The sequence below is a fragment of the Cynocephalus volans genome, chromosome 6, assembly GCF_027409185.1.
Source record: "Cynocephalus volans isolate mCynVol1 chromosome 6, mCynVol1.pri, whole genome shotgun sequence".
Lineage (NCBI taxonomy): Eukaryota > Metazoa > Chordata > Mammalia > Dermoptera > Cynocephalidae > Cynocephalus > Cynocephalus volans.
The window spans coordinates 18,224,220-18,284,693 of NC_084465.1; the positions used below are offsets into that span (position 1 = coordinate 18,224,220).

At 40.8% G+C, this 60,474-nt stretch overlaps 1 protein-coding gene across 1 annotated transcript; it reads left to right on the plus strand.

Annotated features, from left to right (window-relative positions):
• The first annotated feature begins 200 nt into the window (after positions 1-200).
• On the plus strand, positions 201-59,966 carry SVOPL (SVOP like). Its single transcript, XM_063101009.1, has 15 exons — positions 201-282; positions 456-547; positions 6,227-6,325; positions 10,343-10,414; positions 12,226-12,350; positions 13,693-13,756; positions 15,732-15,857; positions 18,446-18,574; positions 31,067-31,140; positions 32,373-32,578; positions 33,480-33,591; positions 34,264-34,345; positions 36,829-36,918; positions 56,785-56,898; positions 59,940-59,966. Exons 1-15 carry the CDS (start codon positions 201-203, stop codon positions 59,964-59,966), a joined length of 1,494 nt encoding a protein of 497 aa, XP_062957079.1.
• The last annotated feature ends 508 nt before the right edge of the window (positions 59,967-60,474 follow it).

The following is a 60,474-nucleotide window of genomic DNA, read 5'->3' on the forward strand; positions in this document are numbered from 1 at the left end:
AAGCACCTAGCAGCCTGGTTCCAGAGGCCACGTACGAATGAGGTACAAACACTTACCTCGTAAGATTTTTGTGAGGCTCAAGGAAACGCGTGTAGGGCCCCTGGCATGTGATACGCACCCAGTAACCATTACATTTCTTTCCTTCCGGCGGCCTCGCTTCCATCAGGGGGTCTGTGTGGGGAATCGGAGACACTAAGAGGATGGCGACCAAGCACGCAGAGCCCGTCACCACCATCAGCCTTCGAAAGCTGAGCCTGGGGGCCCCAGAGCCGCAGCCGGAAGGTAAGATGATCAAAGACGTCTCCAGCCGTCCAGCCGCAGCTTCGTTCCCCGCGACATTAACCAGCTTCTGTAATAACCAACTGGCTTTCCAGCCCCCTCCGAAGCTGAGCCGCAATCCGCACGCACTCCCTGCCCAGCAGCGCGGTTCCTCCCACTCTGCTTTCCCCTGTTAGAGCCGAAGACGTTCTCCGTGGAAGACGCCGTGGAGACCATCGGATTCGGACGTTTCCACATTGCCCTGTTTCTGATCATGGGCAGCACTGGGGTGAGTCTCCCACGGACACCCAGCTCTGGGCTGTGCGTTCTGGGGGTGGGAGCGGGGTGAAAGGGAGCAGGAACCACCTCGAGGTGGGTAATCCCAAAATCGCCCTCATTTCCCTTCGGCAGGCGTTCGGTTATGAGCAAATACATACCTGTGTCTCTGTGTTCTGGGAATTCAACACTCATTTTAAAAAAATGGTTAAAATTGAGGTATTGGGAAGAAGGGAGAAAATTAAGGTATTAGTCTTTGTAAAATTAGACACATGGCTCTCAAACATTTTGTGCGTAAGAATCACCCAGGATACCTGCTGTAGTTACGGATTTCCAGATCCTTCAAGAGGCACTGATGAAGGTTTGTTACCTACGGCTGTGTCTGACTGTGTCCTCTCCAACATTCAAGTGTTGCCAATGGTAGTAAGAGGTGGGGCCTTCAGAGGCGATTAGGCCATGAGGGGTCCTCCCTGTGGGTGGGATTAAGGCGCTCACATGAGACTTCCTGCAGCTGCCTTCAGCTCTCACGCCCCTACACCCCCAACCAGAACATCCCTGCAGAAGGGAAACGGCTCAGGTCTTCTTTAACTGTTCTGTAGTTGGTTTCTTTTTTTTTTCCTCCCAAAATAAAAAGTTTATTTTATTTTATTATTTTTTTTTAATTTAATTTTATTTTGTCAATATACAATGTGGTTGATTATTGTGGCCCATTACTGAAACCTCCCTCCCGCCTCCCTCTCCCCCCTCCCCCCAACAATGTCCTTTCTGTTTGCTTGTGGTATCAACTTCAAGGAATTGTAATTGTTGTGTCTTCATCCCTCCACCACCAGTTGTTTGTGTATTTATTTACTTATTTTTAGCTCCTACAAATAAGTGAGAACATGTGATATTTCTCTTTCTGTTGCCTGACTTATTTCACTTAATATAATTCTCTCTAGGTCCATCCATGTCATTGCAAATGGCAGTATTTCATTCTTTTTCATGGCAGAGTAGTATTTCACTGTGTAGATATACCACATTTTCCGTATCCACTCATCTGATGATGGACATTTGGGCTGGTTCCAACTCTTGGCTATTGTAAAGAGTGCTGTGATGAACATTGGGGAACAGGTATACCTTCGACTTGATGATTTCCATTCCTCTGGGTATATTCCCAACAGTGGGATAGCTGGGTCATATGGCAGATCTATCTGCAATTGTTTGAGGAACCTCCATACCATTTTCCATAGAGGCTGCACCATTTTGCAGTCCCACCAACAGTGTATGAGAGTTCCTTTTTCTCCGCAACCTCGCCAGCATTTATCATCCACAGTCTTTTGGATATTAGCCATCCTAACTGGGGTGAGATGGCATCTCAGTGTGGTTTTGATTTGCATTTCCCGAATGCTGAGTGATGTTGAGCATTTTTTCATGTGTCTGTTGGCCATTCGTATATCTTCCTTTGAGAAATGCCTATTTAGCTCTTTTGCCCATTTTTTAATTGGATTACTTGTTTTTTTTGTTGTAAAGTTGTTTTAGTTCCTTGTATATTCTGGATATTAATCCTTTGTCAGATGTATATTTTGCAAATATTTTCTCCCACTCTGTTGGTTGTCTTTTAACTCTGTTAATTGTTTCTTTTGCTGTACAGAAGCTTTTTAGTTTGATATAATCCCATTTGTTTATTTTTCCTTTGGTTGCCCGTGCTTTTGGGGTCGTATTCATGAAGTCCATGAGTTGGCTTTGTTCCTACGTAGAGGTGAGAATGGAGAGGCAAGCTCTCAGGCACCAGGTGGGAGTCACGTTGTTAGCTAACTGGGTAGAGGTGTAGGTCCATTTTCATCTGCCACTCTGGAACTCTTCCAAGGCCCGATTTCCCCTCACCCAGCTTCTTAGGTAGCTTTACCCCTATAGTGGGGATCAGACCCCAGAGTCCTCCAAAGAATCTTCACTGGTTGCCTGTATCTTTGGCTCTGCTGGGATCTAATTGGAGGAGGGACCAGTTTCTGATACCCATCCTCTGATTTATACATATGCATTTTTCCCCCTCTGGCCCTTAGATGGCCTCAGCCCAGCCACCATATCTCCCTGCAGTTTGCACTTTCATTGATGGTAGTTCAGTTGGGATACTTATTTCATGGGGGTTTTGATTGATTTACCTGCCCTTCCACTTTCTTTTTAATTGAACAGAATCTGAGGTATATATGAGGTTTGGAGAGGGCTATAGAGAACAGCACCAGTGGCAGCTCCTCAAGCCCGGTCTCCACCGCTAGCTTCCTCCAGCTGATTCTTAACCTGCATTCTTGCCAACCTGGCTCTTGAGTATAGGTTTGCCTTTTCTGGAGAATTAACTGAGCATCTGGAGAGTGGTCTCAGGATAGTATAAGCCAAGGTAGGGAAGGAAAGAGGGGTGAAGCAAAAGGGAGGAGTTTTCTTTCCTTTCCCAGGGTTCACATTCAATTTGATATCCATTACCATGTCTTTTCTACTTCCCTGTAAATAAGTATGATCTTTATTCCCACTGTATAGTCTGTTCTGTCCCCTGCCTCTCATCAGGCCCGATTTCGTTCCTCCTCTGTTAGTATCTTGAGTTTAGTCCCTCGATCCTTATCCCCATACCCCCCACCCCTACCATGCACCCAGTGGTTTAATCCTGTACCACTGGGGGCTAGTACCACAGAGGCTCACTTGTGGCCTCCTCATATCTTACCACCTGTTCCTGTGGACAGGGAATAACTAGCACTGAAGGTCTTCACAACTGTTTCACATCATCAGAGGACCTTGGTCCTTTCTAAATGTATAGCTTCTTTTCCTAGCCCTCATCAGGTGTTTTAGGATGTCTGTGGGAAGCCATCAAGGCAAGAGAGAACTCTTAAGTTCATTCTTGTTCCAGCCCAGAGTTCTGGGAAAATTTGGGGAAGAAAGAGAGGAAAGGCCACAGTGACCTAGGATTGGAATCTTTCTCCTTTTGGCTTACAGACTGCCTTCTGCCCCAGAGCAGCTGAGAAATCCATGAAGCTGAGATTCTGAAGGACCCGGCTTAGGTTCTTCCACTTAAGCATTAATTCCCTTACTTTTCCAGGGGCAGCCTTAGTTCCCATGGCCCTGAAGCACACATACATTTGCCCCTTCCTTTCTCAGAATCCACTAGTCGCCCAAAGCACCAGTGCATCCTTTTTACAAATGGAAGAACTAGGATGGCTCTCTAAGTCTCTTAGAAATGAAGGTCTTTTTGTGCAGCTTTACCCGTGAAGCCGGAGTGAAGATGTTTATTGCCTTGGGGGTAGGGAACCATTTCCCCAGGCTTCTTCTCCCTTCCAGCACCCCCTTAGAAACAGGATTGGCCTTAGCTTCTGGGCCTATCTGCTGCCTTCTACCTCCTATCAGCCCTTCAGCCTTCCTTTGAACTCTTGGGCTTGAGGATCTTGGTTTTTTATTTCCCAGCTTTTCAATTTTTTCTTCTGATCAGTTTTTTTTAGGAGGTGGGGGTGTCTTTTTTTTTCTTTGCTTCTAAGAAAGCATTTGCCTTTCCCTTTCCTCCTCTTCCAACATAACAATCATGGTAGCAGAATGCGACTGTTGATTTACTGATGCATTTAATGTAAGTAAAAAAGAAAAAAAAAATGTGGATTCGAGTGTTGCTTCATTTTTTTGTCTGATACTAGGAATTTGGAAGAAGGGGCACCCAGTAGTGTTTTATTGAATCAGAAACATACCCTCCCCTGCATCTTGGTACCTCCTTATTCACTTTAATCTTTTTCTGAACACTGAAATAATGCAATTTGGAAAATAGGCCATTTATTGCATTTAATCACCCCTATTCACAGGCCACTTAGATAGCTCATCAAATCTGATCCCATTTTATCTTTTTTAGGCTCTTTTAACAAAATGGAGTTGGTTTTGATTCTTACCAGACCCCCTGCTAGGAAGGCTCTTTATCAGGCCACCCTCCCCGCCTCACACACACAGAAAGATGGAACTGTTTATTTGGGTGTGGTGACCAAATCCCTCACCTGGTCTTAGGATGGAATGCTTGGCAGACAGGGTCCTCTCATCAGAACAGATGTGTGGACAGTGGTGGGCCTGCATCCTCCTGGCCATGGCCCGTTGAGGCCATGTGTGTAATAATAGCATCCAGGGCAGCCCAGCAGCCCCAGCCTGCATAGTAAGGTCTTCTGTGAGGTCCTCTATGACACCTTACACAGCAAAGCTCCTCTATGCACCCACCCCGGCTCCTGCTGGGTCCCCCTCCCCTAAGGCTGTTCTATCAGAGTGGGGCAGTGTCTTATTCCTTACTGGTTTATTTCCTTCTAGGACTCGTTAGAGGAGTGGTGGCCTGGTTACTATTGACCCTGCTCACTATCACTGACGGAGATAAATTTAATAAATCAAACCTTCTTCTGATATGGTCATGCTGTCTCTTACTTCTGATTCTTTTTTTTTTTTTGGTGGTTGGTTGGCTGGTGCGGGGATCTGAACCTGTTTACCTTGGTGTTATAAGGCTGTGCTCTAACAAACTGAGCTAACTGGCCAGCCCCTATTCCTGATTCTTTTTGAATGAAAACATAGCAGCCATCTGACCTCTGAACAGGACTGTAATGCTCTCTGAGGGGAGACAGACCATCATTATACACCTCAAATTCCCACACCTCAGCTGGCATTGCTCTATCTTTTTCCTCCAGATCTCCAAATTACACAAACAGAAGGGTACTTCAACAAGTTCATGGAAAGATTCGTATTACCTTTAAATTCTATTTTTCCATGAACTTGTTGAAGTACCCTCACACAAATGGTACTACAATAAGTGCGCCATACAAATATCCTACCAATGCTATCAATAGAACGTGTCCCAAACAAATTCCTCATTTCCTCCTTCAGTTCCCCTTTACCCTTCCAGGTACCTTTGTCCCTGTCTATGATGTCAATGTTCATTCTTCTTCCAAGCACAAAACCTCAGAGTCATCTTTGACTCATCCTTCTTCATTACCCTGCACCTAATCTCTGTCATTTCTCTCTAGTTATTCTTTCAATTCTTTTCTAGCATCTCCTTCCTTTCCCTGGGAGATAAACTTAGCCTCTACTGCATTGCAAGATACAGCTAAAGGGTGATGCTCAAACTTTGTATCAGAAGAAATATTTAGTAGCACATCCTACACAAAGTTTGTTAAATAGATGTTCTTTTCTGAGATAAACTCATAGTATTTTGTACGAGCTGCTTTATTGTTTGGTTGGTTTTGCTTTACTGTTTTCTAGCTTTCATGAATCTTGCCTCCTCATCCCAGCTTCTTGAAAGCAGAGACTATTTCAAACATCCTGCAATCTTACGATGATGGGTGTAAGACAACAAGGCTAGTTGATGTGGATGTTTCGCTAGGTTCACGCACTAGCTAAGTGACAGGCACCACACAGCATGCTCATTGTGTCACCATGCAAATGCATGGGTTGGCAAAATCAGAGTGAATACCTGCCAGAAATCTTTGGGGACCCTCTCAAATTGTTCAAACCAATAAATGTCACATCTGCAAAAGCTAGAGTTCTCCTGGAGTTCTTTACCCAGCTAGCAGTGTCGAGTGGGTGCACAACAGGTACTCCCTAAATGGCAGAGGGGGGAGGAAAGGGTTAGGACAAAGAAGGATGACAGACAGGCAGACCTGGGACGAAGTGATGACAAGCTAGCACTTAGACATGATGTTATGTCCCACTTCTTCTTAAGGTGGTCGAGGCCATGGAGATCATGTTAATAGCTGTTGTGTCTCCTGTCATCCGCTGTGAATGGCACCTGGAGAATTGGCAGGTGGCGTTGGTGACCACGGTGAGTACCTGCTTTCTGTGCTGGGAATAAGCCGGCTGAGGCTGGGCTCCCCTTCCCCACTCCGCAGGGCTGAGAGCCAAAGGCCGCCTCACCACTTGGTGTGCTGGCTTCTGAAACTCAGGGGTTTGCAGCTGAAACTAGCATCCGATGCCTTTCACCTGTTTCCCTTCTCCCCTGGGGAGTGTAACCTTGAACTGCTTATGTCCCAGCCCCAAGCAAGAGCCTGGATGAGAGAAATGCCAATAAGAGAAAGTGACCCTTAAGTCATGCGTTAGTCATGGGTTATGACAGATCATTAAGAAGCTACTTAGTTGGACCATAGTGAGTCAACCAATCACCAAGTCACCCTGACTGAGTTGCACACTGAGTTTTGTTATAAAGTGGAATTAATTTTGTTATAAAGAATTTTGTTATAAAGTGGAATATTATCCATCATTCTTTGAAAAAGCATTTATGTAGCACCCAGTTGGTGGCCAGCAGACTGTGTGCATGTGTGTGCGCGTGTTGGGAAGACCACAGCAGCTCCACGGTGCTTAAGCAGAAAGTGAGACAGGAGCGACAGAGGTGGGGACGCAGGAGCGCAGGGCAGAAGCACCTCGCGGTCTGTGCATCGACTCCTTTCTGCACGTCAGAGCTCCTGGTACTGAGCCAAAGCGCAGAAGCACCCCAAGCAAAAAAGTGGTTCAAATTACCCTTTGTAGAACAAAAATCAATTTTACGGAAAAGCGTTATAGTCATTATATGTGGCTCGTTGAATGGATATTAAAGTACTCCTTCTATCATAAGAGCGCCGCTAAATATTTTTTCTTTCTTTTTGATGGCTGAACAGTACCAGGATTGGAACCCTTGACCTTGGTGTTACAAGGTGGCACTCCAGTCAACTGAACTAACTGGCCAGCTCTGCTAAATCTTTTTTTAATGTTAAAAGAGGCTCTTCATGAATAAATAGGAGAGTACTTCAAAAAGTTCATGGAAAAATAAATTGAAAGACAATAGAATCTTTCCGTGAACTTTTTGAAGACCCCTGGTGTGTTGACATCCAGGCTATGTGGTGGTGGGAGCCATTGAAGGGCTTTAAGGAGGAACATGGTGAGTTTCCCAAGAACCCTGAGGAGATAAGGCTGGAGGGGGGAAGGCCAGCGAGAAGGCCACGGTGGCGGTCAATGCAGAGTGCGGAGGTGACTGGGTGTTCTGCAAGTATTTCAGAGATAATGTCAGCCAAGGAGGTCAAAGAACCACAGGTGAGGGGAGGAGAGTTGATCTACCTGGGTACTGAGCTGGGTTTCATGAAGGTGTCACAGAAAGCAATGTTGAACACAGGGGCCACATCCTCACGGAGAGTGTCTGGGAGGTCATAGACAGTGACAGGTGGAGGATGGCAGAGGCCTCGAGGAGGGTACAGTTCTGTAAGACAGTGAGAGTCAGGGTCTGAAACTGGCCATGGAGAATTCCAGAAGAATCCCTCGTGCCCCACAGGCTTACGGGGCATTGGCAGAGGAGCAGCCCTGCCCGCAGAAAGAAGGCTGCTGTGAACGGGCATCCTACGTTCCCTCTGCCTTAGCCACGTTTTACTTGTGAACTTAAATCTGTGTTGGATACCAGGAAAAATTCCCCCTCACCTGAGGAGCTGATCCGAGTTCTTCTCTCAGCTAGTGTGTAGCACATGCCCAGTTGTGTTTCTTTCTGTGTCTTGGAGTCCAGGGAATTTGGAATCCTGTTCTATGCTCAATCTCAGCAGCAAATCTGCCTTTACTCTCTTAGCTCCGTTTTCCTTGTTAACATTCCTCTATTATTTATTTTGTTGCACTGGTTCCTTTTTGTTTTGATTTGTTTTTAAAAGCTATCTCTAATATTTTTAGAAAAAGTATTAGAGATACATCAAATAAATCAAAGGTCTTAGTTGGGCTTGGAATAAAGTGATTCCGAGTATTTTTGTTTTCTTCTTCATACAGCATATTGTTACAATTTAGAATTTGTTAATGTATCTTTAGTGAAGGCTGAAACTCAATGTGTGATTATAGCTGCTTCATACCCCAGCTGATTTGTAGGTAGTTCCTCAGGATCCTGGAGATCCAGGTGTGGCATTGGCATCTGTCACTTCCCGCAAAATTACATTACCTGGTACATATTTACAGCTCGCACTGGTTGCATTCACGTCGTTTCCTCATGGTGCCTAAAGAGGCTCGTAGTAGCAGCTGCACGATGTCCCTCGTTAGGTGGATCACGGCTCTGAAGACTTTTCTCTGGGTGACTGAAATCGCCTAAGATGTGACTGTTTCCTGCTAGCAATTCCTTGCCGCCTCCTGTCTTTTAGTCTCTGTCATTCCTGGTCCTGGTTGTAAGTCTCATCCGACTTTGGAGTCTGTCCCCTGAGCTCATTGACAACTATCTTGCTAACAATCCCGAGAGGCCCAGGTTGGTTTAGTGAAGGGGCAACCTTTTCACCATCTGCCAGGCTTCCCAGCCCCTAAGGCCAACTCCACTTTCTCAACAGCCTGGCCCGAGCCGTTGTTAATTGAGGAACCTTAAGGATTGTGGGTAAATTATGTCCCTCATGTTTTGTGAGCAACAGAGTAAGTGCTGAAGAAACAAAACTTTATGTGGTGCTTAAATCAGAAACAGAAGAGTCACTTTTTATACTAAAAATAAGCACCCGTAAAAAAGAGCAGCCCCTCCAAAGGGAAAAACAGAGAGAGAGCATGCATGCTTCATGTCTCTGTGAAATCCCCCAAACAGGGTTGCAGAATTAGAGTTCGCAAGCTTTAGGGTTAACATGGGCTAGAGGTCAAGGCTTCTCTTCTAGAATGTACCGTTCACAGGGCAAAATCATGGGTTTTGTCACTCAAGAATGTATATGTTTTTTTATATAGTTCCCTGTGGAAGAAATACATTTGAATCTTCTTTATGAAGCGTAAGAAAGAGAAAAACAGAGAAAGCAAAGCAGGCAGTGAGAGAGAAACCGCTTTTTCTGTTTTATTTTGTTTTTCCGAGAAATGCAACCTGACACTTTTCCTTTGATTACTCTGGAGGCAATTGGGCAAGGATCTTCCCCAGAGAAAAAAGCAAGTGAAGCTGGGAACGGCCTGAGGGAGGAAAAATAAGCTGCCTGAAGGCACAGACATCCACTTACAACTCAGGCTGGGTTAAAATGCGATTTAACATCCCAGGTTCTGGGGGCTGGTCAGTTAGCTCAGCTGGTTAGAGCACTAAGGTAAAGAGTTTGGATCCCCTTACCAGCCAGCTGCCACAAAAAGAAAAAAAAAAAAAAGAAAAAAGAAAAAGAAAGAAAGAAAGAAAAAAGATGATTCTTTTTCCCAGGTTCTTGAATTTTTGGGGGGAGGTCAAGCCATCGAAAACAAGTAAAGAAAATAAGTAGGTTTATCTTAGGATCTATATTTGTTTTGAAGAGTTTTTTTGTTTTTATAAATGAAGGATTGCTTTTGATGTTTAAAGTTTATGTTTACTAATAATAACTTAAAGACTGTGTCCAGTGGACTCAACTTGTATGTAAAATAAGGCAGAGCATGAGGCAATAGAGATTTCTTATTATTTTAAAAATTATTATTATTATTATTATTATTTTTGCTGGCTGGCTGATACAAGACCAAATCCTGGACTTATTGTTATCAGCAGCACACTCCAAACAACTGAGCTAACTGGCCAGACCCCCTTTTTAAGTTACAATGGAAATTCACAATTACACATGTCCGAATAGAGCGGATGGTCTGGGATCAGAGGGAAAGCAGTTACCTGCTCTGGGGACACTAGTTTCCACCTGGGTGTAGTGTCTTCAAAGTGTGGGATCAGCCAACAAGGAGCAGAAACATCCACCTGTAAGCCCTGGGCATGTTAACAGGAGTCAGGGAGAAGAGCTTTGGGCAACTCCGTTCTTCAACTTCCACCCCTCCCGTAGTTTGGTCTACTTTTAGTTAAGATGGGTGAATGGTTAATGCAGTAAATTAACATCGTATCAAAACTCTGCTTAGAGAATCATTTTTTTCTCACCCTCACTTCCAGATGGTGTTTTTTGGCTACATGGTCTTCAGCATCCTCTTTGGCCTCCTGGCTGACAGATACGGCCGCTGGAAGGTAGGTCAGGCCTCGCACTACGATTCAGAATTTTCTCTTGTGCGTTCTCTTGTGGCTGTCTTGTCACTGCTTCTCTTTAGTGGATGTTGCCCTGTCAATACCCAAGATAGAAAATATGGAAATTTTCTTTTCTGTTTGCACATTCCTGAATTCCAGGCTTGTCTGCTTGATTTCTCCTCTTTTCCTGAGTTACCTGTCCCCACACCTGGTTCCCTGCAGTCCAGGTATGAAGTTGATGGACGTGCATAGGAAAAAACATGTGGGAATTTGCAGGTATAAACATAGGAAGCTACACATTAGTTAGCTTTGTTATAGCTTTGCGACTAAGCCACCTGCTCAAGGTCACACACCTACTATGTGAGTTTCATTAAACATGAAAACATAAATTATGTCTTATTATAAACCCAGTTTTGTCGTTTGATTTCTGGTGGAGAAGGCCTCGCTAAGCATAAACACAAAGAAAGAAACCTCAAAGGAGAACATTAATAGAATTGGCTGTATGTTTTAAAGTGCATGAAATAAATATCATAGACTCTTACTCATTAATATGAAAACACAAGTATCTCGAAAAAAAAAAAAGGAAAAGGGCACAAAAAGGCAGTTTATAAAAGAAGTACAAATGGTCAAGAAACCTTAAAAAGTGTTGAATCATAGGAGTTATCAAAAAGCAAAATTACATAACAATATATAATTTTAAAAATCAAATCCATATCAAACATTAAATTTATAAGGAATTTCTCTTTTTCTTATAAAAAAGAAATGCACTGTTGAAATGGACATTTTCATGCCTTACAAGTATATACACACGCTTATGTAGTATTGGTATAATTTTTCTTTCTTTCTTTCTTTTTGTAAAGATGACCGGTAAGGAGATCTTAACCCTTGACTTGGTGTTGTCAGCAACACGCTCTCCTAAGTGAGCTCACCGGCCATCCCTATATAGGGATCCGAACTCATGGCCTCAGTGTTATCAGCACCACTCTCCCAAGGGAGTCACGGGCTGACCCTGTATTGGTATAATTTTTCTGACCATCAACTTGGCAGTATAAATCAAGAAACTTGAAAATATTTATTCTCCTAACCTGATAATTTGCCTTCCAGGAATCTGGCTTACTGAGGTTATCAGAGGCACAAAGATTTACGCAGACATCACTGTCACAGCTTATTTTAACAGTGAGAACATTCGAAACAACCTAAGCATTAAACAGTAGGGGAAGGGTTTATGTATTAGAGTACATGTATTATGTTTTTTCACTGAAATATTTTACAGTCGTTAAAATTTTTTTCCCCTTACAAACAGGGAAAACAGGATAAAATAGTGTTAACAGTATTTTCTCTGGGTTGAAGAATCAGCAGTGATTTCAATGTTTTTAATTCATTTCTTTTTAATTTCATATTCTTTACTATGAATTTATATTATTGTTATTATTAGAGAAAAAGCAAATACATTAAATTTTTTCCTTCTAGTCATCCCAATACAGTGCTTTGTTGTGCCCCTAACAGCCCTGTGAGTACGGAAGGCACATTTTTGCTCCCCGATGCCCAAGTTCAGTTTCCAGCCACCCATGAAGGTGGACACGGTAGGGCAGTTTTGAAGAATGGTCTAATCTTTGAAGGTCTGGGCTTTCAGACCATGGAATGACATGGCTTGGATTGTTTGATGATGGTGAGACCGGTGAGCTTGCTATAGATTAGCTCCTTAGAGAAGCAAACATCTGGATGGAAACAAAAAATCACCTTCAGAAATTAAGTTTTCTACCCTCCCTCCACTGAGGCCAGTCCCATTAATAAGTCCTCTTTCATTGCTTTAGATTTTGCTCATCTCGTTCCTGTGGGGATCCTATTTCTCCTTGCTGACCTCGTTCTCTCCCTCCTACATCTGGTTTGTCTTCCTGCGGACGATGGTGGGCTGTGGCGTGTCTGGCCATGCACAAGGGTAAAGACTTCAGCCAGAGAGAAATGTGTACACCTGCAGGCACTAGTGCAGCCACTGTGCTTAATGAGCTAAGAGCGTCACAAGCTGCAAATGTATAGATTTCACTTGTACTAATTCCTGTTGAGCTGTTGTTTTTATTTGTTTTTTAGTGATGGCAGCTTATTTATTGCTGCACTAGGAGCAATTTGTTCCTCCAAATGACACTTGATGGTGAGGCTAGCACAGTGCTAGATGGAGCATGTGTTAGCTTTTTTGTTCCTCAGACTAACCATTATTTTTTTAAATGAGTAATATTTTGTTAGACTACACACTAACAAAAAGTCCCACAGTAGGTAGGTAACAAAAATGTCAATCCAAGTGCAATTTATTAATTTCTTGAGGATTTGTTGGAAGGGTTTAGTTTGGCCATAAGCACCTGTAATGTTCAGGAATAACCATTTTAAAGTGCCACTGCCCTGTGACTTAAGACTGGCCAAAGTGAACTTGCAAAGCAGGGTGAGATGTATGGGGACAGATGGGATGCCACTTGTTTTTCCTCTTATTGTGCATGGGTGCAACAGTTGTTGCACTACATGTTCTGGTCCTTGGGAACCTCCCTTAAAATAACAGGGCCCCTCAGGCTATTCTGTCCTAGGTGCCTTGAAGCAAGTTATACTTAAAATATATTAGAAGATGGCAAAGCACCCAATACCGCCTAATGTGTTGGAGAAATAATTGTTCTTCCCTGGGGCATAAGTTAAGCATCACTCTGAGCTTTGGAGTCCAAGAGGAGTAGAAACTAAGTAGAATTTTAAAACATCCCTCAGGAAACAACCCCATAAATATGCTAAAAACTCCAAAGCCTGGCTACTAATAGCAACAGGGAAAACGGATGGAAATAAAAAACTGATGGAATAAGATTCCATTTATTCTTCCATTCACAAAATTAATATATACTTAACTGGGAACCTGTGCTTTGACTGTCACCAGGAGTTGGGAAAACTATTTACCTTCTCCTGGGTGTATTTTAATTTCTCAGGTATGTTTTAGAAAAGGGCATCGGGCTTGGGAGCACATTTTGCCAATGCTTCTCTTGGCAGAAGAGGTAAGGCTAATATCTCTTACAAGACAGAAGGTTTAAAATAATCTTGGGAATAAAAATGTAAACAGAGGTGCGGTTGTACAGTACTTCTTACTGTTCTCTTATGTGGATATTAGCTGTAATGATTATACTTTGACGTACGATGAACTTCTATGTTTTTGAATCTATATTCCTGTAACAAGAAAAAATATGATTGCTTTAAAAAAAGTTATTTGATTTTATAAAAATGAAATTATTGTTTTCTCCCCCCTTCCTATTTAGGCTAATCATAAAGACTGAGTTTTTGCCCACAAGGTATCGAGGCTATATGCTACCCTTGTCTCAGGTAAGGCAAAACAGGAATTTTCCCCAGTCCTCTGCAGCCTACGGGGTATGATGTCCATAGTTCTTCTTCTGGCTAGTTGATTGTTCTTTGGTTAATACACTGCCTATTACTTGGCACCAACCAAAGAGCACTGGGAATTCTTGAAGCCAGAGTTCTGATTTCAAGGTTTTCTGAGCCCAGGACTTCTACTATCCATCAGTGGCATTTAGAACACAGTAAGCAGGAAGTGTTCCAAGGATTGGTTTCATGGGAATGACAGAAGTCCAGGAATGTGTGCCCTGTACCTACCATCTATGAGTATCCATAAGCCCCGATGTATCAGAGGGACTAGGAAAAAGATAATCCTTCCCACTGAAGTATTATGTATTTGGCAATAAATAAAGCCGTAGGAGAATACTTTTAAATTTATTTATTTATTTTTGGTTATTAAACTTAGGTTCTATTTAGTTTGTTGTTGCCTAACAAACACTAACAGTAACTCTTCACATTCCTCCTGGCTCTGTTCTTTGGACCTTTAAAATGGGTGCACACACTTTTTCCTAGCGTTTGGATTTTACGTTTAATGTTATTTAATGGGCATGGTCCTGCTAATGTCCTGTAAATGGACATTTACTCTTCCACCTGCCCCCTGTACCTTGGCATGCTTCCTGGTTATGTCTCCTCCTGGCTAGTCTTATTTTCTAGGTCTCCTTGGGTTATCTAATCTACCCCAATGGTTTTAGCTATCTCTATTCCTATGACCCCCAATCTTTACCTCCAACCAAGAACACCTCCTTAATCCTCAGACCCAGGTGGCCAATTACCTGATAGTCACTTGAATGTCTTATAGGCTCCTCAAATACAATATACTCAGAACAAATCTCTTCATCTTCCCCTGAAACCTCTTATTTCTGTGTTTCTACTCTTGGTTAATAGCAAACTATCTCCTCAGTCATCTAAGCCACAAACTCAAGAGCCATCCTGGTCCCCTCCCTTCCCTCACTCCCATCCAGCCAATCGCCATGCTAGCTCATCCCTATTGATAGACCCTCAATCTGAGTGTCTACCAGCAAACCCTGTCCCTTTTACCTCCAAAATGTGTGCCACATCCATCAGTTAAAAAAAAAAAATCCCCATTTCACTACCAAAACCCTATTCAATGCCACATACCTTGTTACCTGGTCCACTGTGATGCCCTTGTTACTGGCTTTCTTATCTATTGCCTCTTCAGAAAGCTCATCCTTTATCACCCAAGTCACCCTCCATCCTATTTTTTTCTATTTTTCTTTTTTTGGTGGCTGGCTGGTGCAGGGATCAAAGCCTGGACCTTGGTGTTATCAGCATCATGCTCTAAACAACTGAGCTAACCAGGCAGCCCTTCTACTATTTTTTTTCACAGCCCTTATCATTTTCTGAAATCATCTTCTTTGTTTGTTTGTTTGTTTTTGTAAAAGAATTCTTTAGTGCTGAAATCACCCCTTAATTAGTTCCCCCAAGGGTCTTTTATTATTTTCTCTTCTCTCCATCTCTGCGGGGTGGAATGAAGTTAGTTTACTCCCCCTCTGCAGATGGGAGATGACAGCCAGCACGACTGGATGGCAGAGAACTAGGAGAGAGTATCGTGTCCTTTGTGCCTTTCTAGTTATGATCCCATGAATGTTTTATCCATTCAAGAAAGAAAAGTCAGTGTGTGAGACTTCCCAGTGCCCAATCTTTTAAACCTTAGTGATATTACTGACCCTCTCGAGCTGAGGCTCCCATTTCCAGACAACAGTCTGAGCCACGGAGAAGTGAAGTGACTTGGCCCATTCACCCGGGTCACTAGAGAGAGCACTGGGAGTGGAAGCGGAATTGCCTGCTCCTCGGTCAAAGACTCTTGCCCATGTCGCCCTTCTACGATGTTAAATCGCTGTTGTTAAATGTCTGTGATGTTAAGACGGCTTCTGAGAGGAGGCGGGCAGCGGGGCCGAGGCCTCTGACCGCCCTTCCCCTGCAGGTGTTCTGGCTGGCCGGCTCCCTGCTCGTCATCGGGCTGGCCTCCGTGGTCGTCCCCAGCATCGGGTGGCGCTGGCTCATCCGCATCGCCTCCATACCCGGCATCATCCTCATCATGGCCTTCAGGGTGAGGAAGCTCTCAGGGTTCCCTCTGACCTCCCCCCCGGTGGGCCCACTGGCCCCGCTGCCCCACAGGTATCTGTCTTCCTCACGTCCAACCAGCTCGCATCGCCCACCTCCTTTAGCTGCCCCATTGTCATTCATTCCTGGGAGTTTTATCTGACGACTTGGTCCCGTGGGTGCTGACCCATCTCTCACCTTCAGGACGACCTACTGGACGCCATTGATATATTGTCAGGCCGCCACAGACCTGCTGGCTTGTCCTCCTGCTCTCACTAATCCGTAAGCTGCTCCACTCCAGATCATCTTCCTTAGCTTCTAGAATTCTGCTCATCGTTGGAAGACCGGATGGGTGGCTGAGTGGAACTGGGCGGTTTCCTCTGTGTCACCTACCCTGCAGAATCAAAGAATTTCAGAATTCTGAAGCGTTCCTAATGGTCATTTACTTCAAACCTCAACCCAATGCAGGCATCCCCGGGGGCAGCAGGTCTCCACCAGAACATTCCCAGCTTCAGGCATTTGACTACTTTACAGATGCCTACAGCATATTTCATCTCAGGCAGCCCTCGTTGTCAGGAAGACCTTCCTTATGTTGAGTGGAATTTTCTCCTTATAAATTTCCCTTGGGTCTTCATACTCTCTGGAAAACCAGAGATGTATCTTCTCACCATGACACCCCTTTAACTATTTAAGGATTTATGTCCCACCAAACCTTTTCTTCTCTAAATTAAACATTATCATGACTTTCAAGTATTTCTCATGACAGCTGGCCCCAGAGCCCTGCCTATTTTCTTCTGGACAAGCCCAACTGGTCAGTGTCTTCTATGCAGTTAACTGTTGCTAAGAATCACACACAGGCCCCAGGTACCCTATTGCCACCCATGAGCAGACCATCCAGCCCTGTTGATGTAGTCTAAGACTTCGGGGCTTCTTAATCACATCCCACAGTTGGATTCTGTTGGGCTTAGGATCAATCAACTACAATCCTAAGTTCTATTCTACGTGAGTTATTTCCAAGCCTAGAACCTGATACCTGTAATTGTGTAATTGATGCATTTTCTTAAATCTAAATTAAATCCAAACATTTAAATTTCATCCTTTGGTTTAGCCCATGTCCCATCTTCCATAGATGTGCCTCTAGGAAGGCAGCCTGGTCTACTGGCTCTAAAGCCAGAATGTCTGGACCAGCTCCACCATCCTGGGCAAGTCAGCTCACCCCTTGGTGCCAAATGATTAGTACATATCTCATAAGACTGTTGCAAGGATTAAACAAGAAAACATATAAAACTCTCTTCATATAGACCCTGTAATGTAGTCAGTGCTCAGTGTGTGTTCACTATTGAGCTATGTTGTTATCTTTTTAAAAATTATTGTTTTGAATCTTGATCTTGTCGTGTAATTCACCACACTCACATTAAGTATGTACCAGGCTCGATACTAGGTACCAAGGCTGAAAAGATGCATAAGCACAGCTTTTACCATCCAGGAGTTCCCAGCCAATCAGTGAGTGCTGAATATGTCTAGCTTTTCTCACTAGACTGGGATAAGTGCTGCAACAGCTGAAGTTCTGTGGGTGCTTGGGGATAGGAGTGATTCATTCCCGTGGGATGGTGCTGTTGGATGTGGGCCTTGCAGAACTGAACGAACAACCTTTGGATGGCCAGAGAGGATATTTTGGCAGGCCAGTCATGAAGGTGTGAAAATGCAGAACATATTTGGGGGAGAGCAGGAAGGCCAGTATGGCTGGAGTCAGGGGTGCTGGGGGAGGCAGGCTGGGAAGACAGGCCTGTGGGCAGACGATGAAGGGCCTTGAAGGCTGGAGGTGTTGTAGGTGTTTAAGAAGGGGACTGGGGATGTTTGGGAGGGGACTTCTCACTGTGGAAGGGATTATGTGCTGGGAAGCTGGCACATAGCTGCGTGGAGACTGGGCAAGAGGGAAGAGGGAAAAGGCTGGAAAAACAGTTCAAAGTATAGAATAATCCCAGTGGGGGACCTGAACTGCCCAGGGCCTTGGGAATGGGGGGTGGGATGCTGCTGGGGGGATGCTCTTCAGAGGAAGAACCAACAGCCTTGATTGCATGAGGCATACTGTTTTCTGCAGGTGATGTTCAAAATACTCAACAACAAGTGGGCTGAGGGCCTCCACACCAGGATGGATTCCCACACCACGTGGGTGCTGGAGCCCCTGCTATTGTTACCCTTTAGGTTATTGCATGGTGGGGAGGTCCAGGGGTTCCTGGGGAGGGGCGAGGGTGGCAGAGCAGTGGAGAGGCATTGGGGGTGAGGTGGGGTGGGCAGCAGCTCTTTACCAACTGGATGTAAGAATTTCTTGTGTTAACAACTAGGTTGGGCCCTCCTGGTGCAAATCTCAGTATGAGCCCACTCTCATCCCAGATGGGACTGTAATAAGGAGAATGTGACCTTTTTTGCTCCAAATCAACTTCGAATTCAACAGAGTGGCTGCTATATTTTGTGCCTTTAATGTTGCTACATTCTTTTCCTATTACTAGGACTGCGTAGTGCACGGAGCATTAATTGCCGTATCCCTGGGGTCTACAGCAGTTATAACTCTTGTTCTTTGTAATCTGTGTTCAGTTTATTCCAGAATCTGCCCGCTTCAATGTCTCCACCGGGAATACTCAGGTAGCGCTGACCACTCTGCAGCGCATTGCCAGGATGAACCGTTCGGTCATGCCAGAGGGGAGGCTGGTGGAGCCCATCCTGGTGAGTTTGGAGTCCTGAGGTCTTCCTCCACGGCCATCACTAGTGGCCGCTGGGAAATCCCCCTAGTCTTGGAAGGCTAGAGGAAAGGGGACTTGGCTCTCTAGTCCCACCCCTGGAGGCAGCGTGATGGCCAGGGAAGAGCAGAGTAGATGCGGGACTAAATTCAGCTCCACTCTGAGCCACGTGACCCTGGTAAATTACCTGTCTTCATTTTTCCCATCAATGAAATGAGCCCTGTACTGGCCAGTCAGGTAAATTAAAAAAATAATAATTATAACAAAATGGGAATAATCACACCTACCCTGCATAGATGATCATATGATTCTGCATCGTTATTTATAGGTAGGAGGTTGCTTTATAATTTAATTTTCTTGTACTGGCCTTGTCTTATTTTGATATCAAGGTTATAAACCTCATTACATGAATTTTTTTCATATCTCTGAAGTAGTTTATATAAGGTAGGACTTAACCTCCCTGAATGTTTGGTAAAACTTACCTATAAAACCATTTGGCCTAATACCTACTTTGACAGGGGTAGTTGGAGGATTGCTAGAGGTTGTTAAGAAGAGGTTTTTTTGTTTGTTTTTTAATAAAACATTTTTATTGTGGTAAAATACATATAACAAAGTTTACCATCTTAACCATTTTAAGTGAACAGTTCAGTGGCATTAAGTACATTCACACTGTTGCGTAGCCACCACCACTGTCCATCTCCAGAGTTCTTATCATCTCACAAAACTGGTATTCTGTACCCCTAAACAGTCTTTCTCCACACCCCCACCCTCTGACAGCCATCAGTCTACTTTTCTTCTCTCTCCTCTAGGGACCCTGTGCAGGTGGAACCATACAGTATTTATCTTTTTGTGACTGCCTTATTTCACTAGCATGATGAAGCATGATGTGTTCAAGGTTCATTTATGTTGTAGTATGTCTGAATTTTCTTCCTTTTTAAGGTTGAGTAACATTCCACATTGTGCTTGTGTGTTTGTTTGTTGATGGACACGGGTTGCCTCCATGTTTTAGCTATTGTGAATGCTGCTGCTGTGAATGTGCGGGTACAGATATCTCTTCAAGGTCCTGCTTTCAGTTCTTCTGGATATATACCCAGATGTGAAATTGCTGGACCATATGGTAATTCTATGTTTAATTTTTTGAGGAATCACCATACCATTTTCCAGAGCAGCTGTACTATTTTATATTCCCACCCACAGCGCACAGGGACCCAATTTCTCCACATCTGTATTAGTCTATTTCTGTTGCTTATTAACAGAATACCTGAAACTGGGTACTGTGTAAAGAAGTAAAATTTATTTCTTATAGTTTTGGAGGCTGGGAGGTCCAAAGTGCAGGGAACACCTCTGGTGAGGGCCTTTTCCTCATGGTGACTCTACAGTGACGCAGGGTATCACATGGCAAGAATGACAGGAGCAGAGAGAAAATTAACTCCTCACTAACTTTCCTTTTAAAGCCATAAGAGCCATGCCCATGACCACCATTAAACCATCAGTGGATTAATCCATTCACTAGGGTCCTCACAATCTAATCACCTCTTTAAAAGGCCCCACCTTTCAATTACCATAATAGGATTTCTCACCGACAATAGTTACAGTGGGGATTAAGCTTCAGTGAGTTTGAGGGGACATTCAAGTCACAGCAACATACTACACAGTGCTTTTTAAAACTATGATCCAATTTATTTAAAGGTTATAGTCAATTTTTGTTTTATAATTTAGATTGAGTCGATTTTGGTTACATACACACATACATACTAGGGTACTTTAAAAAGTTCATGGAAAGAGTCCTACTATCTTTTCAATTCTATTTTCCCATGAACTTTTTGAAGTACCCTCATATATAATTTTAAAGGAAGTTCTCCAATTAATCTAGATTTCCAAACTTAATGATATAAAATTGTCCCCAGTGTTCTCTACTAAAAATCCACTGGCTATGTGCCCTTTTCATTTAATAGGTTATTCATGCCTTCTGTTTTTTTCTTGGTCCAACCTGCTAGAAGTTTGATTATTTTATTAGACTTCAAAGAACAAGCTTTTTCTTGGCTGTCTCATTAATTTCTACTTTTTATTTTTTTCTTCTGTTTTCTTTGGCTTTTTTGTTTTAGTTTCTCCAGTGCAGTACTTAGATCATTTATCTTGTCTTTTTGATATTTAATAAACAATTTAGCATTCAACAAGTCTTATTAGAGTAATTTTATATTTATTTCTTTTTCATAACTGTACTTGTTTTTCTTTAACCACAGAGTTTTCTAACTATCTTTATTATTTGTTTCTAATTTAATTGTATTTTGGCCAGAGGATGTTATTAATTATTTGGAATTCATTGAGACTTTTCTTTTGTCCTCTACATAGTGACTTTTTGTTAATGTTCCATGTGTGTTTAAAAAGAACGTGTGTTCTCATTGAGTATATATATTACTAATTGTGCTGTATAAATATTTGATGCTTATACTAGATTTTGCCTCTTGAACTAACAGTGTTTTATAACAAGATGATGACTTTGCCCATTTCTTCTTATAGTATTGACCATTTACTTTACATATTTTGAGGCTATCTTGTTGTATCCTAGCACATGATTGACTTATTTTGTTCATGGATTAGTCTTATTACTTAAAGTATTTCTTTATCCTTATATGGCTTTGGGCCTTAAATTCTGTTTTCTCACAGACTGTATTAATACACTGACACTAGCTTTGGTTAGTATTTTCCTTGTGCACCTTTTTCCAGCCCTTTATTTTTAACCTTTCTGTATTGCTTTGCTTTAAATATATTTCTTGTAAATCTATAGTTGATGTTTGTTCGTTTTTTCACTCAATCTGATATTCTGTGTCTTTGAATAATAAGGTTGATCCATTTACATCTGTTGTGATTACTGGCATATTTAGACTTATTTCTGTCATTTAGTATTTTGTCTTTCCTTTTAACCATGTCTTTCCTTTCCTCCTCTTCTAACTTCTATTAGATTGATTGAGTTTGCTTTATTTCTCCCTGTATTTCCATTTATTGGCTTGGAATTTATGCACTCTATTTCTTTTATTATAAAAGTAGCTATTAAATATTGGAAATGCATACTTACAGTATTTAATATTATTTGGTACCTTTGTCTGCTTTCTGGACAATATAAGGACCTTAAATATGGGCCGGCCCGTGGCTCACTCGGTAGAGTGCAGTGCTGATAACACCAAGGCCCCGGGTTCGGTTCCCATATACGGATGACCGGTTGCTCACTGGCTGAGTGTGGTGCTGACAACACCAAGTCAAGGGTTAAGATCCCCTTACCGGTCATCTTTTAAAAAAAAAAAAAAAAAAAAAAATTTTATTGATCTTGCTAATTATCATCTTCCAAATCATTTTTGTCTAATATTTTAGATTCACTTTGTGTATAAGTTTGCCTAAATCAGTCATTATTTAAAAACCAATATTTATTTAGATTTATTAACATTTTTAGTATTTCTTTTTTATTAGTGGTTCTAAACTTAGTTTTTATCACTACTGACTTCTTGCATTCCTCTCCTTTCTCTTGAGTTGATTTGGCTTTATTCTTAATATTTAAATGTTGGGTTTATCTGGGTTTAATTGGGTATAAGAAACATGGTACAGATCTAGCTTTGCCATATCCAAATGACTAACCAGTTGCACTGATATATATATTTATTTGTTTTGGCAGCTGGCCAGTACTGGGATTGAACTCTGGACCTTAGTGTTATCAATACCACACCCTAACCAACTGAGCTAACTGGCTACCCTGATATATTTTTATTGAATAATCCATCCCTTATATATTTGAATCAATTTTTGAATACTCTATTCTGTTCTAATGATAGATTTGTAGATTCAAATATATAAGGGGATTTATTATATGAGAAAGAGAGCATCTGAAATAGTAGAAAAAGGATAGACGGGTCTATTGTTGGTCTGATATGACACTGTTTTAATTACAATATTCTGTGTAATGTATTTTTTATATCTGGTAAGGTAAATATCTCTGGCCAAACTTCTTTTTCAGTATTTTCCAAGCTATTTTCTCAGGCCTATTTTTCTTTTTTCAGTTTTTTGTTTTGTTTTGTTTCTCAGGCCTATTTTTCTAGAACAATTTTGGAGTCACTTTATCAAGATCTGCTCCCACCTTCCCCTCAAAAAATCCTATGAGAGCTTAATTGGGATTTTGTTGATATTGTAGACTAGTATAGAGAGAATCAATATCTTTATAACAGTGCATACTCTTGTACTTCTGTAAGTATATTTCCCCATTTATTCAAGCCTTTTTATGTTTCTCAGCAGCATTTTATAGCTACTTATGTAAGTCCTGCACATTTCTTGTAAAATTTGTTCCTATCCACTTGATGCTTATTTATTTATTTATTAATATTACTGTTTTGTTTTTTTTTACATCCTATGATGTTGTTGCAGAGCAGTTGGGGGGGAGAGGGAGAGGGGAGGGGGAAGGAAATGGGATGGGAGAAGGAGGGAGGAAGAGGGGCGGGGTTGAAGCCTCTGGCACCCCCCTCATTCCTGAGGTGGCTTGGTCCTTGCTGGGCTGGGTGCAGATGTCAGAGGGGTGTGGCTGAAGCCCTTGCCCCCACACCTCCCCAGCTTGGGAGCCCAGGGCACTTCCTGTAGCAGCTTGGTGGTCATCCCTGGGCTGGTTGTGGGTGTTGGGGGGTGTGTGGCTGAGGGCCTCGGCCCCCCACCCACCCGCAGGACTCGTGGGTATCAAGGGGCATGGCTGAGGCCCCCAGTCCTCCCCCATCCCTGGCTTGGTAGCCCAGGGACTTCTGGTCCTTCTAGGTTTTATAAGTGTTCGTTAGTGATGTGAGACCTTTACTAGTTAATATCAAACTTTTTCTCCGATCTGTGGGTATTTTGCTTTTTCTTTCAGTTCTGTGTTGGATTATTTGCTGTTCCTACCACTTAAACTCTGTACTGGAACTAATTTGTTGTCCTTTGCTTACTTCTAAAATGGGGAAACTTCCTGTGGGGACCAGCACTTGAGCTCTGTGGTTGAGCTAAATTGTTGCTTTGCTGCTGATTCCCTGGGGAAGGCTTTTTGTGCAGCTCAGGTTTTAATGGTTGACTTTATAGATGCTTCCAGGATTTGTGAAATCCGGTGCACCTGGGTTGTATAGAAACTCTAGTCTGGGCCTGAGTCTTTTTTCAGCAAACTGCAACCCCTGCAGTTCTATATTCCTGACCAGTCTCCACTGAGTGGTCCTTGCTGTGCCCCATTATTCTCCCAGTGGGCCCGTCTACCCCACTGCCCGTGCTCCAAACACTTCCCAATGACTCACCGGCCTCTGGCTACTTTTTTTCAGTTGTTCTGGCTCCTCGCTCCTATGTGGGTCCATAGGAACCCTATTAGTGGTCTTGCTGGCCTGGGGGCCACCAAGGCCCTCTTCTCCCCTGCAGCCTCCAAGCAACTCCATCCAAAGGGCACAGCTGCGGGTTTTGCTGGCTCCTGCTCCATGCGCTCATCAGCTCCCACCTGGAAGCGGCCAGGTCTCAAAATGGTCAGAACAGTTTTTTCTTTCTCTCATCATGGCTTCTCCCACCTTCATGAACTCTGTAGGTCTCTCCTCCTCTTCCCCTGAGCTCCAGTGGCCCCAGCTTGGCTGTCGTTGGTTTTTAATAGTTGCAAATTGGTTGATTTGTGGGAGAGAGTGACGCTGGGGACTGTCTATTCCGTCATCTTGAACGGAAGCTCCACTTGATGTTTTTAAAAATTCTTTTGTAAATGGAGTTTTTTTAAATTATTATATTTCTATCTGGTTTATGCCTTTTATTTTCTGTGCTGTGTGGTTTATTTATTTTTGCACTTGTTCTCTGAAATATTTTTATAGTGTCATCACCATCTTATCAATAATAAATGCCAATTTCTTCCTTTCTTTTTTTGTTGTTGGCAGCTGGTTGGTACAGGGATCTGAACCCTTGACCTTGGTTTTATTACATGCCAATTTCTTGATTGCTAAATGGCACCTATTCTAATAGGATTCCCTGTGAACTGGTCGACGAAGCCAGTTCCTCTTCTAACCAGGCAACAGGGAAAGCCTGTTTTGGACTCAACTCCTGTGGAGATGGGTCCAGAGCAGCAGCAGCCCTCCCCACCCAACTCCACCAAAACCTTTCTCTCTAGGAGATCATGTGGCCACTGCAGGACAGGCGATGTCGGAGTTTCCTTTACACAGGCAAGAGGTGGGCTATTCTGGGGTTCCTGATTGGTTTCCCAGGACATCACTGATGCCAAAAACATTTAATCCTACTGCCACCTGGCCTGCATTTTAAGTGTAATATAGTGTGTGCCCAGTAATAATGCAAAAATCCTGAGGATTAAAAACCCCAAACCTTCCCCATATTCATAATTATATTTTGGTAAGGTATTCTTACTTTGCTTTGTGGAGTTTTCCCCCTAATCATTACACATATCTCAAAACCTAATTGTGGAATTGGAAACCTGAGCTTTCTTCCAAATGATTGAGGATGATTTCCTAATTGTGGTTTATTTTCTGGATTTTGGAAATAAGCTCTCGTGGATTCAGAGTTCAGGAAGCTGCTAGTACAGCATCTGCTAACTTCTACCTTTCTACCAAAACAGTGACAATTACATCTTATCTTGCAAAGCATGGTAGGAGGACTAATTAGTTGCTAGGCAACTATAATTAAATGAAGGAAGCTATTATGCTTTGTAGAGACTAGAACATAATCTTTTAAAAATTATTTTAGCATGTAATTATACATATTTGTGTTGTTTCAATACATGCATATACTGCACAGTGGCTCACCTAGGGTAGATAGCAGAGTTTTGTACCTGTTAGTCCACCACCTGTTAGTCCACTTCCCCTCTCCCTCCCCTTCCCCTCCCTGCCTCTGGTAATCATTTTTCTAATCTCTACTTGTGTGAGAACCACTTTTTTTTTTTTTTTTAGATTCTACATATGAGTGAGATCATGTGGTGTTTGTCTTTCTGTGCATGGCTTACTTCACTTAACATGATGGGCTCCAGTTCCATCCATGGCTGCAAATGACAGGACTTCATTTTAAAAATTTTTTTTATTGAATCATAATTGATTATACATATTTTTGGGATTCAATGTTGACATATGTTGGTCAGATCAATATTAGTAGTATGTATATTGTTATAAATCGTAATTATTCTTTATGTCCCTTGTCCAATCTCTCCCTATCTCCCTCTCCCTCTTTACTCCCACCTCTGATAACCCTAGATTTCTTCTCTCCTTCTGAAAGAGTAATGGTTACTCTGTCGATTTGTTGCCTAGATGATCTGTCCGATTCTGAGAGGTGTGTTCGGGTCCCCCAATATTATCATAGAGCAGCTACTTCTTCTGTCACTCTGGAATGGGCTTTGTGGAGAGAGACATCCTCTTCTTTTCTTTAGTCTCTACTGGTGACTCTCCTTGTGTCAACGCACTCCAGTGGCTGGCGGACCATCTGCGTGGTGGTTGCGATGTCTAGCCACTTTCACGACAGCTGTGGTTACTGTGGTGGCTGTGGTGGGCCACCCACATGGAGGTGATGATTTTGGCATGCTCCTTGACACTGGTGGTGTGCCTGGTTGTCGGGGGGGGGTCAGGTCCCCAGGTGCATGCCCTGGGTCCCCGGATGGGCCCTGAGGTGCTGGTGGTGTACCTGGATGTGGGTGGGTGTCCAGCCCCTGGCTCCATGCCCTGGGCCCCCATTGTGTATATATACAACAGTTTTGTTTTTTAAAAAATCCGTTCATCTGTTGATGGGCATTTAGGTTGATTCCATCTCTTGGCTGTTGTGAATAGTGTTGTAATGAACATGGGAGTACAAGTGTCTCTTCAATATATTTACTTCATTTCCTTTGGATTGTTTGGTCATAAGGTAGTTCAATTGTTAGTTCTCTGAGGAGCCTCCATACTGTTTTCCACAATGGCTGTACCAATTCATACTCCCACCAACAATGTAGGAGAGTTCCTTTTCTTCCGCATTCTTGCCAGCATTTGTTATTTTCTGTTTTTTGATAATAGTCATTCTAACTGGAGTGAGGTGGTATCTTATTACGGTTTTAGTTTCCATTTCCCTGATGATTAGCAACGTTAAGCATTTTTTCATGTGCCTATTGGCCATTTCTATGTCTTCTTTTAAGAAATGTCTGTTCAGTTCCTTTGCCCATTTTTTAATTGGATTATTTGGAGGGTTTTTTTTTTTGCTGTCGAGTTCCTTATATGTTCTGGATATTCAACTCTTGTCTGATGTGTAGTTTGCAAACACTTTCTCCCATTCTGTAGGTTGTCTCTTCACTTTATTGATCGTGTTTTTTGCTGTGCAGAAGCTTTTAGTTTGATACAGTCCCATTTGTGTTTTTGCTTTAGTTGCCTGTGCTTTGTAGTCTTGTTCAAAAAAGCCCTGCTGCTCCCATTTTGCATAGCATTTCCTCTGTTTTCTTCTAGTAGTTTCATAGTTTGTGGTCTTAAATGTAGGTCTTTAAAACATTTTGAGTTGATTTTTGTGTATGGTGAGAGGTATGGGTCTATCTAATTTCAGTCTTCTGCATGTGGATATCCAGTTTTCCCAGCACCATTTATTGACAAGGCTGTCCTTTCTTGTGTACATTTTTGGCACCTTTGTTGAAAATCAGCTGGCTGTAAATGCATGGGTTTATTTCTGAGCTCTTTATTTTGCTCCATTGGTCAATTTGTCCATTTTTATGCCAGTACCACGCTGTCTTGGCTACTATAGCTTTATAGTATATATTGAAGTCAGGTAATGTGATGCCTCCAACTTTGCTCTTTTTGTTCAAGGTTGCCTTTGTGTTTCCACGCAAATTTTAAGGTCCTTTTTTCTATTTCTATGAAGAATGTCATTGGTATTTTGATAGGGATTGCACTGACTGTGTGAATAAAATGGACATTTTGATGACATCAATTCTTCCAACCCATGCACACAGCCTGTCTTTTCATTTATTGTGTCTTCTTCCATTTTTTCTCACAAATGTTTTATAGTTTTTATTGTAGAGGTCTTTCACCTCCTTGGTTAAGTTTATTGCTATGTATTTCATTTTTTGTTAGCTATTGTGAATGGGATTACTTTCTTGATTACTTTTTCAGATATTTTGTTATTGGCATATAGAAATGCTGTTGATTTTGTATCCTATCAATTTACTGAATTCATTTATTAATTCTAGTAATTTTTTGGTGGAGTCTTTAGGGCTTTCTATGTATATGATCATGTCATCTACAAATAGAAATAGTTTGACTTCCTCCTTTTCAATTTGAATGCCCTTTATTGCTTTCTCTTGCCTTATGGTGCTGGCTAGAATTCCTAGTCTTATGTTGAATAAGGGTGGGAAAAGTGAGCATCATTGTCTTGTTCCAGATCTTAGAGGAAAGGCCTTCAATTTTTATTCACTCAGTATATTTGCTGTGGGTTTGTCATATATGGACTTTACTGTGTTGAGGAACATTCCTTCTATACCTTATTTGTTGAGTGTTTTTATCAAAAAGGGGTATTGGGTTTTATCAAATACTTTTTCTGCATCTATTGAAGCGATCATGTGGTTTTTGTCCTTCATTCTGTTGATGTGATGAGTCATGCTTATTGATTTACATGTGTTGCACCATCCTTGCAGCCCTGGGATGATTTCCACTTGATCATGCTGAATAATCCTTTTAGTGTATTGTTGGATTCCGTTCTCTAGTATTTTGTCAGAGATGCTGATCTGTAGTATTTTTTTGTTGTGTCTCTGGTTTTGATATAAGGGAAATGCTGGCCTCACAGAAAGCATTTGGAAGTGTTCTCTCCTTTTCAATTTTTCAAAGAGTTTGATAAGAATTGATATTAGTTCTTCTTTAAATGTTTGGTAGAATTTGGAAGTGAAGCCATTTGGTCCTGGGGTTTTCTTTGCTGGGAGACTTTTTATTACTGCTTTAATCTCATTGCTTTTTATTGGTCTGTTTAGGTTTTCTAATTCTTTTTGATTCAACTTTGGTAAGTTGCATGTAATCTATTTCTTCTAGGTTTTCCAGTTTGTTAGCACATACTTGTTCATAATAGTCTCTTATGATTCTTTGTATATCTGTGGTATAGACCATAATCTTTAAGTGGCTATGAAATTTTGATTGTCAGTAGAGTAAAAAATAAAAACGGTTGCAACAAGAAAAAAAAATGTTAGTGGAGACAACCAGCTCACAACCCTGGGCAGCTGTAAGGTAATGAGGGACCGAGTCCAAGTGTTTTGCGTGTGTGCTCTGTGAATCGGATCAGTTGTTGCAACTCCAGGACTGAAGAGCACTGAGGGTCAGAAGGAATTTCGCTCTCCCTCGTCTTTCCCCTCCCGCTTCCTCCCGCTTCCACCCTTCCTCTCCTACCCCATACCCCGTCCACATCCTCCTCCCCTCTCCCTGCTCTCCCTGGCCTCCTTCCTTCACACTCTATTCCTTCCACCTCTCCTCCCCTACCCAAACTCTCCCGCTGTCTCCCTCCACCTTCCCTCTTTCATCGTTCCCTTTCTCACCCCTCTTCCCCCTTCCTTCTCAAGCCTTCAGCTGACAGCCTCCATCCACGGTGCCCATTAGGTGATCTTATCCTTCTCCACGGTCACCTATTGAGCAAGAACAGAGGGACAGCAGTAAACCCTGCCTTCACGTCTCTTACAATCTGGTTACTGATATGAGCATCACATATGAAAGAATCAATAACAAAACAGAGCCTGGATGCTTAGACCCTGCTGAGTAGTGCAGGCTGCAGGGTGTGTGTGATCAGAGCAGAGGGGGCTGAGCCAGGGCAGTCTGAGCCACCTTCAGGGGTATAAGGGGAATGTAAACTGAGCTCTAAAAAGAAAGTAAGCCTTTGCCGAAGAAAGAGGGCATTGCAGGCAGGAGGAGATGGGAGCTGAGACCAGAGGTGGGAGCATGCAGTGGGGCTTGGTCAGATCAGCTGCTGTCAGGATGCCATGCCCTGGAGGCTGGACTAGATGCTGCGGGCAGTGGAGCCTCTGTAGCTTCACTGCAAAGATGCTGGGATGAAAAGCCTTGAGGCAGGACCACACTGGAGGCGAGGACAGCAAGTCCATCCATTCGGATTATAGCCAAAGATTCAGAACAAAATGGCTTATTAGGATACATTATGATTCGTTGTGATTCATTGTAGACTCAGCTTTATGACACTCCAGTGACTTGTGGAGGTGAGGGGACTGTAGTCACATCTAAACTCAAAGGGACGGGGCCGGCCCGTGGCTCACTCGGGAGAGTGTGATGCTGATAACACCAAGGCCACGGGTTCGGATCCCATACAGGGATGGCCGGTTTGCTCACTGGGTGAGCGTGGTGCTGACAACACCAAGTCAAGGGTTAAGATCCCCTTACCGGTCATCTTTAAAAACAAACAAACAAACAAACAAAAAACTCAAAGGGACATGGCAGAGAGATAGATGGGCAAAGTTCAGGACTGGTGCTCAGGAGACTGGGCTCCACACTGGCTGTGCCTCTAAATGGCTGTGTGACCTTAGGCAAGCTACTTAGTCTCTCTGGGCCACATAGTCTGTGTTGGAAAGTTGGAGGATAGGACTAGAACAGAGGTTTTCCAGTGATGAGTAACCAGAGCCCTACTGTGGAAAGCAGGTGAAAGTGGAGTTAGTTGCCCCACCCTACCTGCAGTGACTGCCAGGAGCTGAGTCTAAAAGCCACTGGTGCAAAAGACTACTAGGTTCCCTTTGAGTTCTCACTTTCTGTGATGACAAAATCCAGGACACCTGGGACCACACTCTCTAGAGGGCCTGCGATCCCAGGTCTACCTATGAGCAAAAAGTAGCTGGCTTTCAATGGACCACCTCTGAAGCACTCCGAGCTTTACATCCAAGTCCAGTGCTGCCCCATCATATGCAGCCCATCCTTATTTATTTCTGTCCAAAAGTATTGAATGAGCACTGACTGTGAACAAGAACTTTTGCTAACTACTCACCTTAGAGATAGAACAAGAAATCGGGCATTCTGTCCCCTTTTCACATTTTTCTTATATATGCCTCATACTCTCTCTTAACATATGGTTTTTCATTTTAATGTTAATTTTAAAGAATCTCCTATCAGTTTTACTGTTACTTTTTATGTATCCTCCTACCCTCCCCAGGCTTGTACCAGCACTGGTGAGGAGGAAGAGCAAAGCATTAGAATCAAATTCAATGAGTGGGTGTACTTGCCAGTGACAGTAAAAAGCCCAAAGACTGATTGATTGAGATGCATGTGTTAAAAACAGTTACCTATGGGTTTGCTGTGTTGTACTCTTGGGAGCTGAGTAGTTATCTCACCCCACTATGTTCTCATATTATTCTGGTCTTATTTATTTATTTATTTATTTATTTATTTTGTTTTTTTTTTTTTGGTCGCTGGCTGGTACGGGGATCGAACCCTGCATCTTGGTGTCATGAAGACTAAAACATTGGAGATACTGTTGCTTGTTCTTAACTCACTGAATGTGTTCTGTCTCTCCCTCTTCATTACCACAGGAAAATAGAGGAAGATTTGCAGACCTATTGGATGCTAAGTATTTACGGACCACATTACAGATCTGGGTCATATGGTAAGAATGTAATTATTTCAAAACTAGTTTTAAATAAACAGGCATTTGGAGGAAGCCTCTTAAATAAATCCACTCTGAGTGCCACTGGGGAGAAAAACGCAAGACAGACCCCAACTGTGGCCTCCAACAATGTCTTATCCTTCTACTAACACCACCACCACCACCAACAACAAAAATAAATAAAGCTTTTTGAGGAGAAAGAAAAAAACCCTAATTGTGTACAACCAGTTTTTAAAATTTTTCTTATCAGCACATGAGCTCACTCCTAACCTTTTGCAGCCCAGTCTTTTTCCTCATCATGTGATGGAAACTGATCCTCTAAAGCCACCAATAATCAAATTCAATGGAATAGACTCCTGTGGTCCTCTCTGGACTTCATTTCTCTGCATCCACGACCTTGAGTAAGCAAGTATTTCCTAAATTTAAAAAGTGCTACACAAAAAGTGTAACTATAAAGTGCTAACTGTAAAAGAAAAGATTTATGAGTTTTACTACATTAAATTGGGAACTAGAGCCTGAAATGTAAGCCACCAACTGGGAGAAGAAATTAGCAATATATATCTCCAACAAATTATATATATGTGTGTGTGTGTGTGTGTGTGTGTGTGTGTGTGTGTGTGTGTGTGTGTGCGCGTGTGTGTAATGTAGAACATATAACATATAATATTATATATAATTTTTTTCAACAAGAAAAAGACAACCCATTTTAGAAATAGGCAAGAGACTTGAACAGGCACTTCACCAAAAATGTGTATCAAACAGTCATGTCAAAATATGCTCAACCTTAACGTCACCAGGGAAATGCAAATTAAAACCCAATGAGATACCATTGCACATCCACCAGCCCACGAGAATGGCTGAAATGAAAAAGACTGATGATACCGAGTACTGTACTGGGAAGGATATAAAGGAACCAGAACTTTCATACACAGCTGATTGGAGTTCAAATTAGTACGATCGCTTTGGAAAACTGTTTGGAGCTATCTATTAGAGTGGAAAGTATGCATCTCCTGTGGCCCAGCAATTGCACTCCTGGGCGTATACCCAACAGGAATGCATACATACGTTTACTGAAAGACAGTTACACGGACGTTCCGTATGACGTGTGAGCTCGCTTTCCTGCTCCTTTTGCCTTTCCGTGTTCCGTGCCTCCACTTACCCCTGCCTCTCAGGGTGCTACCCGTCTTCACCGGCATACGCTTTTGCCCATGACGTTCTCCTCTCACTTCCAGGCTGGGAATCTCTTTTGCCTACTACGGGGTTATCCTGGCCAGTGCCGAGCTGTTGGAGCGCGACCTGGTGTGTGGTTCGAAGTCGGAATCCAAGGTGGCGGTGGTCGTGGGGACCTCAGAGGAGAGTCAGAGCCCCTGCTACTGCCACATGTTTGCCCCCGCCGACTACCAGACCATGATTATCAGCACCATCGGCGAGATTGCTCGTAAGTGTCCCTCTGTGTCTTGGGTCCCTCTCTGTTTGGGGGTGGGGGGTGGGGCACACGGAACTCAGAGTCTCAAAGGGCAGGAGTGACCCGTGACATGGCTCCTGCCTGGTAAAACTGGACAAGTCCCCAAATCATGCTGACATGTCTCTAATTTGGATTGGTTTAGAGACGTCTGGAGGAGTAAAGCTTCGAATTACTATATTATCTCAATTCTAAGACGCATTTCCCCCCACATTTTAACAGCTCTGAAATTAGGTAATATGTCTTACCAGGCTTGCTAGACTTTAATTGGCAGCATTATTCCTGTTTTAGTAGACATAAAATGATAGTACAGTTATGTGCTGCGTAATGACGTTTCAGTCAACTATGGACTGCACATTTGAACGTGGCCCCATAGGATTAGAATGGCTACCCCACGTAGCCCAGGTGTGTGGTAGGCTATGCCATCTGGGTTCGTGTACACACATTCCATCATGTTCACACAAGGACAAAATTGCCTAAGGATGCATTTTTCAGAACGTATCCTTGTTAAGTGATGCATGACTATACTTAAAAATCAACAGTACCTTGAATTTGATGAAAAATAGTATAAAACATTTAAAATATAGATCTAGCAAGCTGGCAATTTGCAATAGACCTACATGATATGATAAGCCTCCCGGGCATAAAATATCCCTTGTGTCCACCCATGCTTGTCATTCTTGGACCCACATGGGAAAAGTATACTGAAAGAGTCACGACGTCAGTGGCAATGTGGCTGGGTTTTGGCTGGAACACTCTTGAGGTCTGGAGGAATTTGCTTCTTTCTGAAACGACGAGGATGAATCCATGCCAGTGTTGATCGATGCCAGTTGTGTTTCCAAGGTTTCAGAAATTGTCTTTGCCTTTTGCTTTCAAGTGAATCCTTTTAATATCCTGGGCATCAACTTCCTGGGAAGACGGCTGAGCCTTTCTATCACCATGGGATGCACAGCTTTATTCTTCCTTCTCCTCAATATTTGCACTTCAAGGTATTTTTTCTCTTTGGTTGATTCAAAACAAACAAGTTTTGTGCAGTCTTTTTAAAATGGGGTCTCCTGACCCACAGTGTTCAATGGGGGTCAGCGACAAGTCCCTTCCACCAGGGAGAGTAGAGAATGGGGTGATCTTGCCTGGTGCCTACCGCTCCCTCTCCCCTCTTCCTACCACCCTCGCCCCTCCTCAGCGATCCCAGGATATAGGTGCCAGGGTTGGTGTACGCACAGTACCCACCAACACATTTAGGCTCTTTCTGCAAAACTTCCCGGAGAATCAGGACTCTAGTTGTTTACTGAGATATCTGGACCAACACCAGAATAGTTTAGAGATATAGATAACTTCACTCTTAATTTGCAACCTACAATGGCCTGAGCTCTAGATCATTTACTCTGCAACCTGTCTGCACCTGTTTTTCGGGGGTGGTGGTGGCAGTTGTGCTAATCTGGGGGCCAGGCTGGAATGGCACACTTGGGGGAGTGGAGCGGGTGGGAGGATTGGGATGAGATTTGCTTTGGGACGCCAGGATCAGACCAGGTGAGAAGCAGCACCTCCCTGGGCTCTGCGCCACCTGTGGCTGTGGCTTAGCTCCCACATGCACCTGGGGCTGGGCCAGGTGAGGCCCTGCGTGTGGCTGTTATAACTTCCCTCTGCCTCCTGTTCTCCAGGGCGGGCCTCATCGGCTTCCTCTTCATGCTGAGGGCTCTGGTTGCCGCCAACTTCAACACCATCTACATTTACACAGCCGAGGTCAGTTTTCGTGAAGGGGCTGGTTACATCAGTGTGTGCAAGGTGACCCACTTAGAGAGGTGCCACATCTCTGGCTTCTGTTGACCTTGTATGATTTTCTTTCTTTTTTTTTTTTTTTTTTTGTCATTTTTGTGACCGGCTGCACCGCGCTCAGCCAGTGAGCACACCGGCCATCCTTACATAGGATCCGAACCCGCGGAGGGAGCACTGCTGCGCTCCCAGCACCGCACTCTCCCGAGTGCGCCACGGGTCGGCCCTGACGTTGTATGATTTTCTAAAAAGATCTCATGAAAAAGACGCTGGAAGGATGATTTGTTGTGGATGTCCCCCTCGGTCTATGGAAAGCCAGTCTCTGAGAGGAGAGATAAGACATTTTCCTTTCTCACTTGACCACATGCACCTAAAAAACAACTCATTGCCCTCCCACGAGGCTTCCAGAAGTCACAGAATCAGGTAGCAACGTGTTCAATGTGTTGCTATTAAAATGTAAAACTAAAAAAACAAAAACAAAACAAAAAAACTCCTCATTTGTCTTTTTTACCTTAATTCTTTTGGAAGATCCATCTCTATCTGTTCTTTGCCACATGTAGCTTAAATTTGAATATAATCGTGATTTACTCTTTATTTGTTGAATTAATACATCTACTCTATACAGGGCACTGCCTGAGGTGGCTGGAGGATTTCCTCATAAAATCTCCACTTTAAAGAGCTAATGTTCCTAGAAATGAAACAATATTTGACTAGGAAACTTAACAATATTTTTACTGGTTTTGTCACTCACTGAGTGAGAAAAAACAGCGCTGTGGGACCAGTAAAGCTGCAGTTATTTTCATCTCAGGAAATGGGGAAGTCTCTTCCGATTGAAGATTTGATGTGTCAGAAACCATTAAAGCCACAGAGAAAACTTCTCTCTTTCCTTACACATAGATAAAAATAGAAAATTACGAGATATTTGAAGTATACATAATACTTCCTCTAATTCCATTAAAACAATTTAAAATTATTTTGTACATTTATAAACCTAAAAAAAAAAAAAAAAAAACTACGTGTAACTGGGTGTGCTTCTAGAATCATATTTGGAATATTCAGTTGAACATATATTTTGGAATTTGCTCATTTCAAGAATCTCTAAGTATTTATTTTATTTTTTTATATCTATTGTTAAAAAAAATTCAAAGATGTGTACATAAAAATGACAGTCTTCTATTATTCCATCTCTCAGATGACTCAAAACATGAACAAAAGAATTTATTGATATCATAGCAAAGAAAAGAATATCACCATGTATCTATATCCATTAATTTCAATCATAGCCCAAAGCCTCATTTTTCAGAAAAGGGAAAGGAAAAGAGAAAGAGAGAAAGAATGAAAGAGCAAGAGAGTGAAAGGAAGGAAGGAAGAAAGGAAAGCAAGCAAGCCTGGCTGGTTAGCTCACTTGGAGCATGGTGTTGATAACACCAAAGTCAAGGGTTTGGATCCCCACACCAGCCAGCCGCCAAAAAATAAAAATAAAAATAAACAGACCAATGAACAGAAAAGGAAGTCTGGAAATAGGCCTATGGCCTATCGTGAAGAATTTAATAAAGAATTAAAAAAAAAAAAAAAAGGAAAAGAAAGAAAGCTCCCTGTAAAGACAACCCCCCCACCCCCCCAGGCCTTCTCCTGTAAGTACAGCAGTGTCCTCTGAGGAAGGAAAGCATCTTGCTTTTACTTTGGACAGCAGCTGACAAGACATGGCCAGTGACAGGGGCAGCAGGCTTTCCTTTAGTGAATTGGTAAGAATTGTCTCATCAGTATTGTATAGCATTACAAAAATATAACAAAACTTTGAAAAATTCATTCTTTCCTATAAAACATTCTCCTTATAATTTTATTTGTTAATAATATTTGCTGACTTATTAGGTTCTTATAAGAATTCCAAATCAGTGAAGTGTAGATTAATGTTTTACTATAAACGTGCAAAAATTTCAGCAAGAAAGAATATGCTGTAAAATTCTGCCACAGCCAAGAGGCCGGTGAATTTAAGGAGAACATGATGAATGGCCTAGCAGGTGCCTGGCCCTCTAATCGATTCTTTTCACTGTATCTGCATTAAAGATTTCATTGAATTGTTATTCTTTGGGGAGTATTTTCTTTCCATTCAGTAGAACTGCTTTTATTCCTTTATAGCTCCAAAGTGGAAATCTGTCTGATTCCGGAGCATACCTTTCTAAAATTACATCTGGAATATTCAATTAAACAGATATTTTTGGAATTTGCTTACTTAAAGGATAATTTCTATTTTTGTTTTTATTTTTGTTTTGCTGATATTTATTGTTGTAAAAATTCAAAGTTGTGTACCTGAGGAAAGGAATGTCTGTCATATTCTGTAAGTCTGTTTGCTGTTCTGTATATACCAAGGCCTGACCTGGGGCAGAGGGAGAGAGAAGAGCTGGACGAAGGGACACAAACTGACCGGTACTTTCTTTGCCGTCCACCTACAGGTGTACCCTACCACAATGCGCTCACTGGGGATGGGGACCAGCGGCTCCCTGTGTCGCATCGGTGCAATGGTGGCGCCATTTATATCCCAGGTACAGCCGAGGAGTGTCTGCAGGGCGAGTGATGTGGAGGGAGGTGGAGAATGAGGGACCCCAGGTCCCTTCGGATTAAGGGTATAACCAAGAACTTCTGTTTACTTCATGAGTTTTCTTGAGGTGCCGTTTCCCTGCCGTTTAGCAAATTCGGGTAGGGAAAGAGACTAAGCTACTGCCACCAGGCTTCCAATCCCTCAATGGCACATGTTGCATTGCATTTGGGGTCTGCTCAGCTTTAAACTGGGTATTTTTTGGGGGATATGAAAGCAGCGGATGACACAGGAGCTGATGGGCTCTGCCCCGAGTTACATTTGCTGTCAGATCAATGTCCAGGTGGGCAATTGAGTAACAGAGCAGGCAGGTGCAGGTAGGTTGAGCCAAAGTGCAGGGAGGGGGTGTTGGGCAGGGTAGGCCCGGTGCACAGGAGAACCAGGCGCAGGCTGGTATAAAATCTGGGAGTGACCTGGGGCTGTGGATGGAGCCTTGTTCCAGGAGAGAAAACAGAGGCAGCCGGGTGACCTGCGGGGTCATGGCTCCTCAGAGGGCTGTACAGCTTGTCTCCTGCACTGGTCATTCTCTTTTGGCCAAAAGAAACAGAAATCCACCTGATCTGGCTGCAGCAAAAAACTCAAGAAAGAGGCTGGGCCCTGGGGGGGCCTGATCCAGGAAGCGGGGGGCTGACAGGAACCCAGGCCCTGCCCTCCTCATGTCCCTCTGGGGCTCGCGGTCACTCATGTCTGCCACTCTGAGCACACGGCTTGATTCCTCCTCTCTGAAGACCAGAGCACTATGCTTGCCTGTGTGTGTTCCATGAACCCTAACACATATCCTTTGCTCTGGCCATTGGAAGACACTGATTGGTTCTCTCTAAATCCCTAGAAAGGGGCTCTCACAGGCCCGGGTCTAGTCAGTTGTCCAAGCTTGAGCTTAATCAGTTGTGGCCGAGAGGCAGGGTTATGTGTAAATGCAGCTGGGGGGGGCCGGCCCGTGGCTCACTCGGGAGAGTGCGGTGCTGATAACACCAAGGCCCCGGGTTCGGATCCCATATACGGATGGCCGGTTCGCTCACTGGGTGAGCGTGGTGCTGACAACACCAAATCAAGGGTTAAGATCCCCTTACCGGTCATCTTTTAAAAAAAAAAAAATAAAAAAAAAAAATAAATAAATGCAGCTGGGGGAGGTGAAGTTTCCAGAGAAAGGGAGTTGTCACAGGCTGAGCAGACGAACGAGTTATCTCCTATAGTTTATCACAGGGATTCTGCTACCACTAATTTTTTTGAACTATCTTGGGAGTATTTCTCCTACTTGTCTTAAAGAAAAATGGGGCAGCTTTTCTCTTATGCTTTTGCCTTTTAAAATTCCTTTATACTTATTATTTCATCATTTTCAGAAAAGAAACTAATGGTGAAAGAAAGTAATAAAATATTAACCTTATTTCTGGAAGACCAGACCAAGCCATCGTTCATTTCTCAAGCTTTCATTAGGAATTGAATCTCGTGGTTCTCAACCACGTGGAATATTTTCCCTGGGTATTTGTGGGTATTTATCCCAGAGGTCACGCTGTTTTGGGTGAGTTTGCAGATCAGGAAAGAACCCAACTGGGACCAGGCCTCTGGGGACACAACAGTTTGCTCTGCTAATCATGCTGTAGCTACCGTGGTGGGTTCTAAACTCTTTATAGTTGAGACTATAACTCCTTCTATGCCACCCTCATTTGTCAAATGGAGGATAATAAGAGCACACACTACATAGGTTTCTTTTGAGGATTAAATAAGATTAATAAATGCAAAACATTTGAAACATAGTAAGCAGTCAATAAAAGTTAGCTAATAATGATAACAATGATCAATAACAACCAAGGCCAAATGCTATACAAATAGATATTTCTCAATAATGAAAATACTTTTAGGTCCAGTTAAGTCATATCAATCGCTGTGCAATTGGTATGCTTTGCTTTGCTTTCCTTAACGGTTTGGATTGGGAGGTTCAGAATCTAGGAACCTGTGTCTGCTCCTGGGATATTTGCCTAGGATTGGGATGGGGTGAGCTGCTCCAAGAAGACACCATCATGGTGTCACCTTCATGAGTTAATCAATCAGCCTTCCCTTGGAGGTGGTTCTCAAACTTTAGTGCTTATCAGAATTACTAGGGAGCTCTGCAGTGTCAAGATTCCTGGACCCCACCCAGAGGTGCCGATTCTGTAGCTGGGGATCAGTCACCTGCTTTTTAAGGTATCCCTAGTGAATCTGATGCGACTGGGCTGTGGGCCACTGAGAGGCACAGCCAGCAACAGGAAGATGGCAACTAGATTAGCTTTTTCTTTCACTTATTTCTTCTTCTTTCTCCTCTTTTCCCCCCTCTTCTCCTCCTCCTTCCTTCTTATTCTTTTGCCCTAAAACAGACTATTAAACCAGTTAAAGTAAAATGTTTACATATTAATCAGTGATATGTTTACACATTCTAATGACTATGTAAGTTTAATACAAATGCCTCCTTAAAAATGAATGTTTCAAGAATTTTAGTTGTTAGAAACCAATGGTAGTAGAAATACTACGAGTCATGGGTATGTGCTCCATGAAAACACAAGAGGATTTTGCTGCAAAAGTAACAAAAAGACTCACTAGAGTACAGAAGTGACCAGTCCAGGCCTCTACCAACAGGTCTTTCTGGGAAACTTCAAGAAGTCAGACAACTTAGCCCTAGCCAGGTGTCTCAGTAAGTTCAGGCTGCTGTAAAAAAGTGCCATAAACTGAGTGGCCTATGAACAACAGAAATTTCTGTCTCACAGTTCTGGAGCCTGGAAGTCTGAGATCAGGTGCCAGAATGGTTGGGTTCTGGTGAGGGCTCTCTTCCTGGCTTGTAGATGGCTGCCTTCTTGCTGTGTCCTTGCATTCAGAAAGAGGGGGAAGGAGCTCTCTGTGGTCTCTTTTATAAGGGCACTAATCCCATTCATGACAGCTCTACCCTCGTGACCTACATACCTACCAAAGATAATACCATCACATTGGGGATTAGGACTTCAACATATGAATTTTGGAGGGACACAAACATTCAGTCCATAATACCAGGCATCCCGTGGTTCAGTGTTATAAGAACTCCTGGTACTTCGTATGGATGGTTAAAGTCGTTCCAGCATATCCATGGCTTTGGGCTTCACCCCAGCTCTGCAATGAAGGCCCTTAACAGTCCCAGGCTGTGTGGCTGTGGTGAGTGCAGGGCACGGGTAACACAACAAGACTGCCTCCTTGTGGCCAGACTTAACATGGTGTCTCATCAAATGACAATCCAGCCTCCAAAAAAAGCCCTGAAAAGCATTTTAAGTCTTTACAAAAGCTTCTTAAAGGTGTGTCAATGAGGAAGGCCATTCATAACCCTTAGCAAAACTTTTAAACATCCTCTTTGCTTTACTCACTTCTATTGTCACCAGTGGCAGAGCAGTGTCCCCAATCTTCAGTCTCATCCCTTCAACCTCATTACTCCCCCAAAACACAGCTGAACCAGCTCTTTTTCTGGCCTCTCCCATAGTCTTCCCAGGTGTATTTGTTCTCTCTTGAGCAGCTCTCTGCTCTTTCCAACTGAAATCATTTAGCCTTTCACGATAGACAGAGACTCTTTGTTAGGAGACAGGAGAGTCCCTTAATTTAGGACTCTATTTGGATGACTCATTCAACAAGTTGTTTCTGGAGTAATTTTCTATAAATTTTAGAGATCTTCTTATAGAGTTTGGCAGTTGGAACACCAAAAAAGACTCAATTAGCTCCAATCTCTATTTGATAGACTAGAACTGAAAATTATTTTATCCCAATTGAACATTCAGCTAACATTTATTGAACTTATACTCTATGCCTAGAATTGTCCAGTTTTATTTATTTGCAGTAGCAAATAAACCAGACAGATTTCCAGCCATATGCTGGAATTGGCTTGTACTGTCTTATGAAAGCTGATTGTTAAATTTTCAGGAAATTTTGCAAGCTGGGGTCAATGTCACATTGTAGTTTGAAATTAGCCATGGTGGTTTAATGGAAATGGAAATTGGCGAATGCTACAAGTCTGGACTTTTGGGTTTTTGAGAACCTGCTGTTAAACATTTGGCAGCACACCACACAAATTTCCTGCCCTCAAGAAACTTATACTCAAATTGAACACTTTATAAATATGCAAATGATGTAAGATCATTTTAGATTGTGATTAGTGCTTTGGAGACAGTATAATAATGAGTACAGTGAGTGACAGATTTTTTAAGGCAAGTCCTCTCTGGGAAGGTGACATTGGAGTTGAGATCTGAAGTATGAGAAGTTGACAACTGTGTAAAGGAAAACGACATTTCAAGTAGGATGACAGCTGGTACAAGGGCCTGAGGTGGGACACAGAATGGTGTGTTCTGGGAATGGAAACAGCCATGGAGAGCCAGAGAGGTGCAGAGAAAGAATGTGCCTTCGAGGCATATGGACTTTGGATTTTCTCTCAGGGACAGTGAGGAATCACTGAAGGTTTGTAAGCAGGTGAGTGATCTGATCAGTTTTGCTTTTTAAAAAGATCACTCTGGTTGTTGAATAGAGAGTAAATTGGAAGGGGGCAAGGGTGGAACAAGCTTATAAGAAGACTAATTTCACATTGCCATGTACTGTTGACATGAAAAGGGAGATTTCAGAATTCTGGAAAACTCTATTATAGTATAAAGATTTAGGAAAAGATGGTAAATCTGACTGCATAAAAAATTTAAATTTCTACACAGAAAAAAACTACTTTAGATAAGGATGAAAGAAAGACAAACCCTTATATTTCAAGGTTCTCAAAAAACCCTGATTTAATTGTCACAGCTGAGCAGTGATGTTGTTGTCCTATCAAATGCCTGACCTTCCCAGAAGCACGGAAACCAATGAATCAGTGCGTGAGGGAACAGAACTCCACAAGTTTATGGGAATATAAACTACATCCATTCAACATTTTCATATGTGATTTTCAATAAGCAATGAACTTATTGAGAAACTGTACATTGTCAAAAATAAACAAAGCCGGACACTAGTTACAGTGGTAAGAGTGGATTTTAATTGGTAATAACTAATAGCAATAGAAAAAAGAGTCCAGCGTGAACTGAACTCAATTTCCATTGTACAGAGGTGACTGGATATTTTAAAGGGAGAATGAGGAAGGGGGAGAGGGGATGGTAGGAGCTTGAGCAAAGTCAGGGAAGTGAAAATAATAAAAATCTGTAAGGAAGTGTTGGTCCATGTGAAACTCATCTGGGTTTGCTAGGCTCCTACCCTCCTACAGAGGCTGGGAGACAGGGGCCCCAACTTCAGGTATTAGGAACAAATTCTTTTGGCAGCCTTGAGGTTTCTCAGGCAGGCCCTTTAAGGGGGCATAGGGTTATCCTAGGGATGTGGCCTTGAGCTGTTAGAAACTATGTCAGTGTTTTTCAAGGCTTTAGCGTAAGACTGAGGCCTAGTTAAGGAGAGGGCTCAGAGGAGCCCGGCTGGAATTTGATCAAGGAGAGTGTCTTTATCAATGTCAAGTGTGGTTCATAAATTGTTTGTATTTATTGTATTTTGAGTGATTTAAGAGATTTCTAACGGCAATTTTGACCGCATGCGATTGTTTTTTTCTTCACACACTGAAAACACAAAAGTTACAAAGTTAGAATTAAAATTTTACTGCTTAATATTTCACTAATTAGAAATAACAGATATAAATTTTATTTTTTTATTTTGGCAGCTGGCCAGGACGGAGATCAAAACTTGGAGCTCGATGTTATCAGCACCATGCTCTAACCAACTGAGCTAACTGACCAGGCCTAATACTTTAATGAAGTTCTTTTAATGTATCTCTTTATGTGTCTATAAGTATATATAAATATGCATATACATTTTACTTGAATATGATCATAGTTTATGTTCTTTTTATATCCTGCTATTTTTGCACTCAGTAATGTTGCATTTTTCATTAACTCAGAAAAACATTTCATTGTATACTCCAAAAGTTACTTTTCAAGTACTTAATCAGATCTGTATTATTGAACATCTAGACTATTTCAGATATTTTTCTAATGTAAACAGCAGTAGTAACCATCCTTGAGCTTACATTTTTATCTACCTATGCAATTATCTCCTTAGGGGAAACTTCTAGAAATTGGATTAGTAGGTCAAGGGCTCTGCTAATTTTACATGTTGGTGCATTGTGCTAAAGTTGTCTCTGGGAAGCTTATACCAATGCATGAGAGCCCTGTTGTTTCACCTATCAGCCGACTAGTTTTGTTTGTCTTTCATCTTTGCCAATCTCACTGGCAATAAATGATTTCTCTTTGTTATTATAATTAGTGTTCTTTTATTAGGAATGATACTGAATGTTCTTTGACTATTTTAATTGGGTATTTTATCTTGTTTAGCTTGTCCTCTCAGGTACTTGCCCACTTTTCAATTCTGTCTTTAAAGCATTGATTTGTGAGAGTCCTTTATTAGAGATAAAGGATTTTAACCATTTCTTCTGACATATTGCAAATATTCTCCCGCATTTTCCATTTGTCTTTCATTCTTGTTTATGTTCTTTTTCTGTGCAGGAACTTTAAGTTCATAGATACTCAGATTTATCAATATTTCTTTCTATAATTTCTGAGTTCTGTGGTTAGGATTATGGAAATACACATCTCTCTTTTCTTCTAAGCCTTCTGTGTCCTCATCTTTTCAGGCGTTAGGGGGAAGAAGGGAGTGTAAACTTTTCATTGAAGTGTAACAGACATAGAGAAGCCCCACCCACCACCCACTGCACCCAGGAAGCCCCACTCCCTCACCCTGAAGAGGGCCTCGGTTGTCCCCGCCGCCCACCACGACATCTTAGAATGTACTTATTAAATTAAAAAAAAAAAAAAAATATATATATATAATAGACATGTAGAAGTGTCCAAATCATGCGTCCAACTTAATCAACTTTTCCAAAACAAATGTATCCCAGCTTCAGACCCAGAAATTCCATGCCATCCTCCAGGCCATTGGAGTTATTCAGGTGCAAGGGGTAATGCAGGAAACAGCTTTATGACATCCCAAATGGCAAGCTGATTGTCCTGGTGCTATTTATTGAACAATCCATTTTTCACTCTTGGATTAGAAATGTCTGCTTTCTTATGATCCCACAATTACTTGGTGTATTTCTAGCTCACTATTTTAGTTCATTGATCCCTCTAGTTTTCCCATTGTCATATTCTTTTCATTAGTTTGATGACGTTTATGGTACATTTTCAAGACTGGCTGTTTAAAACCCACCTCTTGCTTCTGTTTCTCAGATACGCTTTAGAATCATTCAGTTACATTCTGCCTCCCTTGACTGCTCAAATCCTATTAAGATTTTAATTGTTCATTTATTAAACATATTGGTTAATTTAGGAAAAACTGCCTTTTCTTTCTTACAGTGTTGCCTACCTATCTAAGAACAGGGTTTGTCTCTCCATTTGTTCAATTTTCTTTCTGTGCCCCTTGGTGGGATTTTATTGTTTTCTTCGGATAGATCCTGTGTGTTTTGTTAAATTTATTCCTAGTCATTTCATGGCTTTTGTTGTTATTGTTAATAGATTATTTTCTTTCGTTATATTATAGCTTCTATTTTAACATTCTAACTAGTTGTTTTTAAAAGGCTTTTTTGTTGTTCTGTTTTGTCTATTCGGTTTTAAACAGCCAGCTTACAGAACTCATTCCAAACAGTTTCTCATTTAAGTCCCTTGAGTTTTTCAGTCTTATAATTGTATCCCTTCTGTGATTTCCATCTATCCCTTGATGTTGAGTGCTTCCAGTTAGCATTTTAATGTGCTTTAGATTCCACAGGGGCCAAACTGTAAACTCAGCCCTTTGATTATCTCTTTTCTCCTCTTTACAGCCAAACTCCTGAAAAAGAGTTCCTCTCCTCTCCTCTCCATTTCCTTCCATCACCTCCTCCCTCCAGCCTGGCTGCAGCCATCCCTACTCCACCCAAATGGTTCTTGATAAGGTCTCCAGTGACATCCACGTCTCTAAAGCCAAAGGTCATTTTAATCCCTCTTCTCACTTGACCTCTCACCTCAGTCAGGGACTGAGCCACGCCCTCCCTCTCAGAGCCCTCCCTTCCCTTCCGGTGGGTGGCTGCCACCACCTTGCTCTCTGTGGTTTCCCTCCTATCTCTGGGGCTGCTGCTTTCTCCATTCCTTTGCGGTATATCTTCCTCTACTCCTTTAATTGCTGGGGATTTCTTATTGCTCAATACTACACCCTTATCTTTTCTTCTTTTCTTCCACTTAGATGATATCCTCCATTTTCATTACTTTAATTACCAACTATATGTTTGTGACTCCCAAATTTATATCTCTGGGCTAGGCCTTACTTCTGAGCTCGAGTCATCCATCTGATTACCAACTCAATATTTCCACTTGGATGTCGAAAGCATCTTAAACCTAGCATGTCCGAAATTAACTCCTGGAATTTCTCCCCCAACCCACGCTGCTTGCACAGTTTCTTCAGTGAATGACGTTCCTATCCAACCTGGGAGTCATCCTTCTCTATTCCCTTCTCTTTCCTCCTCATAGCCAATCCCCAGATGATGTGATTTAACCCCCTAATAAGCCCTGAATCATTCATCTTCTTGCTTTTTCCACTACCAGCAGCACTCTGGTTCAAACAGCCATCAATTTTCACTGGAATGCTCAGATGACATCCTGACCAGTCTTCTTTTATGTGCCCATCTCCCCTTTCAATTCCTTTTTCTTGATGCATCCATGCAGATCTTATGTTATTGTGCATATAACCCTCTATCACTTCCCCTTCCTCATAGATAAAGGCCGGAAGCCTCAACAGGATTTACAGGGCTCTCCAAGTGAGGCCTTGTCTCAGCCACCTCAGGCTGCCATGACAAAATACCATAGAATGCATGGCTTAAACAAAAATTTATTTCTCACAGTTCTGGAAACTGGAAGTCCAAGGTCAGGATGCCAGCATGGTTGGGCTCTGGTGAGGACTCTCTTACTGTAGGTGGCCTTCCTCTCACTGCCTTATTCTCACTGTTTCCTCACATGGTAAGGAGAGAGCTCTGTGTGTCTTCTTCTTATAAGGGCATGAATCCCATCATGAGGGCCCCACACTCTTGATCTCACCTACCCATAATCAACTCCCAAAGGCCCCACCTCCAAGTATCATCACATTGGCTTAATAAGCATAAATAAGCCAAGTCTTAATCATCTGGCTTAATGTATAAATTTGGGCAGAGGGTGCAAACATTCAGTCCATATTAGGCCCGCATCTTGGATTCTTTTCCCGTGCTTATGTAGCTATAAACGATCTGGTTCTTATGGTTCATCAAAAGTACCACAGTTATTTCCTCCTGGTGTTTTCTCACTTGTGCTCCCCCACCCTAACCGCCCAGTTAGCCATGGTTCATTAGCTCCATAGGAAAGCCCTCTCTCATGCCCTAGCCCACTCTGAGCTCTTATGGCACCTTGAACTTTTCCTTCATGTCACTTAACAGATTGTAATTGCCCACTTATTTTCCAGGCAATTTAAAATCCATCTTTTCCAATTGTATTTAAACCCCATGAGGACTGGCATGTGTGCATATTTTGCTAATTTTTGTATTCCTAGCTGCTACTATGGTGCCTGGCAGATAGTGAGCTCTGAAAACATTTTGTGAATGATTTTTTAAGTGGCTATTTTTTGTATATAAGAAAACAATGCATTTTTTTTTTTTTTTTTAAAAGATGACCGGTAAGGGGATCTTAACCCTTGACTTGGTGTTGTCAGCACCACACTCAGCCAGTGAGCGAACCAGCCATCCGTATATGGGATCCAAACCTGGGGCCTTGGTGTTATCAGCACCGCACTCTCCCGAGTGAGCCACGGGCCGGCCCGAAAACAATGCATTTTTAATATTAATTTGTATGTAACTACTTTACTGAAATATCTTATGGATGAGTTTGCGTCCTTGGAGAAGCAGAGGCGAACACGGAATTACATATGCAAGAGATTGATTGGAAACACCTGGAAGGGTAAATGGGAGCGGGAGCAGGAGCAGGTCGGCAAGGAGAGCCCTCAGACCATGATGCAGGTGTGACCCTTGTGAAGACCCCCACTTGGCAGAGCATTTTACTCTTTTAGTGAACCACTGAGTTTTATTTGCAAACATTTTATTTATAATTTTTGCATCAATACTCATATATGAGGTGGTGGTTGGTTTTTGTTCACGTGTATGTGTTTTATCTATGTCAGGTTCCAGAATCATTGTCATCCTGCTTTCATTTTAAAAAGACGTGGGAAGGGTTTCTTCTTTTTCTGGACCTTGATCTTTGGAAATATTAAAGAACTAATCTATAAAAGAGTGAATAATGGCACTTTGGAGGAGGTAGTTCTTAGGCCATTTTCTGTTTCTTTTCTGGTTATTTGTTTCTCTTCATTTTATCTTTTTTTGAGTAAATGTCAAGAAACATTTTTATTGAATATTTACTTCATTTAAGTTTATTAGCAAAAAATGGGGAGTATTCTCTTACAGTTTTATTCATTTCCTGTGTATTAGTGATTATTCCCTCTTTCACATTCTTTATTCCATGATTTTCACTTTATTTCCTAACTAGGTTTATTTTTTCCTAAAATAAAATAGCTCTTGGATCAATGTATCAACTCCACTTGTTTCTATTTTCTAATTTATTCATTTAGGCTTCTGTTTTTATTAATTCTCTTGCACTAATTTCTTAGGTTTATTATATATTTTTTAACTTCTTGAATTAGAAGTATAGTTTACTATACTTTACTATAGTTTTTATTATTTCTTATATTAAAAAGGTTAACAATCATTTAAACAATTTTTTCTGAATATAAAAATACTCTCATAAAATTTCAACTACAGAAAGAAATGTGTAACTGAGAAAGGAAAAATCTGTAATTCCATCACCAGAGATAACCACTTTTAATAGTTTGGGGTATATTTTGCAGATGTTTTTATATGCATATGTTATTTGTCTCTCTGGGTGTGTCTGTGTACCGATAATATCTGTATATATGTAGATGTGTGTTTATATATGTAGATATATGTGCTTTATATATATGTATTATACATAGGTGAATGTATATATGTAGATACATTTACTTCCATCAATATCTGCATATCTAAGACTGGCCAGTATCTCAGTTGGTTAGAGCATAGCCTTACAAAACCAAGGTCACATGTTCAGATCCCTGTACTGGCCAGCCACCAAAAAAAAAAAAAAAAAAAAAAAATCTGCATATCTACCTGCATGTATTTGTATATCTGTAAGTTACGGATACCTGCAGAGGCAGATGGACCCTTTCCCCCAACCTCCCAAAGTTTGGCTCAAATATTGAGACTGATGACTCCAAACACACACCAGGAGGGCATAAAAAAGTTTCGCACTTACATAATGAGGTCTCTGGGAGAGCAGGGCAGGCCTGTGAAGCAGGTCCAAATGGCCTGAGAGAGCAAGGAGAGGAGACTGGGCTGGGTGTTACTGTGGTTAGGTGTGGAGTGGGGATGAAGGTTCCAGAGCATGGGCAGGGGCTTGTATGGTTTGAATCACCTGATATCTTTGCCTAGCCCTACATCCTGGAGTGTTTCCCCTATGTTTTCTTCAAGGAGTTTTAATGTTTCAGGTCTTATATTTAAGTCTTTAATCCATTTTGAGTTGATTTTGGTATATGGTGAGAGGTACAGATCTAGTTTCATTCTTCTACATATGGATATCCAGTTTTCCCAGCACCTGTTTAAGGTGCCCATTGTATGTTTTTGATGCCCTTGTCAAAGATTAGTTGGCTGTAAATACATGGGTTGATTTTTGGGTTCTCTATTCTGTTCCATTGGCCCAAGTTTCTGTTTTTATGCCAGTACCATGCTGTTTGGGTTACTATAGCTTTGTAATATAATTTGAAGTCAGGAAGTATAATGCCTCCAGCTTTATTTTTTTGCTCAGGATTGCTTTGGTTATTTGGGGTCTTTTATTGTTCCATATGAATGTTAGGATTGTTTTTCTATTTCTGTGAAGAATGTCATTGGTATTTTGATGGGGACTGCATTGAATCTGTGGATGGCTTTGGGTAATATGGACATTTTCACTATGTTGATTCTTCCAATACATGAACAAGGAATGTCTTTCCATCTTTTGGTGTCCTCTTTAATTTCTTTCAACAGTGATTTGTAGTTCTCATTGTAGAGGTCTTTAAATTTATCCCTAGGTATTTTTTTTGTGTGTGTGACTATTGTAAATGGGCTTGCTTTCTTTATTTCTTTTTCTGCTAGTTCATTGTTGGAGTATTAAAAATACTACTGATTTTTGTGTATTGATTTTGTATCCTACAAAATTCGTTTATCAGCTCTAAGAGTTTTTTGGTAGAGTCTCTTGGGTTTTCTATATATAGGATCATGTCATCTACAAACAGGGATAATTTGACTTCATCTTTTCCTGTTTGGATGCCCATGCCCTTTATTTCTTTCTCTTGTCTAATTGCTCTGGCAAGTACTTCCAATACTATGTTAAACAGGAGTAGGACATTCAGGATATTGACAGTGAGTTTGTCATATATGACTTTTATTGTGTTGAGATACCTTTCTTCTATACCTAATTTGCTGAGAGTCTTTATCATGAAGGGATGTTGAATTTTGTCAAATGATTTTTATGCGTCTATTGAGATGATCATATGGTTTTTGTTCTTGATATTGTTGGTGTGGTGTATCATATGTATTGATTTGCATATGTTGAACCATCCTTGCATCCCTGGGATGAATCCCACTTGATCATGGTATATAATTTTTTTGATGTGTTGCTGTATTCTGATTGCTAATATCTCATTGAAGATTTTTGCATCTATGTTCATCAAAGACATTGGCCTGTAGTTTTCTTTTTTTGATATATCTTTGTTTGATTTTGGTATCAGGGTGGTGCTGACCTCATAGAATGAGTTTCGAAGAATGGCCTCTGTTTCAATTATTTGGAATACTTTGAAAAGAATTGGTATTAATTCCTTTCTAAAGGTTTGGTAGAATTTAACAGTGAAGCCATCCAGTCCTGGGCTTTTCTTTGTTGGAAGGTTCTTATTACTTCTTCAATCTCATTGCTCATTATTGGTCTGTTCAGCTTTTCTATTCCTCCTTGGTTCAGTCTTGGTAGTTTTTATATGTCCAGAAATGTATCCATTTCCTCTAGGTTTTCCAATTTGTTGGTGTATATTTGTTTATCGTACTCTCTAATGATTCTTTGTATTTCTGTGGTATCAGTTGTGATGTCTCCTTTTTCATTTCTGATTTTGTTATTTGGGTCTGCTGTCTACATTTTTTAGTTAGTCTGGCTAATGGTTGTCTATTTTGTTTATCTTTTCAAAAAAACAATTTTCTGTTTTAATTTTTGTATTTTTGTCTCCATTTCATTTAGTTCTGTTCTGATTATTATTTTAATAATTAAAATTGTTAAAATAACAGTTTCTGAAAGAAATAATTAAAATTATAAGATAATTAAATAATTTTAATTATTTCTTTCTGCCCACTAAATTTAGGATTGGATCGTTCTTGTTTTTCTATTTCTTTGAGGTGTAATGTTAGGTTGAGACAAAGAAGGCCATTATATGATGATAATGAGATCTATCTAACAAGAAAACATAGCAATCATAAATATATATGCTCCCAACATTGGTGCACCCAGATATGTAAAGCAAACATTGTTGCACCTAAAGAGAGAGATAGATCTCAATACAATAATAGTTGGGGACCTAAACACTGCTCTCTCAGCACTGGACAGATAACCTTAGGCAACAAATCACCAGAGAAACAGAGAATTTAAACTATACTTTAGACCATTTGGGCTTGGTGGACATATACAGAACATTTCACCCATCCAGTAGAGAATATACATTCTTCTCATCAGCACATAGAACATTCTCCAAGATAAAGATAACCCAAATATTAGGTCACAAATCAAGTCTCAACAAATTTTTCTTTTTTCTTTTTCTAAAAGTTGACCAGTAAGGGGATCTTGACCCTTAACTTGGTGTTGTCAGCACCACGCTCTCCCAAGTGAGCTAACTGGCCATCCCTATATAAGGATCCAAACCCGTGGCCTTGGTGTTATCAGCACCACACTCTCCCAAGTGAGCCATGGGCCAGCCCTAAGTCTCAAAAAATTTTTAAAAATTGAAATCATTTCAATCTTCTCAGACCACAATAGATTAAAATTAGAAATCAATAACAAGCAAAACTTTGGAAACCATACAAATGCATGGAAATTAAACATGTTCCCGAATGACCTATGGGTCAAAAAAGAAATCAAACAGGAAATCAAAAAATTTCTTGAAACTAATGATAGTAACAACACATCATACCAAAACTTTTGGGATATTGCAAAAGCAGTACTAAGAGGAAAGTTTATTGCAATAAATGCTTATATCAAAAGAATAAAAAGACTTCAAATAAACTTAATCTTTTTATGTCAGTACATATAGATTGTCCTCATTCTTTTAAATAGGTGCATAGATTTCCATTGCGTGGATGTGCCATTAGTCATTGTCTTGTTGGTGAATAAGTTGTTTCTAATTTACTTCTTCCTGCTCTTTCTTTACAATGGCTCACTGAACATTATGCACAATAAGTGTGCAAGCATTTTAATCATTTAATGTACACTCATTGAGCCCTTTTAAATTCCAGACACTGTTCAAAACAGCCAAGGTCCCAGATTCTTTGAAGTTAAATACTAGTGGAGAACAGACAAGGGACGGACAGATAATATGTCAGACATGATTAATGCTATGAAAACACATAAAGCAGGGAGAGGAGATAGTGATGGGGTGCCTAGGGAGGGCCTCCACAGTAACAGCAGAGACACATGGGAAGTAAGGGAGCAGCTCAGGAGCATGTCTGAGAAAAAAGGCAGAATTTTGTAGAAAAAGTCTATTGAATAATATAGCTAGGTCAAAAGGTGTACATATTTTAATTTATGACTGATCTTGTTAAATTGTCTTCTCTATTTTTTAAAACTTATAAACTCCTCATTATAACTGAGTATAAACACATTCTTTTTTCCCCTAAATCTTCTCATACCTGTCCCTGGTAACTACTGTTTTACTCTCTATTTCTAAGGATTAATTTTTTTTTTTCTTTTTTAGATTCTACATGTAAGTGAGATCATTCAGTCTTTTTGTGTCTGGCTTTTTTCAGTCGGTGTAATGTCCTCCAGACTCATCCATGTAGTTGTGAACAGCAGAATCTCCTTTTCTTAAGGCTGAATAGTATTCCATTGTATGGAAATGTCACAATTTCTTTATCCATTTGTCTGTTGATAGACACTTTGGTTGTTTCCATATTTTGGCTATTGTGAATAATGCTGCAATGAACATGGGAGTGCAGATATCTTTATGAGGTGGTGATTTCATTCCTTTTGGGTATATATATATCCAGAAGGAATGCTGGATCATATGGTAATTTTATTTTTAATTTCTTTAGGAACTTCGATACTGTTTTCCATAATGGCTATTCCACACATTCCCCTCTGACAGTGTGAAAGGGTTCCCTTTTCTCCACATCTTTGCCAACACTTGTTATCTCTTGTCTTTTTGATACTAGCCATTCTGGCAGGTGTGAGATATTATCTCCTTGTGGTATAGATTTGCCCAATGATTAGTGATGTTCAGCACCTTCCTATATACTTTTTGGCCATCTGTACATCTTCTTTGGAGAAATGTCTATTCAGGTCTATAACACATCAATAAACACTTTCTTAAACAAGAATCCCTATTTCTCGTCATTATCACCAAAAGCAATAGTGTTACTGAACCAAGAGGAGTTCCTCATGAAAGACTAACAAGTCTTTCACACCGAAGCTTGAAGTGTTAAATATTAGTATTAATTTGGATGGCCATTCAAAGGAGCACCTGGTAGCTAAAGGAGCTTTTGAGACTCCAGACTCATTGACTACTTAAAATCGTAAGCATTTATAGAGCAAAATCATGAGTAGGGATCCTGGGAGTCATGTGTGAATCTGATTGATCAGAGTAATTATTTCTGGTATTCTGGCTAAAGTCTTCCTTGACTGCCTTGAGTCTGGAGGCATACAAACTTCAAAGTGGACTTGTAGTAGTTTGTTATCTGAAAAGGCAACTCGAGGTTGGCGTTACTGATGTCATGCTAAGCCATAAGACATTTATGTAAGGAACCAACATCCTGACCTCATAGATCAAGTTTTAACCTAAGGAACAAACATCCTGATCTCCAGATCAAGTCTTAGCTTAAGAAAGTTTGTGTTTAATCAACTCTGCTTTTCTTATTATTAAGTTAATTTGTTACTCCTAGGAATCCAGACTGTCTTCCTGCTCAAGCAGTTTTTCTTTTCCTAAATCCCCCTTCCTCCCCAGCCAAGGCCTGCTCTGACTGGGGTTGGGGAATAGCTATGAGAGACTCTGGGTTTGATAGTAAGTTTTTAAACCTTTTTTCAATTTGGGGGACAATAAATTATTATCTTGTCTTAATTTGTACTTTGTTCATTATTAATAAGGTTGAGCATCTTTCTTTAGTACTCATTCATATTTCTTTTTAAAATTTGTGTGGTGTGTAAAATTGCTTATTTATGTGATTTGTAATTTTTCTACAGGCTATTAGCCATTTATTATTGTACTATAGATATTTTTATATTGTTGTGTGCCTTTCAATTTTACAATCAAGTTTTTTGGCATACAAAATTTAACATTTTTACATAGTCAGTTTGCCAATTATTTTCACTTATTTATTTATTTATTTTTTTGTCTTTTTATTTTTTTGTGACCGGCACTCAGCCAGTGAGTGCACCGGCCATTCCTATATAGGATCCAAACCCATGGTGGGAGCGTCGCCGCGCTCCCAGCGCCGCACTCTCCCAAGTGCACCACAGGCTCGGCCCTTATTTTCACTTATGATGTTTGTGTTTTGTGTTATGATTAAATGGCCTTCATTTATCCATACTTATAAAATATTTATAAAAATATTTTATAGTAAAAATATTCATAAAAATATTTTATAGTAAAAATATTTATAAAACATCAAAAGTTCAAAGGATTTTAATTTTTAGTCTACAACATTAAATTCTTCAACCTGTTCACAATTTATTTATGCATAAGGCGTGAAGTAAGGGTCTAGCTTTAGAAAACAACAAAACAGTGCCTCGCTGGTTGTTCCCAGACCATTAACCATCCTTCTGTCTGACTGCCCTCAACTGATTTAACATGCCCCTGTTATAATAAACCAAATTTCCATAGATACTTGGATCTATTTTGTGACTCATTGCTTTACTGATCTCTCTTCCGGCATCATCACCACACTGGTAATGATTTTAACTTTAACTTTAATGCCTCTAAGATAATAATCTCCCTCAGGCTCCCTATCCCCCACATTTTCAGAAGTTTCCTGATTTTTCTTACATATTAATTCTTCCAAATTAACTTCAGAATCAATTTTTTCTTCCAAATTGATTCCAAAATCCCACAGGGATTTTGATTTACATTAATATTACAAATTCCATTGGTAAGAATTATGTTTCTACAAGACTGCATTTGTCTAAGAACTAAAATAGATTAATTCAATTTTTATGTACTTAGTAAAGTTATAATTTTCTTCCTGTTTCTTACACATTTCTTTTTAACTTTTATTTTTATTCCTATTAGCTGTGTCTCATAAATTTAAATGTTGTGTTTTCAGTCCGTTCAATGTCTTTTTTTTTTTTTTTTTCCTTGAGGCTTGACTCATGGATTATTTAGTTTGGTGATTTTGCTGTTATCTTTTTGTTATTTCTAGCTTGACACTATTTTAATCAGAGAACATGCTCTATGACTTCAATTCTTTCAAATCTGTTGAGGTTCATTTTATGGCCCATGATCTGGTTTATCTTGGTGAATGTTCCATGGGCACTTGAAAAGAATATGTATTCTGCTGTTGTTGGGTTTCATAAAGTTCTTCTACATACCTGCTGATTTGCTGTCTAGTAGTTACATCAGTTGTTCAGAGAGAGGTATTAATGTCTTCAACTATACATGGATGTGTCCATTTCTCCTTTCAGTGCTATCAGTTTTTGCCAAATGTATTTTGAAGCTCTTTTGTTTGGTGTATAACCTTTGGGATTGCTATCCTGTCTTGGTGAACTGACCCTTTTATCACCCTTATGTAAGTAACGTTCCTCTTTGTCCCTTGTCTATTCTGCTTTTCTAGAAGTAGACATTAACAGATCTCTTTCCTTTTGATACAATGAATCTGGAGTGGTCCCTGGAAATCTTCATTTTAACAAAATCCCCAGATGATTTTTATAATCAGGTATTACTCAGAGTTCTTGCTTGCAAATGATAGAAACAGACTTTGTTTAACAGAATTTATTGGAAGAATATTTGGTAACAGCTATTGTATTGCTAGAGTCTTGCTATGGAGCAGATCCCTGAATCCCTCTAGGGAAGCCAAAAAGTCTAGGCAGTTGTTTTCCTTGACCCTGTCTGGTGGAGCACAGTTATTTGACCTAAATTCAACCTATCAGGGTCTCACAACATGCAGGATTTTGAAGCTGATGCAAAGGATGTGAAGCGGGAATAGTTTAAAATTCATTCTGGTGGTGATAATTTTGGTATCCAATAACAGAAGTGGCAGCAATGACAGCACCTAATCACATGCCTAACTATGGGATGATTTAGTTATGGTTTAGACTGCCTGGCCTCTTTTAGTTTCTATCCCTTTTTTGAATCTTGTTTCCCAGCCTTCTGGCAACAAACACACCCACACGCACAAACACACACACACACATTATAAAAACTCCTGTTTGGGGAAAATTGTAATTTTATTTTGGGAGACAAAATCAGAGAATAGTACCTATCTCTTGCTAGGTCAACTACAAAATAATTGGTGAGATTAATATAACGGGCTATGTTTGCATAAGTGGAATTATTTACTGTTTTGGAAGGCAGCAGGCCTTATACGCAGGAGTTGCGCTCCCAAATTATATATCTGAAAACAGAAACCAAGTGGTGGTAGAAATGCTAGACTGTGTGACAGAGATCTGTATGTGACTTTGGACAAGTAGTTACTGAGACTAGTCACTTAGTCTAGGCTCATCTGTAAAGTGAGGAGTTTCTAGGTCTTCACGAACTGCAATATTCTGTGACTCTAGGGAGACTTGCTTTTCTTTAATCACTTCATAGTTAAACTGTCCTTGTGAGATTAGTTGACAACTATCAAGTGTGTGGCTATTTGGACACAGTCCTGGAGAAACTGAAGTATGAGATGAAGTGTCTGAACTAGTCAGTACCAGCATGAAAAGATCCAGGCCAAAGGATGTAGTATATAGATGGGCAGAAATATTCTTACTGTGGAAGAACGAACATCAGAGTTTTGATTGGTTGTCCAGGCATTAAGAGCAGAGACAAGACACATCAGTAGTCTTTTTAGAGACCCTGATATTACACCTCTTCCAAAAAAACTTTATCCTGTTTTGTTTGTCCTGTCAGAATTGAAGGCGGAAAATGGACGTTTGGTGGAGAGGATATAGCATGAAGTGAGAGGGTTAGAAGTTAAATCAAGCTGAATTGGCATCAGAGAAGGGATGGGAAAATAGGCAGATCATTCCCAGATGCTGCAATTTGCTCTGGAGATGCCTGATGGGTGGATGCTGAGAGAGCTCTCTGCTAGTCAGCCTGTGTTATTGGCAGTTGTTGCTCATGGAGGAATCACACAAAATGCCTACTACAGCTCAGCTCAAATAAACCAATGTCAGGAATGTACAACTTAGAGTGGCTACAAGGAACCATCATTTATGTACTGGGTGAAGTCAATCTTTATTTTCCCTTTGACATAAAGGATGTTTAGAAGTGACTGACTGGGTCACAGTAAATGGAGTGATTCTCTTGTGACTTGCAGGTTCTTATGAACGCGTCATTCCTGGGGGCCCTGTGTCTCTTCTCATCTGTCTGTGTTATATGTGCCATTTCTGCATTTACTCTCCCAATTGAGACCAAAGGACGGGCACTACAGGTAAGTGATGCAGAAAACTCTTGTCTTCTCAACTGCCAATTTTTAGCCAAAATAAATAAACTTGGTATATGGGCATCTTTCTTTTAAGCAAACATGATGATAAACATAGTATGTTTAGCGTGTTCCAGTAGAAGACCTGGGTCAGCAGTTTTCCCTACATGTAGCTTTGAGCAACATTGAAGTTAAATGCTTCAAAATTCTTACTGTAAAAGTTGTCTGAATAACAAGGACTAAGATGAATGACAGTTGTTGAGGCCTCTGCAGTCTACCCTTCCCACTTTACCATCTGGATGTAAGTGTTGCTGCAGAGCTAAAGGGGGCCAGAGGAGCTGAAACAGCTATTTGCTTGGGATCACATGGTCTTTACATGTCGGTCCGGCTTCCTTTCCCCTAGTACCCATGGTAGGCTGAGTCAGAAGCTTCAGTGTGGCACCGATCCTCATTAAATATCCACAGGCAGCAGACGCTAACTACTCATTCTGTTTCACAAAGTACATAAAAAAAGGGATACCCCAAAAGTATGAGATATGCTTCCAGGGGCAAAGTTGTAAAAGAGAGACCCTCTCATCTCTCTGCCTGTATGGTTGGATTCAGTGAGGAGTGGTCATCTCAAAGTACAAGTGGTAGCTGTTATGTTTTTGTCTTAAACACAAAGCTTGTTGGTAGCATGCAAGGGCATGTGTGTGACATATGGGGAAGGGAGAGAATAGTTGGGGTTTGTTTGACCCTAAGCTGCTGCCTATAAATGAGGCTGTAGTCTATGGCTGAATGTGACTTGCCCTCTCTCCCATGTCCTACTCATAGTAAACTGTAGACAAATTTTTATTTGGTACAGATGTATTTTGTTGTCTGTCAGTAGATACAAGGAAGGCACGATTAAGTTTAAAAAAAATGCTTAAATCAGTCTTGATTTTTCCCCTGGCTTTTTTATCTTTAACATAATATGCATTTTAATCACAGGTTGGATGACTTCTGTAATTATGGATTTAGGCCTTTGTTTAGGTTCCTTACTTGGAATGGTGACCTATTCATTGAATGCTGAAAGCCGGAGACTGAATTAGATGATTCTCATTTTTCCTTTTAATCTTAAATAAAAGAATTGTCATACTCTTTACACAAATGAGGAAACTAAGGCACAAGGATGTTGAGTAACTTGTATAAAGGAACACACTAGTACATAGTGGGGCTGGAATTTAAATCAGGTTGCAAAAATTAAGTGATGCTAAGTATTATGCTAATTTTCCATTCCCTTAAAATCTTTCATGATTCTGTCTTGTAAGTACTATTACAAGTAACAAGTAACAATACTTGTGCATACAAGGGTACTTTAAAAAGTTTGTGGAAAAACAAGACTATACGAATCTTTCCAAGAACTTTTGGAAAAACTTTTTCTCATATAGAAGGAAACCTGGCTCACCATCTAATGTGCCTATCTATTTCCAATTCAAGTCATATCTACCTATAAAGGACTATTCCCTTTTCTGTTGACTGAGACTTGGTTTTAGCACTATGGTGAAATGATTTCTCATGACAGTTTAGAGCTTTTTAGTAACATTTTCTTAGAACTTTAACATGTAGATTCAATAAGTACTATCGTATGGGCACATAGCCTTTGACGGCCCTGCCACTCAATGGTTACATGTCTTAAAGCAAATCCTGAGATACATACACACACACTTCAATATTTTTGAGTGCTCAAAATATGAAACCACATAGTGACTAACACAATAAAGCTCCTAGAAATGTTTACAAGCACATACCAAAAACTTTAACTTCCTCTCAATGACAATCACACAGAGCATCCCAACCTGGGTCAACAGTTTAGAAACAGTGTCAATTCTACTTTAGAATTACTCTAAGAAACTCACTCATTTTGATAAGCCTGGTAAACTACAAATCAAAAAACTCTTGAAAGAGGATATTTATAATGTGAATCTTTCTAATGATGTCTGTATTACATTAGAGTAGTTGAATTATAAAGTTAGCATTGCATTTTCAGGTACACAAAGGTAAATGCTAGGATCTTAATTCCTTATAAATTTTATTAAAGAACCTTCTATTGCTATTTTCTAGTGTCAGCTGAGTATAAATGAAGACTTTAAAATATTAAGTGTATTACTGATCTATTAAATCACTTCTTTTTACAGCAAATTAAATGAAGACCTGCAAAGCTATGTCCACCAGAGGAGAAAAATGTATTTTGTCTTCAGAATTGTGGCACATTTTTAAAAACGTGGTTTTATTTCTGTATGCTACTTGGTAATAAACTGATCACATATTTTTTTAAAAAGGCACATATGGGAATGGGGTGGGTACTTCTAAATGTTCATGGAAAGATTCATATTTCCTAATTCTATTTTTTCATGAACTTTTTGAAGTACTCTCATATACTGATTTCTTCCTTGAAGACAATATATAAAGAACTTTTAAAAATAAACTTTAAGATTGGAAAGGTGAGTAAGAGATGGTGGGGGGAAGATGGCTTTCTTTCCTTGACATCAAATCTATTAACCTTCATATGGATAAGTATTAAATCTTAAGCCAAACACACACATAGAGTTGATAATCTCCCATGAGGTTTTGTAGCTAAAGTTGCACTGAAATTTTGTAGCTAAGGCAAGAACTTGGGCTGATGTCATTAAGCCTTTCAAAACAACTAGATAGTCATCAAGTTCAGATTAAAGTTAGCATATTTAAATTATGGCCTCCATAGTTTAGTAATAAAAATTGCTTATTCATAAAATAACATGCTTCAATTAGTATGAATCTTGTACATAATTACTAAGGAGCTGGGAATAAACTATTTTCTCCCATATATCCCCTATTTCTAATTTCATTATTTTATAGGGGGCATCTATGATTCTCATGTGATAAAAACGGAAGACTGAAGTAGGCTTTCCTACCTCATGTAATTAATATGCCATTTGTTGGGAAACTGCTGCAATGAGTGACATCACATGTGCACACCGCACTATTAGGTTAGGGATGCTGTGAAAACACCTAAGGTTTTTGCGTTTATATTGTCTTTTATTGCTGTTTAGGCCTGTATTAGCAAACTACGTATATGAGAGGTTTATAACCCTGCTTAAATAGGGGTGTAAACAATTCCTATTTGAACCACAGGCATAAATTGGCTTAACATCAGGAAATTTTTTTTGGTAAGGGGCTGGACATTAAGTATTTCAGGCTTTGTGAGCTACATATGCTCTGTCACTTTTTTGGGGGGGAGAGAGGTTTAGGGGTTACAAGCCTTTAAAAAAACATTCTTAGTTTTTAGGCTGTACAAAAGCAGGCCAAAGTTTGTATAACCAGCTTAAAGTCTAGTTATAAAATTTTAGGCCAGAATATTTTTGATGCCAAGACGTGTTAACTACACATGTAGGGGTTAGCCAAAAAACCCACCACAAATCTTAATTGAAAATTCCGAAGCTGCCATTATCAGCAATTTATAATTAAAATCAAAGGATAGCAGTGATTGAAAACCATAGTCAACCAATGTCTCAAGCATCTTCCCAAGGATTTCAAACTCTCAATATCTGTGGGGGTCTCTCCAGGTTTAACGAACTTTGTTGTCCA

What these genes read in the sequence shown, in the direction of transcription:
- SVOPL (XM_063101009.1), top strand. Translation starts at nt 201, where the DNA reads ATGGCGACCAAGCACGCAGAGCCCGTCACCACCATCAGCCTTCGAAAG. An exon ending in TCCTCATCATGGCCTTCAGG is followed by an intron (nt 15,858 to 18,445) that starts GTGAGGAAGCTC and finishes ATCTGTGTTCAG; the next exon opens with TTTATTCCAGAATCTGCCCG. An exon ending in TCTACATTTACACAGCCGAG is followed by an intron (nt 34,346 to 36,828) that starts GTCAGTTTTCGT and finishes GTCCACCTACAG; the next exon opens with GTGTACCCTACCACAATGCG.